General features: G+C 33.1%; 3 protein-coding genes and 1 non-coding gene across 4 annotated transcripts; 2 read left to right on the top strand and 2 right to left on the bottom strand.

Annotated features, from left to right (window-relative positions):
* Window positions 1-23681: 23681 nt before the first annotated feature.
* LOC139850670 (uncharacterized) lies at window positions 23682-27164 on the top strand. The gene is made up of 8 exons (XM_071840228.1): window positions 23682-23942; window positions 24044-24173; window positions 25503-25999; window positions 26087-26167; window positions 26258-26452; window positions 26542-26625; window positions 26710-26781; window positions 26892-27164. Exons 1-8 carry the CDS (start codon window positions 23682-23684, stop codon window positions 27162-27164), a joined length of 1593 nt encoding a protein of 530 aa, XP_071696329.1.
* Window positions 27165-27288: 124 nt separating this feature from the next.
* Window positions 27289-32356, bottom strand: LOC139885886 (uncharacterized). Its single transcript, XM_071869642.1, has 3 exons — window positions 31565-32356; window positions 27937-28182; window positions 27289-27471 (listed from the first exon to the last, which is right to left on the bottom strand). Exons 1-3 carry the CDS (start codon window positions 32282-32284, stop codon window positions 27340-27342), a joined length of 1098 nt encoding a protein of 365 aa, XP_071725743.1. The 5' UTR covers window positions 32285-32356; the 3' UTR covers window positions 27289-27339.
* A 20007-nt stretch (window positions 32357-52363) lies between these two features.
* Window positions 52364-60975, top strand: LOC139885885 (probable protein phosphatase 2C 66). The gene is made up of 5 exons (XM_071869641.1): window positions 52364-52800; window positions 58864-59214; window positions 59293-59410; window positions 59495-59718; window positions 60331-60975. Exons 1-5 carry the CDS (start codon window positions 52522-52524, stop codon window positions 60835-60837), a joined length of 1479 nt encoding a protein of 492 aa, XP_071725742.1. The 5' UTR covers window positions 52364-52521; the 3' UTR covers window positions 60838-60975.
* On the bottom strand, window positions 59961-60062 carry LOC139887492 (U6 spliceosomal RNA). Its single transcript, XR_011773315.1, has one exon. It is a non-coding gene; the product is annotated as a U6 spliceosomal RNA (small nuclear RNA).
* Window positions 60976-72089: the final 11114 nt, after the last annotated feature.

The raw sequence follows: 72089 nt of genomic DNA, 5'->3' as shown, positions 1-72089 counted from the left end.
GTATAGTTCGTTTGTGCTCCTTGTAATGTCTTACTAGCATAATATATAGGTTGAAATCGTTTTTCAATCCTTTGTCCTAAAACGGCTCCCATTGCAAAATCACTTGCATCGCACATTAGTTCAAATGGTAGATTCCAATTTGGTGTTATCATGATCGGTGCATTAGTGAGTTTTTCTTTAAGAATATTAAAAGATTTGATACATTCATCTGAAAAGATGAATGGGGCATCCTTTTCTAGGAGTTTATTCATAGGAGTGGCAATTTTAGAAAAATCTTTTATAAAACGTCGGTAAAAACCGGCATGCCCTAGAAAACTCCTAACTCCTCTAACATTTGTGGGATGTGGAAGTTTAGCAATTACATCTACTTTAGCTCTATCCACTTCAATTCCTTCTTTTGAAATTTTATGTCCAAGAACGATGCCTTCTTTAACCATAAAATGGCATTTCTCCCAATTAAGTACTAGATTTGATTTTTCGCATCTAATTAGCATTCGTTCCAGATTAACTAGACATGATTTAAATGTATCACCGAAGACTGAAAAGTCATCCATGAATACTTCCATGCATTCTTCTATCATGTCATGAAAAATCGCCATCATACACCTTTGAAAGGTTGCAGGGGCGTTACAAAGTCCAAATGGCATGCGTTTGTAAGCAAAAGTACCATAAGGGCACGTGAATGTGGTTTTCTCTTGGTCTTCGGGTGCTATTGGAATTTGAAAATATCCGGAAAATCCATCTAGAAAACAATAGTAACTATTTCCGGCTAATCTTTCCAACATTTGATCTATGAAAGGTAAGGGAAAGTGATCTTTTCTGGTGGCGTCATTTAATTTTCTATAATCAATACACACACGCCATCCTGTTACAGTCCTAGTAGGAATAAGCTCATTTTTCTCATTTGTGATGACAGTCATGCCACCCTTCTTAGGCACGCATTGAACTGGGCTTACCCATGGACTATCAGAAATTGGATAAATTAAACCTGCATCTAGCAGTTTAATAATCTCTTTCTTAACTACATCTTGCATATTAGGATTTAGTCTTCGTTGGCGTTGCACATACGTTTTATGACCTTCTTCCATAAGGATTTTATGTGTGCAATACGAAGGACTTATTCCTTTAATATCATGAATCTTCCATGCAATGGCTGGTTTATGAGCTTTCAACACAGAAATGAGTTGTGATTTCTCATTTTCAGTAAGAGAAGACGATATTATTACAGGTAATTCAGATTCACCATGTAAATAAGCGTATTCCAAATGGTTTGGAAGTGGCTTTAACTCTAATTTCGGAGGTTCTTCTATCGATGATTTATATCGATATCTGTCTTCTTCTTTTAGCATTTGAATTTCTTCTGTTGTTGGTTCATATCCATTAGCTATAAGTGTAGCTAACATTTCAGCTTCATCAATTGGTTCATTTCCTTCTCCTAAAGAACATTCTCCTGTTCCTTGTAATTCTGGAAATTCTTCTAATAATTCTGCATGTGCATCTATAGTTTTAATATAATAACATGTATCATCTGCAGATTGTGGTTGTTGCATGGCTCTATCAACTGAAAAGGTAACACTCTCATCCTCTATACTTAGGGTCAGTTTCTTACCGAACACGTCTATCATTGCTTTAGCCGTGTTTAAGAATGGTCTTCCTAATATGAGAGGAACTTGAGAATCTTCTTCCATGTCTAAAACAACAAAATCTACTGGAAATACTAAAGTACCAACTTTAACTAGCATGTTCTCCATTATCCCTCTAGGATATTTTATTGATCTATCGGCTAGTTGTATGCTTATTCTGGTTGGTTTCAATTCTCCAAGGTCTAGTTTAGCGTATAGTGAATACGGCATTAGATTTATACTAGCACCTAAGTCTGCCAATGCTTCTATTGAACTAAGACTACCCAGAAAACATGGAATTGTGAAACTTCCTGGATCAGATAGTTTTTCTGGTATCTTATTCAACAGCACTGCTGAACAATTAGCATTCATAGTAACAGCCGAGAGTTCTTCCATTTTCTTTCTATTCGTGATTAGATCTTTCAAGAATTTAGCATATCTTGGCATTCCTGAAATCACATCAATGAAAGGAAGATTTACATTTATCTGTTTAAACATATCCAAGAATTTGGATTGCTCGGCTTCAAGTTTCTCTTTCTTCATTTTACTCGGATAAGGAAGAGGTGGTTGGTATGGTTTAACATAAGGTTTATCCTTAACTGTGTTATCTTCATTAACCTTTTCAACTACCGGTTCTTTTTCCTTATCTTGATCAGGTTGTGGTTCTTGTGTAGTAGGAATAGTTTCATCAGAAGTTACAGGTATTTCAGGTGGTTTAAGTGTTGTACCACTTCTTGTGGTAATAGCTTTAGCTGTTTCATTCCGGGGGTTAGCATTCGTATCACTAGGTAAACTTCCCGGTTTTCTTTCACCTATTAACCTTGCTAGGTTACTTACTTCTTGTTCCAGATTTTGAATAGAAGCTTGTTGATTTCTAAATGCTTGAGCATTTTGTTCATTAGTTTGTTTTTGAGATGTGAAAAACTGCGTTTGAGTTTCAACTAGCTTCGTCATCATATCTTCTAAATTCGGCTTTTTATCATCGCTTTGTTGTGGTGGTTTGTTTTGAAAATTCGGTCTTTGCTGATTATAAGTATTATTGGATACTTGTTGATTGCTAGGACCTTGTTGGTTATTGTATGGAATATTTCGGTTATAATTCTGGTTTTGATTGTAAATCGGTCTTGGCGGTTGATAATTATTTTGATAATTATTTCCAGGCCTTTGGTTTATGTATGAAATATTCTCTCTTTGTTCCATTGTTAATTCAATACTGAGACAATCTTTTGTCAAATGTGGTCCTCCACACTGCTCACAACTAATTCGTATTGAGTGAATATCCTTAGTCATCTTTTCCATTCGTCTCTCCACAGCATCTATCTTTGCGGAAATGGAATCTAAGTCATGGCTAGAATCGGCTCTAGCTGCTTTAGATGATCTAATGATATCTTTTTCTTGGTGCCACTCATGTGAGTGGGAAGCAGTATTATCAATAATTTTGTAAGCATCAGTTTCGGTTTTCTTCATAATCGAACCACCAGCTGCTATATCTATGTCTTTTCTTGTAGTGATGTCGCATCCTCGGTAGAATATTTGTACTATTTGACAAGTGTCTAAACCATGTTGCGGACATCCTCTTAACAACTTTCCATATCTTGTCCATGCCTCATATAGAGTTTCATTTGGTTTTTGTGTGAACGTAACAATTTCTGCTTGAAGTCTTACGGCTTTAGATGCAGGAAAGAATTGTTTAAGAAATTTGTCAATTAAAACATCCCATGTATCGATCGCCCCTTCAGGTAACGATTCCAACCAATCTTTGGCTTCTCCCTTTAAAGTCCAGGGAAATAACATGAGATATATTTGTTCATCCTCCACTTCTCGGATTTTAAATAGTGTGCAGATCCTATTAAAGGTACGTAGATGTTCATTTGGATCTTCCTTCGGTGCACCACTAAATTGGCATTGATTAGTCACCATGTGTAGAATTTGTCCTTTGATTTCATAATCTGGCGCATTAATGTCTGGATGAGTAATTGCGTGACCTTGGCCAGTGCGTTTAGCTCTCATTCGGTCTTCCATACTTAAAGGTTCCAGATTCTCCATAATTGAATTTGTTGACTCGGTATCACTAGATGGTTCTGATTTAATAGTTCGTTCCTCAACAATCTCTGTTTGAATGATTGGTGGTTCCGGAGGAAAGTTTAATGGTTCAGGATCTACAAACCGTTCCTGAATATTTTCTGGATTCTCAATTGTTAGGTTTGTTTCAAAAACTGGATTATCGGAAATTTGAACTGAAGTACTTGGTCGACTGGATGACGATTCTAAAGAAAAATCAACGGCGGTTATATTTGTTAAACGATGTCTTGATCGAGTTACAGGTGGTGAACGTACAAAAGGTGATGAACGTCTTGCTCGGTGCATTCACAGAATATCCTATTAGTTTTAAAAAGGAAAGAAAAATTATAATAAGTTATCCAATCAATAGACTTTTCTGATTTTGCCCACGTTTCGAATAGCCAAAAGATGCAGCAGAGGGGCAGGATTCGTTTGGTCTCAATATAATTGAGGACTGTTTGGCTCCAATAACCCGGTCCACGTACAAATCCAACTATTACTACGAACCAGAAAATTTTGATGTCTATTAATTTAACCACTTAAAATAAATTTTCGTAATTTTTAGAAATTTAGATAAGAAGTAGAATAAAATTCTAAGTCCTAAAACTAGAATAGCGAGAAATAAGAGAGAAAAAGATTGCGCGTCGAAAAAAAAGTCGAAAAAGAAAAATAATGGTTGAAAAATAAAAGTTGACGGACAAATAAAAGAAACTTATAAAAACTTAAAAATACTTAACTAATTTAACCTTATTACTACAACTAACTTAAAATTATAATCGCAAATTGAAATTACTAATTGGAATGATAATTGATACATAGTAAAAGGTCTAAAAATATTAAAGCTTACAAGAAAAATTAAATCCCAAATGGAAATAACTTAAAAAGAAACTAAAACTTAAAAAGGCGTCGCAAAATTCTAAAGCACCTAAATCTTAGTCTAAAGAAAAAGCACTTAAGGAATTCTACGGCAAAGCCTAAAAATATAGGAGTAAAAATAATTATAGCAAAAACTAAGTTTAAAATTAAATATGAGCTAAAAATACAAATATTACGCTACAACGATTAAAAAGGTACAAAATATAAAAATATACAAAAAGTTGTAAAAAGTATAATTTTTATAAAAATATTATTTTTATGTTATTTATTTAATAAACTATTAATTTTACAATTTTAATAAAACTAATTTAACTAAAATATATAAATAAAAAGTAAAAAGTAAAATAAAACTAATAATAATAATAATAATAATATTTAGGTTTTAATAATAATAATAATTAAAAATAACCCGTGATTAGGGTTTTTGTCCGTGTGTCAGAAGCCCTCCGCGAGTCGCGGCAAATAAAGAGGAAAACCCCGCGAGTCGCGGGGTTCAGAATTTGAGCTGACAGGTTTCACTTTTACGCGTTTTTCTTTATTTTTTTTTTTTTATTTATGTTTTCTGTTTTTTAATTAAATAAAAGATATTAAAATTAAAACTTATATTTTTATAAACTAAAATAAAAATAAAGAAACTTATAAAACTTAAATATTTAACAAAATCCTAAAAATACTTATATTTTTGTTTTTCTTTTTATATTTTTGAATATTTAAAACGTATTTTTACAAAAGCGAATTTTTAATAAAAGTAACTAAATTTTTTTTTTTTTTTTTATATATTAGCGTTGCGCTTCCGGCTTTTAAGATAGATCCCCGGCAGCGGCGCCAAAAATACTTGATGTGCAGCGGGGTGTATATAAAATAGTTATTATTTTACTAGAAAATACTATTAAATACGATACAATTTTACACAAGATATTTATTTATTTATAGAATGGATATACTTAAACCTTGCTACAACACTTATAGGCAGTGTACCTAATCGTACAGTAGTGTAGTTTTTAGTAAGTCCGGTTCGTTCCACAGGGAAATCTTTAAACAAAGCTCAACGCTATATTAGTTTACTTTTATAAAAATACAAATATATATATATAGGTAATATTATTATTATAAAGGGGGGTTTTTACCGTTTAATGACCGGTTTGTCGATTTTAAGACTTTAGTCGCAGTTAAAACCTAATGTAAAATATAAAATAAATACAAGACTTAAATTAAAGCGTAAAGTAAATAACGATAATGAAATTGCGAATAATAAAAATGCGATAAAATTAAATTGCGATAATTAAAAAGTACGATAAATAAAAGTGCGATTAAATAAAATAACAATAAATAAAAGTGCGATAATTAGAAGTGCAATTAAATATAAAATAAAGGAAATTAAATATGAAATAAAAGAATTATGCTTATTTAAACTTCCGTAATCATGATGTTTGACGTGTTGATTTTAGTTTTATGCCCTTGGGTTAATTGTCCTTTGTCCTGGATTATTCAATATGTCCGTCTGGTTTTTGTCCATAACAGTCCATCAGTCATAAATATAAATTGCAAGTGTCCTTGACAAATTATTATTATACCCGAAGATAAATATTCCAACTAATTGGGGATTCGAATTGTAACAAGGTTTTAATACTTTGTTTAATGAATACACCAGGTTATCGACTGCGTGTAAACCAAGGTTTTACTACTTTGTTAACAATTACACCAATTACCCTTGAATGTAATTTCACCCCTGTTTTGATTATTCTAGTGGCTATTAATCCATTCCCGTGTCCGGTTAAATGAACGATTATTCGTACATATAAATACCCCGCCCATCGTGTCCGATCGAGTGTATATGGTAATTTATAGGGACGCCTAATTGTAAATCTTTATATTAACATTAACAAACTTTCATTTAGTTAAACAAATATAAAGCCCATTAATAGCCCATAGTCTAGTTTCCACAAGTGTCGTTCTTTTGTCCAAACCCCAATTATGGTACAAAGCCCAATTACCCAATTTTAGTAATTAGCCCAACATCATGATTACTTCGTTTTAAATAAGCATAATAATAACTTAGCTACGAGACATTAATATAAAAAGGTTGAACATAACTTACAATGATTAAAAATAGCGTAGCGTTACACGGACAGAATTTCGACTTACACCCTTACAACATTCGCTAACATACCCTTATTATTAGAATTATAATTAAAATTAAAATATAAATTATAAATATAAATATATATTACTTCGTATGAATGAGAAGAAAAAATGATGATAAATTCGATCAGAATTCGGTTGGCTTTATAGCCAGAAGTGAAATTTGGGGCTCCGCGACTCGCGGCAAAAAGCCCTTCAAACTCCGCGAGTCGCGGAGAGGTATTTTCAATTCACACCCTTGGAGTTTCTGGCTGCCGACAGTTTTTAATATATATATATAATATATATATAATTAATATAATTAATTATATATTATATTATATTTATATACATAGTTAACTTGTAATTTTTAGTCCGTTGCGTCGAGCGTTAAGAGTTGACTCTAGTCCCGGTTCCGGATTTTCGAACGTCCTCGCGTACAATTTAATATCTTGTACTTTGCGTTTTGAATCTTGTACTCTTGTGATTTCGAGACGTTTCTTATCAATAATTGGAACCTTTTTGATTGTCTTTTGTTCTTTTGAGCTTTTTGGTCGTTTGCGTCTTCAAATCGTCGAATCTGTCTTTTGTCTTCACCTTTTATTATTTAAACGAATATCACTTGTAAATAGAACAATTGCAACTAAAAGCTTGTCTTTCTTGAGGAATAATGCTATGAAATATATGTTCGTTTTTAGCATTATCATTAGTATAATAAGATGACACTTGATCAACGTGATTATATTACAGTAAGTCATGGCGAGTTTCTAAATGGAATGTGATGATTCACAGATCATAACGTCATCATGTGCCATGTTACACGACTCTTGCATTCTATTTAACCTCTAACAAAATATCAAGAAAATATTTTCTTGATGATTCGGTCTTTTCCGAATATTCTGGTAATTTGACAAATCAAATCGTGCTACTACCTTTCCTTTCTACTTTGCATATTATGATAATTCGAAACTCCATACCTACGAATTCTGGACCCTTACTTGCGAAAAGAAAACAAAAGCATGAAGCTCCGAAATAGAAAGGAGGTATAAATCGCAGCAAACAGAAAAGACCATTAACCGTAGATGTCAATGATTATGGAAAAACACGAGCAGGGACTCCGAAAAATAAGGAAAGATATAAGGCCCGACGACAATACATAAATTACAAACCGTGTATATCAATATGTATTGCAACGAAAAGACACGGGAGAACTAAAAACACTATAAAACCAAGAGTATAGTAGAAGTGAATAGATTCTTCTGGCGGCAGATGAAAAAGAAGAATGACGGATATAAAAGTTAGGAGTATATCAAGGATTAGAACCGGATGGAGCATATTGATGAATGTTTTGGAAGTATGAATTAAGGATGAAAGTATAGAAGATGAGAGATGTGGAAATAAGGAAACGAAGGGGTTGTTAATTTATAGCGATATATCAGACATAGCAATCGAGGCATATTAAAGCACCTAATCGAAGAAAATTCTAATTTCCTTAATTACCGAAGAATCAAATCTTATTAAGATTACAAAGATTTTCTTTAATCCGAAAATCAACCGTGATGACGTCAAAAGTTAAGACGAATCTTTACTTTCCTCATTTCACTATTTTGCGATAGTTTCACTCATACACTTCACATAATCGAATAGTTTTATCCATATTACTCACTGATGATAATACTCTAAATTTCCAACTCGTATTCGTCATGAAAACATACTTATTGTCAGCCATGACGATCTAGATCATATTTCGGGACGAAATTTCTTTAACGGGTAGGTACTGTAACGACCCGTATTTTTCCGACTACTTGATTATACTATTTACATGATTTAATAATTCCGACTTGATAAGCAATGAATTTTAATAAGTCTTGAACCTCCGGAAAGAGTTTTACACAAGCTTTTGGTCACCCTTTTATTCCGACGATTCACGAACGTCATAACTTGATTTAATTGTTTAATTATTGTGTATATATATGGATTTATATATATTTAACTTGAAAATATGATAATTAAATATCTCATTAAGTATATTAACAAAGTATATATATATATATATATATATATATATATATACTACTAATTTAAAGAGTTTTCAAACAATATATATTACTATTTAAACGACGTAATTAACTTATGTTAAAATGTATTTACATATAATGTATTACGAGTGTAAATACATCCTTACAAGTATTGAATACACTTTATAATATACCAATACATATAAAGGATAGCTATACTCATATTTCCGTTCAATTTTCTCAAAGAATTCTACTCGCATTTATACGGTATTTTTACCCGTATTATACACAGCTTCTAGAAGTATTTACTATTGGTATATACCAATAGAAATCTGTAATTATTTGTGTAATATGTCATCCATGAGCTAATCAATTTAATATGTCATGCATGACTTAATACAATTTAACTTATCTTAGATATTTTCACTAAAAGTCAAAATTATAAGCTTATAAATAAGGACCATTTTAACTCATTTTTACTCCACATTTTCTTAAACTAAAAACACACACTTGATGTAATGACCCGGAATTTTCTGACCAAATTATACTTATGAGATTAATATTTACATAAATTAAACCATACCAACATGATAAGCAATCCAAATTGTTGAGACTTGTGTTTTTGAAAAGAGTTTTACACAACGTTTGACCGTCCAATATGACCGATGATATCACGAACTATATAACATACGATAATTATACGTTTGTGTATATATATGTATTTATATATATTTAACATGATTAAAGGATGGTTTAACATCTCATTGTGTACTAATGACAATGACTTATAAGTATATTTTGAAACTACTAACTTAAGTTTTCAAAACGATGACTATATGTAACATTTTTTGATATATATACTTATAATCTATAATGCTTATACATGTATCGTATATATAATGTATTTAATCACTTTTTAAGGACTTAAATACATAAAACAATATAAGTATATTCACAAAAAATAGCTATATTTGAATTCTCGTTCCGTTTCCTCAAGATTTCTATACGTATATCTAGGGTATATGTACCCGTATCATACCCAGCTTCTATACGTATTTACTATTGGTATATACACATCAAATCAACATCCTAATCAACATTATTACTGCCCTAGATATGAGGTAACTAGAATTTGTCAAGTAGTATGAATTATTAGTAAGAAAACAAAATTAGGAATCCTTTTCTTTCTTTAATAACTAAAAACGTTTTTATAAATGAACACCATTTCTTCACTCCATTTTCTCATACCTACACCCTCATTTCTCTCTCAAAATACTCCTAACTTCATACTTGATCATCTCCAAGCATTTTCCCCATCATTTAGCTTCAATTACAAGCCTTAAACACCATAAGAAAACTCTTTCAAGAACATATCAAAATAACCACCCATTTGAAGAAGTTTACTTCCAACCTTTTGATCTAACTCCACCACTCTTTGATTTCAAGATTATTTCTTATCTTTTGCAGTAACTTTGTCCAAGTAACTTGAGGTAGTAACCTTGTTCATAATCTTATTCAATTCATATTCATGTAGCTATCTTATTTTGTGGTATAAAATTTTAACAACAAGAACATAGTTTGAATGATTTCAAACTTGTTCGCAAACTAAATAGATCCTTCTAACTTGACTTTTAAAACACTTCAAGACCTGTAATATATCATAATGATATGCTAACCTAACAAGATATAACTTAGTTTTACAAAGAACATCTTAAAAACTGAATCTACGTCGTCGGAGTGCAACCGGGGGCTGTTTTGGGTTGGATAATTAAAAACCATCTTGAACTTTGAATTGGAAGTTCATGTTCTATAAAAATGATATTTATTATGAATATGTTAACACATAAAAATTTCATGGTTTAACTCAAAGTGTAAGTATTTTTAGAAAAATGATCATTAAATGTTGTTTTTATGATGGAAAATGATCACTTTCATAAGTTTCACCAAAGTTTGACCTATAACCTATGATTTCGAATACAAACTAAGGTATTTTTAGTTCATATTCTTAAAATTTGACTCGATCCAAGGAAGTGGCAAGTTGAACCAACAAAAACAGAATTGTAATGAAGAAACTACGACTAAAACAAGATTGGGTATCCGAAGCAAGTTTAGCTACGAAAATATTTGGAGAAAAAGTAAATTAATCATATCTTTTCTAATTAATATGATATTTTATATATAATTACTTATGATTTGATTTTATATATTTCAGGACCACCCGTAAGCAACACGAGAAGATTAATCATAAGACCTCATGATTGTACGCAACACGTCATTTGACAACACGGTACTTTATGTACACAACACGTCATTTGACAACATGGTACCATGGGTCGAGATTAATTCTGATCAATACGAATACGATGGGGTCTTTATTTATTTTATTTAAGCAACTAATTGTGGACCACTAACATCGGACTGCTAACTACGGACTAAGAAAAATATTAAAAGTATATATATATATATGTAACGATTACTTAAAAAGAAAATATGTTGACATATTATGTATATGGTTAGGTTCGTGATATCTATCGGAGATCAAGTCGAATTAAATACCTTCAAGGCAAAAGTGAGTTTCATTTGCTCCCTTTTTAATTGCTTTTGCAATATATATTTTTGGGCTGAGAATACATGCGCTGCTTTTATAAATGTTTACAAAATAGACACAAGTACTTAAAAATATATTCTACGTTGAGTTGTACCACTGGCATATTTTCCTGTAGCTTGGTAACTACTATTTACATGGGTATTGTAAACGCGGATCCTGTTGATAGATCTATCGGGCCTGACAACCCCAACCGGACTGGACGACCAGTATTCAACGGTTGCACAGTACTTTGTTTTGGTGACTACACTTGGTACGGTGTAGTGAGATTTCATAATAAAGGGAATATGCGACGTTGATTAAATGTTAAGTATGGTTACCAAGTGCTCAACCACTTAGAATGCTTTACATACACTTGCGAGTGTATTATGTTTATGATTATGAAATCTTGTGGTCTATTAACATATTGAAATGATTGTTATGATAAACCTATGAACTCACCAACCTTTTGATTGACACTTTAAAGCATGTTTATTCTCAGGTACGAATTAAGTCTTCCGCTGTGCATTTGCTCAATATAAGGACATTACTTGGAGCCGATCATCGCAATGGGACCAAATGTTGATGACTTTGTCCAGGTGGATTAGGACGGGTCCTTTCAGTTGGTATCAGAGCGGTGGTCGTAGCGAATCAGGTCTTGCATTAGTGTGTCTAACTAGTAGTTGTTAGGATGAATTAATGAGTCTAGACTTCGACCGTGTCTACATGTCAAAAGTTTTGCTTATCATTTCTAGTCGAAAATCATCTGCTTATCATCCTTAGGAAATTTCCTGCTTATCATTCATAAGTCTAGACACGTTTTACTGCATTTACTGCATTGATAGTGTATAGACGAATTCTTATCTTAGCATATCTGTTATTGCGAACTTTGACTGATATCTTTTCAAAGATTCTCCGTAATTTACGGGATTTTGGTATTATATATACATATGTAAATTATGTATTGAAGAGTACCAAATCTAACTCCTATAATCTATTCCATACCAAAAATTCATTTTCCCCATTATACAAGATGGATTCCGCAACTAGTTCGAATTCTTCAGATTCCGACAGTTATGCCGATATGAATTTCCATTCGGGCTCCGAAAGCAGCTTCACCGGAATGGATCAACCAATTTCCCATCATCTATTCTGGATGAATTGGGGATGGGTTCGTAATATACTAAATCACTGGAGACAAGAAGAAGGTGATCCATTCCATCCACCAAATTGCCCTCTTGGCGATGAACCTGAAGCACTTACCGGCGAACCTATTCGAAACACCATTTTCTCTCTCATTTCTAGAGTATCTCGTCACGATTATATACTATCCCATATTACAAATCTTGTTCATTCGCTCGCTCCAACCGCCAATCATCCCGGTGTACTAGCAGAAGTTAACGAACTTCGCGCTCGCGTGACGGCTTTGGAGAACATGGTGCGAAGGTTGCAAACACCGGCAACAGCACCAGCAGCATAATCAGCACCACCATCAATAACATCAACAATACCATCATCACCACTAACAAACAACATCCGTATCACACGTCTCGACATCATAATCTGTCCCACAAACATCAACATCATACGCACCATTGATACTAAGGAGTACCAACAATAATGAACGATGAAGTATTGATCCATAACTTCATTGATATTCTGCGAAGAATATGTGGTTTCAAAAAGTTTTAGAGATTTCTTATTCTAGCTCAAGCCGAAAAGCAAATGAGATTAATATCATATTAACTCATTAAATTCATGATTTCATCTGAAAAAAATATATATGTATATATGTTTTCATAAAGATTGTAATTAAAAGTTCTTTTGTACAAAATATTAATGGTGAAATTTTTTTACGGGTACGTAATACCCGAGGAATAATTAGATTTCATCTTAATAAGTTACATTGTACATTCGTCGAAGCTGATTCAACAGTCATTTACTATCCTACTTACAACCACCGATATACGTATCCGTTCACCGCAGAATAACCATTTTCATTCAATTTCATATTTGGATTTTGACTTCCCAGAATCCAACAAGTGGCATATGAAGAAAACATATGACAAAATAAAATCTGTTAGAAACAAACAAATTAACTATGAAAATTTTTGTTAAGAATCCACGCTAACTGTTCCAGCTAACTGTTCCTAGCTAACTGATTACATTTTATTTACCGCAGTTTATTTATCGCAATTTAATTATCGCACTTTTATTTATCGTCATTTAATTTCTGTAATTATTTTACGCACTTTAAATATCGGGACACGTATACAATGTTTTGACATATCATATCGACGCATCTATATATATTATTTGGAATCACCATAGACACTCTATATGCAGTAATGATCGAGTTCTCTATACAGGGTTGAGGTTGATTCTACAATAATATATATAGTTTGAGTTGTGATCGAGTCTGAGACGTATACGGGTCACGACACGTATTAATTAATTCGTATATTATATATTAAACTATATATAAATTATTGGACTGTTACTATGGACTATCGACTGTGGACTAATGACATTGGACAATTAAAATGAATTAAAATATTGATTATAACATAGGAAACTAAACATTTCTTCAAGATTGCCACTTGATTTCATCTTAAACCTCATTGTATCTCGACGATTACAATCAGCGTTCAAATCTATCATGATTCTTAAAAACACCTCAATTGAGAGGATAAACCAACCGCACTTCATCTACGGAAGAAAAGATTGATGCATATAGTTATGCACCTGAAAAACCCTCGGAAACTGAGTAAACATTTGACACGTATCTGTTCTAGTTCCTTTGACATTGTTATTACCGAATATCGTTTTGCAATCCCTTTCCAAAGTATCGAATTTTGTCACAGCTCCAGCAAGTCAACTCCGACTTTTCATCCGAAACAACTTTATTATAACCGCGATATATATGCGTACTCTTTATTGTTACTGAGGAACCTTTTATATTCCACAATATTACCACCAGCGATTAATCATTCTAAAAACACAATTCTCCTGAAACTACCTCGGTTTGATAACCGATGACCCAGATCAGTTAACTTTGAAAATGCTGACGAAGCAGCATGTTGTAGATGATCTTAATGGCCAAAAGTTTGATGATAAAGAAAGGAGTGTTAGGAACGCTCGATAGAAAATTTAGTACCGAAAAAGGGATTATGCGAAACTATGAAGAAAGCCGTGGACAAATCACAAAGAATAATTTTGCCTTCAAAGAATCCAAATGATTCTGTGCCTGCTGAAATCGTTAGCAAACATCTTATTTCTCATTCTAAACCTTCACAGACAAATCTTCTTCATCATCCATTGATATTAGAAATTCTAAGATATTCTCGTATGTTCTATTATAAATATCCTCCATATTTCTGGCGATATTTTCACAACTATTCTTATCTGAGATCATTTATCTCTCCGTAATATCTGCAACATAAAAGAAACTGTGTTAGTTTCTAAATTCTGAAACCTTCGAGTTTAAAATATGAATGTTTTGAAGTAGTGTTGGGAACTGAAGCATGGATTAGTATAATATAATGACACTTGATCAACGTCATTATATTACAGTAAGTCATGTTGAGTTTCTAATGAAGCATGATGATTCACAGTACCGTCATCATGTGCCATTTACACGACTCTTATATTCTATCTAATCTCTAAACATATCAAGAGAATATTTTTCTGGATGACTCGGTCTTCTCCAGGGTATTCTGGTAATTTAACAAATCAAAATTGTTCTATTACCATTTTCTTCTTAGAGCATTAGCTATGTTCATTCTGAATTTCATATCTACGAATTCCGGACCATTACTCGCTTGACTCGAAGTCGGGAAGAGAAAACGAAAGCATGAAGCTCCGAAAAATAAGGAAGAATATAAACTCCGATAATAACCTCGAAATTACAAACCGTGTATATCGATGCAGATAGCAATATAGAGACACGGGAGAATTAGAAACACTATAAACACAAGAGTATAGTAGAAGTAAATAGATTCTTCTGGTGGTAGATGAAAAAGAAGAATGACAGATATAAAAGTTAGGAGTATATCAAGAATCAGGACTGGATGGAGCATATTGATGAATGCTTTAAAGTAAGAATCAAGGGAGAAAGAATAGAAGGTGTGAGTCGTGGAAAATAAGGAAACGAAGGGGTGAATTTATAGTGAAATATCCGACAGAGCAATCGAAACAGATTATTACATATAATCAAAGAAGATCCTGATTTCCTTAATCACCAAAGAACCAAATCTTATTACGTAAGATTCTCTTTAAATCCTTTAAATCCCGGAAATCAATCATAACTACGTCATCGGTTAAGACGAATATATTTTACTCATCTCACTCTTTTACGATAGTCTCATTTATATTCTTCGCATAATCGAATCGTTTTATCTACATTACTCAATAATGATAAAACTCCATTATCACCTTATATTTGTCATGAAAACCTTCTTATTGTTATCCATAACAACCTCTATCAAATTTCGGGGACGAAATTTCTTTAACGGGTAGGTACTGTAATGACCCAGAATTTTCCGACCAAATTATACTTATGAGATTAATATTTACATAAATTAAACCATACCAACATGATAAGCAATCCAAATTGTTGAGACTTGTGTTTTTGAAAAGAGTTTTACACAACGTTTGACCGTCCAATATGACCGATGATATCACGAACTATATAACATACGATAATTATACGTTTGTGTATATATATGTGATAGTGCTCCAAATGAACATATATTTAGTAGCAATATCCTCCCAATATGTAAATTATTTAGTTGTAATTGTCCTATTTTAAGTTGTAATCGTTTATATTAAATAAGTGCGAAGATAAAAGGCGAAAACGGCGATTTGAAGACGCAAATGACCAAAAAGCTCAAATGTACAAGATACAATCCAAGTGGTTCAATTTATTGATAAGAAACGTCTAAAAATGATAAAAGTATAAGTTACGAAACGCAAAGTACAAGATATTAAATTATACGAAAGGACGTTCGAAAATTCGGAACCGGGACATGAGTCAACTATCAACGCCCGACGCAACGGACCAAAAATTACAAGTCAACTATGCACAAGAATATAATATAATATATAAATAAATATATTAATTATTTATATTTTATATTTATATATTTATTATGTCGACAAGCTAGGAGCCAAAAGTTTGTGAGCTGGATTTTCTAACTCCACGACTCGCGGAGTTTGAAGGCCAAAAACTCCACGACTCGCGGAGCTGTCAGAAATCAGAATGCCTATAAAAGGTCACGAATTCTGCGAGTTTAAAAAACATAATAATAATAATACTCCGTAGTATAATATAATTAAATATATATATATATATATATATATATATATATATATATATATATATATATATATATATATATATATATATATATATATAATATAGATTAGTGTTATATTAGATTAGTTCGGGTTATGTAAAGGTTATTTTACGGGTTTTTGAAGTCAAAATTCTGTCCGTGTAACACTACGCGATAAATACTCAATGTAAGTTATGTTCTCCTTTTTAAATTAATGTCTCGTACTTAAGTTATTATTATGCTTATTTGAGCCAAAGTAATCATGATGTTGGAATAAATATTAAAGACAGGGTAATTGGGCTTTGTACCATAATTGGGGTTTGGACAAAAGAACGACACTTGTGGAAATTAGACTATGGGCTATTAATGGGCTTTATATTTGTTTAACTAAATGATAGTTTGTTAATTTTAATATAAATATTTACAATTGGACGTCCCTATAAATAACCATATACAGTCGATCGGACACGATGGGTGGGATATTTATATGTACGAATAATCGTTCATTTAACCGGACACGGGAATGGATTAATAGTCTATGGAATTATTAAAACAGGGGTGAAATTATGTACAAGGACACTTGGCGTTATTGTTAACAAAGTATTAACCCTTGGATTACACGCAGTCGATATCCTGGTGTAATTATTAAACAAAGTATTAAAACCTTGTTACAGTTTAAGTCCCCAATTAGTTGAAATATTTGACTTCGGGTATAAGGATAATTTGACGAGGACACTCGCACTTTAAATTTATGACCGATGGACTGTTATGGACAAAAACCATACGGACATATTAAATAATCCAGGACAAAGGACAATTAACCCATGGGCATAAAACTAAAATCAACACGTCAAACATCATGATTACGGAAGTTTAAATAAGCATAATATATTTTATTTCATTTTTCCTCGTACTTTTATTTATTGTCATTTTAATTATTGTTATTTATTTTATATTGTTAGTTAAATATCGTCATTTACTTTACGCTTCGCTTAAAATATAAATCGACAAACCTATATTATTATATATAATTATATATATTTTGTACAAATATAGTTGTTTAAAAATATAGTGTGCAATAAGCCCGCTCCCTGTGGAACGAACCGGACTTCCTAAAAACTATACTACTCTACGATTAGGTACACTGCCTATAGTGTTGTAACAAGGTTTAGGTATATCCCATTTGTAAATAAATAATTAAAACTTGTGTAATTTGTATCGCTTTTCCTAGTAAAAATATAAACTATTTCATACCCCCACGCTACGACATCAATATGTATTTATATATATTTAAAATGATTTAAGGATGGTTTAACATCTCATTGTGTACTAATGACAATGACTTATAAGTATATTTTGAAACTACTAACTTAAGTTTTCAAAACGATGACTATACGTAACATTCTTTGATATATATACTTATAATCTATAATGCTTATACATGTATCGTATATATAATGTATTTAATCACTTTTTAAGGACTTAAATACATAAAACAATATAAGTATATTCACAAAATATAGCTATATTTGAATTCTCGTTCCATTTCCTCAAGATTTCTATACGTATATCTAGGGTATATGTACCCGTATCATACCCAGCTTCTATACGTATTTACTATTGGTATATACACATCAAATCAACATCCTAATCAACATTATTACTGCCCTAGATATGAGGTAACTAGAATTTGTCAAGTAGTATGAATTATTAGTAAGAAAACAAAATTAGGAATCCTTTTCTTTCTTTAATAACTAAAAACGTTTTTATAAATGAACACCATTTCTTCACTCCATTTTCTCATACCTACACCCTCATTTCTCTCTCAAAATACTCCTAACTTCATACTTGATCATCTCCAAGCATTTTCCCCATCATTTAGCTTCAATTACAAGCCTTAAACACCATAAGAAGACTCTTTCAAGAACATATCAAAATAACCACCCATTTGAAGAAGTTTACTTCCAACCTTTTGATCTAACTCCACCACTATTTGATTCTAAGATTATTTCTTATCTTTTGCAGTAACTTTGTCCAAGTAACTTGAGGTAGTTACCTTGTTCATAATCTTATTCAATTCATATTCATATAGCTATCTTATTTTGTGGTATAAAATTTTAACAACAAGAACATAGTTTGAATGATTTCAAACTTGTTCGCAAACTAAATAGATCCTTCTAACTTGACTTTTAAAACACTTCAAGACCTGTAATATATCATAATGATATGCTAACCTAACAAGATATAACTTGGTTTTACAAAGAACATCTTAAAAACTGAATCTACGTCGTCGGAGTGCAACCGAGGGCTGTTTTGGGTTGGATAATTAAAAACCATCTTGAACTTTGAATTGGAAGTTCATGTTCTGGAAAAATGATATTTCTTACGAATATGTTAACACATAAAAATTTCATGGTTTAACTCAAAGTGTAAGTATTTTTAGAAAAATGATCATTAAATGTTGTTTTTATGATGGAAAATGATCACTTTCATAAGTTTCACCAAAGTTTGACCTATAACCTATGATTTCGAATACAAACTAAGGTATTTTTAGTTCATATTCTTAAAATTTGACTCGATCCAAGGAAGTGGCAAGTTGAACCAACAAAAATAGAATTGTAATGAAGAAACTACGACTAAAACAAGATTGGGTATCCGAAGCAAGTTTAGCTACGAAAATATTTGGAGAAAAAGTAAATTAATCATATCTTTTCTAATTAATATGATATTTTATATATAATTACTTATGATTTGATTTTATATATTTCAGGACCACCCGTAAGCAACAGGAGAAGATTAATCATAAGACCTCATGATTGTACGCAACACGTCATTTGACAACACGGTACTTTATGTACGCAACACGTCATTTGACAACATGGTATCATGGGTCGAGATTAATTCTGATCAATACGAATACGATAGGGTCTTTATTTATTTTATTTAAGCAACTAATTGTGGACCACTAACATCGGAATGATAACTACGGACTAAGAAAAATATTAAAAGTATATATATATATGTAACGATTACTTAAAAAGAAAATATGTTGATATATTATATATATGGTTAGGTTCGTGATATCTATCGGAGATCAAGTCGAATTAAATACCTTCAAGGCAAAAGTGAGTTTCATTTGCTCCCTTTTTAGTTGCTTTTGCAATATATATTTTTGGGCTGAGAATACATGCGCTGCTTTTATAAATGTTTACAAAATAGACACTAGTACTTAAAAATATATTCTACGTTGAGTTGTACCACTGGCATATTTCCCTGTAGCTTGGTAACTACTATTTACATGGGTATTGTAAACGTGAATCCTGTTGATAGATCTATCGGGCCTGACAACCCCAACCGGACTGGACGACCAGTATTCAACGGTTGCACAGTACTTCGTTTTGGTGACTACACTTGGTACGGTGTAGTGAGATTTCATAATAAAGGGAATATGCGACGTTGATTAAATGTTAAGTATGGTTACCAAGTGCTCAACCACTTAGAATGCTTTACATACACTTGCGAGTGTATTATGTTTATGATTATGAAATCTTGTGGTCTATTAACATATTGAAATGATTGTTATGATAAACCTATGAACTCACCAACCTTTTGGTTGACACTTTAAAGCATGTTTATTCTCAGGTACGAATTAAGTCTTCCGCTGTGCATTTGCTCAATATAAGGACATTACTTGGAGCCGATCATCGCAATGGGACCAAATGTTGATGACTTCGTCCAGGTGGATTAGGACGGGTCCTTTCACTTGAATGCTCTTATATCATACTTTAATCTCAGCAACTTTCCTCTTCATAATCAAGGTAAAATACTTCTCAAAATCCTTGTTCAATTCCTTGTATAGTTGCTATCTTATTATACTTATAAAACTTGTAAAAACTAGAACTTGTTTTGGTGAACACCAAGCTTGTTTGAAAAACTAATCTAATCTTTCTAACTTAACTCTAATAACACTTATTTATATGTATTATGATGTTATATTAAGTTAATATAAGAACTTATAAATTGTACATATGAAGAACACCTTGAAACTTAACATATATCCTTTAATCTCCATTCGGTAAAAAGCGGGCTGTTTTGGGTTGGGAATTAAAAACCTATCTTAGACTTTGAGTTCGAGGCTAAGACTTTGGAAATATGTTAATATATGTAAATAAGACTTCCAGTATTTTTTTCATGATTTTAGACAAAGTGGAAGTATTTTATCAAAAATCATATATTGGGTGGATGCCGGGATTTTTCCAAATCTGTCCACCGACATAAAAAGAGGGTAAAGCTCTAAAAATTACTACTTGGGATGAACTTTTTGAATTGGTTTTGTAAAATTCACTTCTTAATGAATCCATAGCAATTTGATTCACTTTAAACGGAGTTGTAATGAATATTTGGCAAGCAAAACAAAATCTGATAAAATTAACGTTGTATGGACGAAATTTATATTATAAAAACTATATTAACCATATCCTTGTTAACTTTTCTTATATCCTATATATATATATTTGGACATGTTATCAGTAGTATAACAAAATATTATAATCTTGGTTAATTCTGTGAATGTATATATGTATAATAATATTCTTGGTACGTCCTAACACAATAATTATACAATACGTTTTGATAAATTCTAAGACAATACGTACACAATACGTCTTAGTTAATTCTAAGAAAATACGTATACAATACGTCTATGGGTTGATGCAAAGACAATACGTATACAATACGTCGTGGGGTAATTCTAAGATTATATATATATATATATATATATATATATATATATATATATATATATATATATATATATATATATATATATATATATATATATATATATATTGGACTACTAACATAAAATGTTAAAAATTATTATATAAGTATTCTATGAACTTGTTTATTTTATTCATATGTCGCATTATTATCTGAATCATTATTATTGTTATAGGTTCGTGAATCCAAGGACGACGGTCATATTTTAAATAAGTTGAAAACTTATTATTAATATACTTTTACTACTGTGAGTATATAGTCCCATTTTTAAACTCTAAAAATATTTTGGGATGAGAATACATGCATTTTATGTTTTATGCCATGGACACAAGTACTTAAAATATATTCTACGTTGAGTTGTACCACCTTGCATATCTTCCCTAATAGCTTGGTAACTAATATTTACATGTTGTAAGAACATGTAAGCGCGAATCCTATTGATAGATCTATCGGGTTTGACAACCCCAACCGGGCTAGTCGTTCTAGTATCGTAAATGGTTGCATAGTACTTCGTTTTTACTACACTTGGTACAGTGAAGGGAATATGCCACATTAATGGTTAAGTATAGTTACCGAAGCGCTCAACAACTTATAGAATACTTTTATACACTTGCGAGTGTACATATATTTATAACTATGAAATCTTGTGGTCTATATTTATATCGATGATAAACCTATATATCTCACCAACCTTTGTGTTGACTGTTTACGCATGTTTATTCTCAGGTCCTTAAGAAAGTCTTCCGCTGTTGCATTATCTGAGCAAGCTGTGCATGGAGTCTCATACTTTTATTTAAATAAAGTGTTGCATTCAATAAAACCTTTGTCATGTATTATATTCGACTGTTACGTCACGTGTGTAGTATTTGGAAACCGATGTATTTTGGGGATTATTTCTTAAATAATTGCCCACTTGTTTAAAACATGCATTATGTATAATAATGACGTGCTTTTTATGAAACGAATGCAATATTTTCTAAAACGTATCATATAGAGGTCAAATACCTCGCTATGGAACCAATGAGAACGTACTGCGTTTATAGTAATATGGACGGGTCGTTTCAGAGGGATATTGGGCTGAACTGAAACATATCTGGGCCAAACAAGAAAGTCTGGATTTGGGACTTGGTATCTACCGAGTGGGAATAGGATAACAAAGATTAATTGGTGAAAAAGTCAAATTGCATTTAAATTTTAAAAGTTTATTTTTATCTATTAACTTATCTGCTTGTTACGTTATATAGCTTCCGTATGAGAGTTTCTAGGGTAGTTTTTTATTAATTAAATAATACAGAGAGTTTTGGTTGTGGCCTTCGTATCCACTCATTCGTGAGTTTTTGGTTACCGTGAGTTTTCATTCCACTTTGTGTACCATTCTCAATATGTTCAAATTAAGCCATTAGATCCCTCATTACATATCCGTTGGATGAAGCAAGAAAACGGATGTTCGTTGAATGTTAAGTTTTTTCAAAAATATTCCTATTATGAAATGAAATCATCAAAATATTTTTAACAATGATATGTAATATATGCAAGAGATACGAATTTAATGATACTCACATAGCTGTATCTTCACAATTTGTATTTTCGATAACATTTTAGTAGTTTATAGTGTACATATATAAGAATATGTAAATGTAAACACATATATTTAAGTAAATATGTATTTCGGGTGGTAAATGGATATATCCATAGATGAGAAATTATCATCCATGCCCGATCCAATAAATTTCCACATCATCCATATCTATATCCATATCCATTTAGCATACATTTAGATCATCCATATTCATTTATATGGATCGGATCGAATGGATATCCGATGGATCGGACATCCATTGCCATCCCCATGTCACTCCCACACTCACAAACACCATAATTACATTGTGTACTTACTATATTCTTTTTCTTTCAAATCCATACATGTTCTTGAGCATATTCCATTTTGATTTTACTTTATCAAAATCTGACCACTGTAATACTAAATAGTTAAGTTATATCTCTGGAACCAAAAAAAAAAAAAAAAAAAGAACATTAGACCATTATGAACATCATTATCATTCTCATTTTTTATTATTTTATTATTTTTTTTTCTCTCTGTTCAAAGAAAGTGAAAACAGGACTGGTACTATTGTTTGTTGATTCTTTTGGAAAACGTACATGTGAAGCAATTTAATCTTTTTTTTATTATTAACAGTTACTCTTTTACGATGCAACTAAATAAAGCTAGGTTCTTCACATATTTCATTAGTATGTTTTACATGATCCACATTGTTGGATCATAATGGAGGATATACAAAATCTTTTGTGCTACGTCGCTTACGATTTCAGTGTATTAGTTATTCAGCATTGGCCTGATGTTTGTTACAGATTTGAAAGATTGGGTACATTGTTATGTTTGTTGGTTATTCGGTGGAAAGAATGTTTTTTTCGTGGATGTGAATCACTTTTCGATTTGGGCACAGCTGCATTGTTTGTTATCATATGGTCTTTCTTCCTTAGTTTGACATCAATGTCCATATTGTTGTATCTTATAATCTTTACAGTAAGTTATATTATATGAATCTTTGTATATACTTGGGAAAATATGTACTTTTTACTTTGTATTTTATAAATTCTATTGAATTGATTGATGATTTGTTACAGGGAGCTGCTGTGTGTGCTGTCCACTATTTGGGCTATACTCCTGGTCTATTGATAGTAGGGCTTTTTACCATTTTGGTCTTGCGGATATATGCTAATTTCTTTATCGCTGGTCCGCTGTTAATCGTTGGAGGTGAGCTGTTTTTTCTCTGATATTACGGTATACGGGTGTTTTTAAATGTCATTTGGGTTGCTCTTGTTTACTTTGACAACTAATAGCACTAGAAATTACAAAATGAATGACATGTTTAGTAATGGGTCAAAATGGGTAATATACTAAAAGTCGTAATTGGTTTGGGTTGACCCATTTGACTCGTTTCCTTGTAAGCTTTAAAAAATTCATCCACTCCAGAGAGCTAGAAGAATTTTATAGGAGGTCGGATGACATGTTTTATCAGACCACATGATCCTAACATACAATATAAAATTTTAATACGTTGGTGATGTGCCAGACAAGATAGGGCCTGTCCCAGACAGGAGCGTCTGAACTTAAGGTAAAAATTTGTAACCTTTTAAGTAGGGATGGCAAAATGACCCGTACCCGATCGGAAAACCCGAAACCCGTTATAATAGGGCCGGGTCTGACCCCAGTCCGTCGGGTCAAGGGCCGGGTATGGGGATGGTTACAAAAAAATTCCCGGTTCGGGTATGGGTTTGGATACAAACTCGTTTACCCGACCCGCATACCCGTATACCAGGCCTGAGGAATTTTAATAATAATTTTTATGTAAAATTTTAGTATTAGTATTATATTGTTAATGTATGAAAGATTTCTCTTATTTGTTTTCAAAACGAGTATAATTTTATTCAATATAATCATATACAACAAGTTTTCGAGATATGATATTTTATATACTTTGTGTATTTGAGTATTTTAGAAACTTTTCAATCAACTTTTTGTATGTGATATTTTATAACACTTTAAACATGAAGTAGTTAAGTTATTTTTCGATATTTTAATTTGGTAACTTATTGAAAAATACATACATAATGACTAATCGGGTATACCCGTTTACTCGTGGGGAAACCCGAAACCCGATAGTATGTAAGTAAATGGGGACCAGACGGGTTTTGGGCCGGGCTTGGGGCGAGGTTTCTTAATCGGGTTCGGGTCCGGGATTACCTAAACCCGACCTGATGTCATCCCTACTTTTGAGTTACGAACGTTTGAGTTTTTGAATCAGCTAAGAATCCGTACGAAGGAGATATGACTAAAACGGTGACAGCTCACAACATTGGCGAGCCTTCACCATTGTGATCATAACTCCTTCATACGTACTCCGATTTAGTTGTTTCAAAAGCCCAAAGGCCCGTAACTCAAAGTACTACAAGTTTCATTATTATTGTGGGGGCCAAGGCCCTTCCATGCCCCTGAAAATCTCCGTTGAATTGACTTGATAAAGGGTAACATGTTTCTGGAATCAATCCATTCATAAGAGCGTTCTGTTCTTGTGTGTGGCAGGTGTCTTATTTTCATTTAACCATACAAGGTTAGTGGTTTTAGTGGCAACGGTTTACGAGATCTACTATGCAAAACATCAAATTGGTTGGAGTGGAGTTTTAATATCGATTAACCTTGCTTTCCTATCCTGTGATGCGTTAATCTGCATTGACGAATGGGGTGATGATTTTCGTAAAACCGATCAGTTTAAAGAGCCAACAGTTCCACAGTCATTTGTTGAACAAGAGATCCTAGCCGAAAGCAAGTTCTGTGTTCATGCAGATAAATTTGAGCAGGTGGGTGCGTGTAAAGTTTCGACTAAACCAGAAGCTATTACAACGTTCATGAAAAAACAGAAGAAAAGTTCAATAATTTCAATCTCGGTAGTAAAAAGGGGGAGAAACGCAACTAACGAGATGAAAAGAATCGTTGCTTGTGTGGATCACTACGAAACACTGGGTTTTTCACGATACAATAAGATCGATGCTACCTTGTTAAAGAAGGAATATAAGAAGAAGGTAAGACAGTTTTTTAGAGGTGACAATTGTGACCCATTCGATTTAGCTTATGTTTTAAATCAATAATAAGTAATAACTTGTTGTCAGGCCATGCTTGTGCACCCTGATAAAAACATGGGAAGCTCATTAGCAGATGAATCTTTCAAAAAAGTTCAATGCGCGTATGAGGCAAGTATATTTTTCTAATTTACTGCAGGATTTGTTAGATTATGTTTCTAACAGTAGAGATTTTGAACGTTGAATGACACGACCATTCAGGTTCTTTCTAATTATTTGAAAAAGAGGGAATATGACGAGCAGTTGAGAAACGAAGATTCGAAGAGTTTGTCTCACACGTCTGCTAGTACTAATTACTGTTCAGATGATTTGAAACATATACAATGCACAAAATGTGGTAATATACATATATGGATATGTACTAATAGAACGAGGTTGAAGGCGCGATGGTGCCAGGTGCGCGTGATTGTTTCTTTGAAAAAAAAAAAGATTAAAGATTATATTTCCACCATTTTTAGATATATATGTTTATGTATATGTTTCAGGATTGTTGTCAATATCATCAGGCCAGGGATGGGGATGGATGGGTCGAATATAATGGCTCATTCGGCTCCAATCTGTCTCGGAAGGTTTAATATTTTCAACAATTTGGAACTTGCGATATGTAATGATGCATAATGCTGATGTGGAATTTAACGTGTGCTTCAATGCAGATCGAAATTCCACAGGCGTTTGTGTGCGCTCAGAGCAAGATCTTTGACGTGTCAGAATGGGCCATTTGTCAGGTAGCAAAATGGGTTGTCATGTATCTTGGGCAATGGGTCAAAGTGGTGTACTGTAATTCTTTTAGGATTGTGACCTTAAAGTTTTTTTATTTATTTTTTACTGTGGACAGGGGATGGCTTGTAGGCCAAACACGCATAGGCCGAGTTTTCATGTTAGCATGGTTGGGGTGGATACAACTCAGAAATGCGGGTCAAGCAGATGTCCATGGGGCTCCAAAATGACAGATGATGAAGAGGACGAATTTGACCTGTGGCTTCAACAAGCTCTAGCCTCAGGTCTATTTCGTGAAGCTTCAAAGCATCGCAAGAGCTGGACTCGATTTAAGTTCGCCCCGAAAAAGGTAAAGAAACAGTGGGCTCGTATGTCACGCTGGTCACATTAGAAGCCAAAAAGGGAGACGAAATATTAGAAGGCTGCAAAATTTTGTAGTGAACTATTGTTGCCTTTGTAGATGGTAAATCAAATTAAAATAGTAAATGAAGACAAACTAGTTTTGAATTGTGTCCATATCTTTTTAAGTAATAACTGTCGCATGCTTCAACAATAAGTTGAATGATTCATGATCGGATACCAGTTACAAAACGCTGAATGCCAGCAAAATCTGGTATAATCTTCAGATCATGAAAGTTTCCCTTGTGAGTGTCTTCCAGATGCTCCACAAGAAACCTGCATTGATCTTCACCATTCGTCTGCGGCCAAAAAAAACACAATTGAGATTGTGAAAATATGGTATCTAGTAATTAGTGTCACATATAAATACAGCTGTAAAGATTAAATTATTAGTTCAACAAGATTCTAACTTTTATGCTAATTTTTTTTATTTTATGGAGAAAATTACTTTGGTAGGAAATTCTTACACTTCATGCGGGATTTTTACGTTTGCTGTGAAATATTTACGTATTCAGGTCTTCATATTTTTAAACATTATGCCAAATTACATATTTATAAGTTTTTTTCTTTAATAATCTTTTCCTGTATTTAATTTTACTTTTATTATGAAAGATTTTATCGACCGAAAAAACTTTTTCATTTTAACCCATTTCTCATTACCCTTTTGACCTGATAGAGAGAAAACACAACCCTGATCAACCCATTTACAAGTTAATAGATCCAAATTGTCACATCCATTACAATGAGCACAACAATAGCATTACCTCGAATGCGAAAAATCCACCAGGTTTTAGCATCGAAGAAGCACCGTTGCAAAGATGCAGAAGGTCAGACATGCCATCTTCACCACCATCTAATGCCAGTATCGGTTCATGTCTACCAACTTCGAGTTGCAGCCCGCTAATGTTTCTGGTGGGTATGTATGGTGGATTGCTTACAAGGCCTGCAACTCGTCCTTCAAATTCCCTTAATGGCTCAAACCATGACCCTTGCTTTATACAAACTTTATCCTGATATAACATTATCAGTCATTTTTGTTAGTTTGAGACTTTGACGTTAATCAACGGTACAAAAGTACACTCAATTAAAAGCAGCAACTAAATACAGTTAACGATATAATTAAGGTTTAAGAATGTCATGACAATAACAAATAAAGATAGTGCTTTATGTGTGCCTAAACACTCAAAACATGTTAATGGTGGTGACCGATTATCGCCATGTAAGTTTGGATCGTTCCCGAGTAGTCACAGTGTGAGGATTAATGAGTTGGCAAAGGAGGATGTTGGTATTTCTTCAAATGACAGTGGTGATTTAGGTGGTCATAGGGTTAGTAGGGATGTTAAATTGACGAAAAGAAGTGGTAAGGGTAAGGCGGTTATTACTAAGCCGAATAATATTGGTTTGTTTACTCTTCAGGATGAAGATGTAGAGAACGGATCGGGCGAGAATGATGAAGGTTCTTATGATGGTCTTCCAAGACGAGGCTTAATCCCTCCCTCGACGGGTACACTCATTAGCGGCGGTTCATCAAATGTGATTGAAGTGGATGGGAACGTCGGGTTTTTTGAGGGTCTTGAAAAGGAAGGTTTGCTCCCTCCTCCCGTGCCGGGTATTAGGATTGGTAGCTCTTCGTCAAAGGTTTCATCATACGAGATTAAAAATCGGGCGGGCAAGTTATTTAATCGACTAAAGGTTGACGGTGTGGTCATTAAGCCAATCATAAAGACTCGAAAAGGTAAAGGGATTGTCGGGTAGTTTGTGACCGGATTGTTATTTTTGTGTCGTTTGTCGTTTTTTAGTTAGATTTCGAGTATTATTTAGGTTCTTGTTTTAGATTGTGTTTCGGGATCGTTTTAGTGATTCGGTTGCTCAATGCGCGGTTTTAGTTAGCTTTTGCTCTTTGGTTTGTGTTAGGGATCGTTTACTGCTTCCGAACCTTGCAGCATTTCTGTTCCGATTGTATCTTTGTTCGTCTTTTTCATCTATTGATGAAAAAGACTTTGTTCTAATGTTATCGTTATTTTAGCCACACAAAAAAAAAAACTCAAAACATGTGGATAGCCCTTGGTGGTAACATGGTCTCATAAACACAAACTGAAAATAATTGATCACTTTTTAATTACAGAGATGCCTATGGAATGGAGACTCAGTGAGGTCATCCCCATTTACAAGAACAAGGGAGATGCACAAATATGTAGTAATTACAGAGGCATAAAGTTACTTAGTCATACTATGAAGCTTTGGGAGAGAGTGATTGAGACGAGGCTCCGACGCGAGACAAAGGTTTCAGAGAACCAATTCGGTTTCATGCCAGGACGCTTGTCGACTGAGGCGATTCACATCGTTAGAAGCCTTATGGAGAAGTATAGGGAAAAACAAAAGAACCTACACATGGCGTTCTTAGACCTGGAAAAGGCTTATGACTGTGTCCCGCGTGAGCTGATTTGGAAGACTCTTAACGCTAGGGGTGCCCCAAGTAGATATATAAGAACTATTAGAGATATGTACGATGGGGCGAAGACTCGCATACGCACGGCAGTAGGAAACACAGAGTTTTTCCCTGTTGAGGTAGGTTTACATCAGGGATCGGCTCTTAGCCCATATCTTTTCGCTTTGATCCTAGACGAACTAACTAAGAGGATACAAGATAACATCCCATGGTGCCTAATATTCGCCGACGATATTGTTTTAGTTTCGGATTCCCAGGAGGAGCTTAACAGAAGGCTAGAGCAATGGAGGACTGCACTAGAATCAAATGGCCTACGGATTAGCAGACTTAAATCGGAGTACCTTAGATGCGATTTCAAGACGAGCGAAGAAGAACAAGAGGATTTAGTGGATGTCAGAATTGGGGATCAGATTTTACCCCCACAAGAGTCCTTTAGATATTTAGGCTCGATGCTTCACAAATCGGGAATGATAGATGAGGACGTGACGCATCGTATACGAGTAGGATGGTTGAAGTGGAGGGCAGCGAAAGGGGTGTTGTGCGACAAGAAGGTACCCTTTAAATTGAAAGGGAAATTTTTCAAGGTCGCAATCAGACCGGCCATGTTGTACGGCTCAGAGTGTTGGCCAATGACGAAAGCCCAAGAGAGGAGGATGGAGGTGGCAGAAATGAGGATGCTTAGGTGGACGTGTGGCAAGACCATGCTAGATATGATACCAAATGGAGTTTTTAGGGAGAACTTGGAAGTTGGGAACATAACCAACAAGTTGAGGGAAGGACGACCTAGATGGTTCGGGCATGTTATGAGGCGCCCACTTTTAGCCCCGGTTAGGAGAGTCGAGACCCTTGTTGTTGGGGGCGTAAGGAGAAGGGGTAGACCCAAACGTAGGTTGGAGGATAGATTGAAGCTTGACATGAAGGAGCTCTTATTGACCGAGGACATGACTTCTGATAGGAATTTGTGGAGGAGTAGAATTAGAATAGATGAATAGGTTCTACATGGTGTTTATTTATTTTATATATTTATATTATATTTCTTGCCTACTTGCTTGTGTGCACTTCATATATGTCTTTATTATTTTATTATTATTATTATTATTATTTTTAATTTATTTATTTATTTATTTATTTATTTTTTCGTGGGACTTTTCGTATTGACTGGACATGTTTTATGGATATATAATATATCTATACTTATTGTAGCATATTCACATGCTTTATTGCACTATATGGTTACATGTTTGTATTACATTATATAGCAATTAATTTATACGTACTTACATATCACATGTTTTTATGCTAACATAATTTACTTATTTGTCTATGCCTACATAGTATACCATATATTTTATACTACATATTATACCTACATGCTTCTTACCAACATGTTTACGTATACTTATTATACTTACATGACTTGTTATACTTGCATATTTGACACTCACATATTTTCGTATATGTTATATTACATTATATTGTTATATGCTTTATTTACCTATATATATCGTATTGGAGTATACATTATTCATGGTAAAGTTTCTATTTTATCAACTTTACTTGTATATTTTTACTTCACATATCGGATTTCATGGTTCTTTCTGGTCGGAGGTCCCTAGGAAGCAGCCTCTCTGCTCTACAGAATAGGGAGGGACGACTTCCTCTACCTGGGGACCGATAGGTATCCTGGGTAGAAGAATGACTTCCCTTTTACTTTAGGGTAGAGGAAAGGACTGTCTACATCTAACCTCCCTCATACTCCACTTTAGTGGAATTGAGTAATGTTGTTGTTGTTGTTGTTTTTAATTTTAATTTTTTTGCAATCATAAATTTGAGACATCTTTAGTGATATCTAAATCAACTTTCTTCTAGTAATCACACAACTATAACTTAAAATTCACTAATAAATTACCAAACCAAAACTTCAAAAGTACCAACAACATTACCTGCAAATTATACCTGTTGACATTAAATGAAGCAACTTGAACAGCAACATGACTCAAATCAACAGCAACAACTTTCCCAAAATCACCTAAAATCCTTCCAACACCAATAGCAATAGCACCACTACCGGTCCCTAAATCAACCCACAACCCATTTTTCAAATCATCATTATCTTTAATCACATCATTAACTAAATCAACGATTAATTCAGTTTCAGGCCTTGGAATTAAAACCCCTTCTTCAACACTTAACACTAAATCCCTCCAATGTTCACACCCAACAATATACTGAAAAGGCCTTCTTTTTTCAATTCTTTGATTCCATAACAAATAAAGATCACTTAATTCAGTTCTTAATTGCAAAACGGTGTCGTTTTTTTCATATTCAAAATTAGGGTTTTGTAAAGCGTCTTCAATTAGCCAATTGAGTTCTCTGTGTAAAATGTTGGAATCTGGGCCGTTATCTGAATCAACGAATGATGTACCAATTGATGAAGCTAGGGTTTTGGCCCAAGTTTGGAACTTTTTGACGTCTGTTACAGTTGCGGTGAAGATTGGTGGCCGGAGATATAATGGGGTTTTAGGGTTAGGGTTTATGGAAGTGGGTTTATGGGAAATTGAAGAGTAACATGAAATGGGTGGCTGTTTGATGGAACGATTGAGTGCTTTGGATGCGATTGCAGTTGAGAAAAATGAGGTTCGCGAAAGAGTACTTGGATTCATCTGATCTGATCAACTCGCTCGCATCCTCGCAGTAGTATCACATCACATACATATAGTACTGCATTTTTTGGATTTTGCTAAATTTGGTGTGAAAAAGTTAAACTGGGTTTTGTAAACAAAAGAAAGTGTTGGAAGAAATGTGAAAAGGAAAGGAAAATAAATTATTTGAAATGATAAAATGAGTAATTGGGTCTCAATTGCTATAGTTTAGAACAAAAAAATTAAGAAATGTGAAAAGGAAAGGAAAATAAATCATTTGAAATGATAAAACAAGTAATTGCGTCAGTCCGCTACGCTGGGCCCAATTGCTATAGTTCAGGAAAAAAAATGTTCATCCTGGTTTCAAACTTAGGACATGCTGGTCAGCGAACCAAAGATCAAACCAGGGAGGCAGGCTTCCACATTGGAATATCGTTACGTTTCATTTACATTTATTCACTTAAAGAAACTGAAAATCAATTTAAGTGTAACTTTTTAAACTACTCCTCAATTTGGACTTATTACAATTTTAGATAAATTAAACAGTGCCAATTTCGTTTTTTCCAATTGAGTATATTGATAATATCTTTACATGGCACGTACATGACTAAACTTAACGGGATTTTTTAACAATCGTTAATACGAGGGACAAAGCATGTAACTAATGCAAACTGGAGTGAACAACTACGTTAAAACCATCATGCAATATATAACAAACGTTAAATACCAAACGTGTAATTTTACCTATAATAATCGAACAAAGCACACTTTTCAGGTAATAAATTAACCTACAATAAAGATTTACTTACACATAAAAAAAAAAAAAAAAAGGAAGACGAAATTACACGGATAGTATTTGCTAAATATTGCACGGATAGTTCAAACTTTATTTTTTCAACTAGATAGTCAAAAGTTTGTACATTTTGTACGAATAGTCCACTTTTGACACATGATTTAATTCTCTCCATTAAGTCATGGCTTGTGCTTGGCACATGAGGGTAACAATAGTCATTTTTCATTTTCCTCTATTACTCATATATCCATCTTCATCTTCCCAAAAAATTTCAAACTGAATTGTATCATATTCAAACCCCTTGTTCCTTAAACACTATACAATTCAAGATTAAAGTAGAAACACTTAAATTCAAGAATAATAGCCTGTATGTTTCAAATTAATAGTAGCAGAAGCAACAGAGTAGAAATTGAAAAATAACAACAATTAAGTAGAAACAAATGAATAGCAGCAGAAGCAACCGAATACCACCTGCAGTGATTTCAGTCAAGATTAAACTACAAAACCCATAAATCGATAGCTTTATTCCCTATTTATTCTTTCATATTTATTTGTCCCCAAACGATTTCAGTCAAGATTAATGTTGATGCACAACCCAGCCTCGTTCATTCGCTAATTAGGTTTCTGTCATTGATTAAGAGACGTACATGGCTGGAATTTGTTTGTGCTTGTTAGATATGGCCTGATTTTGACGAAGACCCACGGGAAATGGTCCACCAGAAATGGTCGTAGATATGTACCTTTGAATGATATATGATGTTTAGTACTTTACTATTTATAGTTAAAATACTCTCATTAACATTTAAGCAATATCCTCTTTAAATTATCTCAATGACATTTGTGAAATCAATGAAACTAATAAAATAACTCTTTTTTTAATTCATATGAAAAATTAATAAAGTAAATTTACATCATTCACCTTGTTAATTTAAAATGATTATCAAACATTTTATTTTTATTCAGAATCTAGTTCATTCAAACATTTGAATCACTTAGCTTGCATTATAGGGCTGCAAAAAAGCCGAGCCCGAGCTCGTCTCGTTTGAATTTCATAGAGCTCGAGCTCGGCTCGGTTTGAGCCTAATAATTTAAGCTCGAGCTCGTTTGAAATTTTACAAGCTCGAGCTCGACTAGAGTTTGACTCGTTAGTTATATAATCTTTTTTTCCTTTATATTACGTAATATTTTATATTTCAAATTCATTGTTTTTGTAAGTTTTCTCAACATTTATAAGATTTACTACTATTCTTTCAACTATAATTAATATATAATTAATTATTATATAACTATTTATTATTTTATTTAAAATTAATATTTAGTGTATATAAATGAAAAGTTTGTTTAGGCTCGTGAGTTTGTTCGAGCTCGAGATGTGAAACTCGAGCTCGTTTACTAAACGAACTTTAAATTAAGTTCAAGCTCGGGCTCGAGCTCATTTAGGCTCGACTTAGACTGAATTTTTAACGAGTTGAGCTCGAATAGCTCGCGAGTAGCTCAGCTCATAATGATCATTTGCAACCCTACTTGCAAATCATTCAATATTTAATCACTCTATTTTATGAAACGCATCCTTAATCAGTAGAACTATTCAATATTTAAGTATCCTATTTTATTAAAGGTATCCTTAATGAGTAGAACTTTGTAATGGAGATTAATCAACCTACACTTTGGTGCAAAATTTATAAATAATACTCCGTAACTAATAAGATACATATAACGTTATAACTTTACTAATATGAAAAAATACACAATTCTAGTACATGGAAGGTTAGATGATACGGAGTATGATGCATGCGTTTAGACAAACATCCCATACGAAAATAGGAAAATCTAGCTTTAAGTTGACATTTTCAGCTTCCCCTTTTAAACTAGCTAGAGTTCCCATCGATTACCACTTTTGGGTGATGATATCTTGACCAATTTGTGATCATCTTACATAATCATTTTTTAACAATTTATCAACTTATATCAAATAAATGTTGATCTTATAAAACTATGTTTAAATCTTAAAAATTTAGTCAGTTAAAAACGAAATTCGTAATACATAAAATTATCAAGAATATCTTTAGGTTACGTATTCTTGGTGTCGATTTCAAATTGACTTTGCTTTTTGGGCGATGCTTTCATATGATGTTTTCCTAACAAAAGGTTTTCATATTTAATTTGATTTTGTTATAATATATAAATATATATATATATATATATAAATGGATAGTCAATTATTGATACACAAAAGTAATATTATTGTATTACCTAAACTTGTGATATTTTTGCTATAAATAGCCATGAATGCAAGCATTAAACTTGCACCATTTCTCACACTTACAAAGTGTTTCTTTCTTTCTCTCCATTATCATCTTTGTTCTTACACTCCATTATTAGTATTCTTAATCAAGAATCAAATCATTAAAGGTAGTTATAAGCCTACTGAATTATAACATCAAGAATCAAACCACTAAAGGTAGTTATAAGCCTACTGAATTATAACACGTTATCAGCACGATAATCTTAATACTAATTATGGTTGGCTCTGCCACCTAAATGATATATGGTCGGTTATACCACCTGAATAATATATGGTCGACACTGTCGTCTAATTATCATTTATGTTACTAACATTTATATTTCAATTATCTAACATTTATATGGCCGACACTGTCGCCTAATTATCATTTATGTTACTAACATTTATATTTCTATTATCTAACATTTATATGGCCGACACTGTCGCCTAATTATCATTTATGTTTACTAATATTTATATTTATGTTATATAACATTTATTAATGATTGCTTACATATGGTCGACACTGTCACCTACTTATCATTTATGTTATATTAAATTTATGTTTAATGTTTATATATTTATGAATATAAAGTGACTATAATTTATCATGTTGTTTGTTTTAATAGAAAATGTCGAATCTGGAAAAGCTTAAATTTACTCCTTTAGAATCAACTGGAAACAACTACATGCCATGGGTTATAAAAGTAAAAATGCATCTTAAATCAATGGGCATTCTTGAAGCCATAAATGAAAACAACACTTGTTCTGAAAAAGAACAAGCAACGGCATGTTGCTTTATTCATCAACATATTGATGAATGCTTACAAAATAATTATGTGACTGTAGAAGATCCCCATGTTTTATGGGAAGGTCTCAAAAGCAGATTCAATAATCAAAGAGAAATTTTACTTCCAGCTGCTATGGAACAATGGAGAACATTAAGGTTCCAAGACTTTAAGAAAGTAAATGAATATAGCTCAGCTCTGTATAATACATGTTCACAACTTAAATTCTGTGAACATGAAATAAGTGATGCAGACATGATGGAGAAAACTTTCTCTACAATGAATGCTGCAAACATCACAGTGCAAAGAAATTTGAGAATGCTAAAGTTCAAAACATATCCTGAACTTAATTCATATCTCTTAGTTGCAGAGCAAAATGATGAGCTATTAATGAAAAATCAGCAATCCCGTCCTACTGGTACACTTGCAATCCCTGAAGCAAATACTGCAAATAATTATAAACAGGGACAAGGACGCGGGCAAGGTCGGGGTTATAATAACCATCGCCATCATGCCAAAAGCCATAACTATGGTAGAAACCATCCTTATGGTAATGGGAATGGGCGTGGACGTGGCCGTGGTCGTGGCCGTGGTGGTCAAAGAAATAATAATCCACGAAAATATAAATATCAACCACAAAACAAGCCCACTAAACAAGATGTTGAAGAAAATTCTTCTAAAAATTCTCAAGAATCTTGCTACAGATGTGGTAGAATGGGCCACTGGGCTAATACTTGCCGAACATCTAAACATCTTGGTAAGATGTATCAGGATTCGCTGAAAGATAAAGAAAATGAAGTAAACTTTGTGGATAACGTCGATCCAACAGTCACTGAGAAACCATCTGATTTATATGAAGATTTCTTGAATGTTTAAGTTGTGTGTCTTTCGAAAAATAAACGATTTAATATCGCCTGTCTTTGTCATTATGTTTGCTAAATGTTTCAGTACTATCTATTTGCGTGTAAAATATTGTGTAATATTAATGTACTCACTATTTATTTCTTATATATGAAGTTCAATATGAATTTTGCTGGAATACAACATCAATCAAGTGGTGGAGATCTGTGTATAGCAGACAGTGGAACTACACACACTATACTTAAATCCGAGAAATATTTTATTGATCTAAAACCAACGGAAGGAACTATACATACAATATCAGGACCTGCTAACTTGATAAAAGGGATAGGAAAGGCAAATTTCATACTACCAAATGGTACAAAATTTTTAATAAATGATGCCTTATTTTCTCCCAAGTCAAGCAGAAATTTATTGAGTTTCTCCGACATATACCTTAACGGGTATGATTATCTGTCAGTGACAACAGAAAATGAGAAATATTTAAGTATCACTGACAAGAGTCATGTGGTTGAAAAACTGCCAAGACTTAGTTCTGGATTACATTATACACATATAAATGTACCAGAAATACATATGGTAGTTAACGAAAAATATATTGATCCTGGTGTATTCAGTTTATGGCATAACAGATTAGGCCATCCAGGATCAACAATGATGAAAAGGATTATTGAATGTACTCATGGACATCCACTAAAGGATAAAAAAATCCATCATGATACAATGGTTCCATGTACATCTTGCTCTCTTGGAAAATTGATAACTAGACCCTCACCACTTAAGGTTGAGGAAGAATCACCAATGTTTCTTGAAAGAATTCAAGGTGATATATGTGGACTAATTCATCCACCATGTGGACCATTTAGATATTTCATGGTTCTAATAGACGCATCTAGCAGATGGTCTCATGTTTGTCTGTTATCAAGCCGTAATGTGGCATTTGCAAAATTTCTTGCCCAAATTATTAAATTGAGAGCTCATTTTCCTGATTACACCATTAAAAGGGTGAGACTTGATAATGCTGGTGAATTTACATCTCAAGCATTTAATGACTATTGCATGTCTATAGGAATTGTTGTTGAACATTCTGTTGCTCATGTGCATACACAAAATGGTTTAGCCGAGTCATTGATTAAACGTTTACAGTTAATTACTAGACCATTGATAATGAGAACAAAACTCCCTGTATCTATATGGGGTCATGCAATTTTACATGCTGCTGCATTGATTCGCATCAGACCAAGTGCAAGTCATAAATATTCCCCCCTACAACTTGCTTTTGGTCAAGAGCCAAATATTTCCCATCTTAGAACATTTGGTTGTGCAGTGTATGTTCCAATTGCGACACCACAACGTACAAAAATGGGTCCTCAAAGGAGGTTGGGAATATATGTTGGATATGAAACATCTTCAATATTAAGGTATATTGAACCTATGACAGGTGACGTTTTTACAGCACGTTTTGCTGATTGTCATTTTAATGAAACATTGTTCCCTAGATTAGGGGGAGAAATGAAAAATAAAGAAAATGATGTTTCATGGTGTGAACCTCAATTAAAGTATCTTGATCCTCGCACAAAAGAATGCGAGACAGAAGTTCAAAAGATAATGCATATACAAGAACTTGCAAATCAATTGCCTGATGCATTTACAGATACAAAAACGGTGACAAAATCATATATACCAGCAGTAAATACTCCAGCTCGAATTGAAATTCCAAAAGCTGGCAATAACGTCACTCATGAATCTTTGCCACGTCAGAAACGTGGAAGACCAATTGGTTCAAAGGATAAAAATCCTCGAAAAAGAAAATCAGCTGATAATGAAGTAAAAGAAAGTGTTCAAGAAGAACCACAAATCAGTACTCCTACTGCAGAGGAGATTGATGATGTCAATACAGAAATTGCAATCAATTATGCATATTCAAAAATATTATGGAACCGAAATGAAATGAAAAATCTTGATGAGAAATTTTCATTTAATGTTGCTGATGTCGAACGAGGTGTATATAAAATAGTTTATAATTTTAGCAGGAAATACTATTAAATACGATACAATTTTACACAAGATATTTATTTATTTATAGAATGGATATACTTAAACCTTGCTACAACACTTATAGGCAGTGTACCTAATCGTACAGTAGTGTAGTTTTTAGTAAGTCCGGTTCGTTCCACAGGGAAATCTTTAAACAAAGCTCAACGCTATATTAGTTTACTTTTATAAAAATACAAATATATATATATAAGTAATATTATTATTATAAAGGGGGTTTTTACCGTTTAATGACCGGTTTGTCGATTTTAAAACTTTAGTCGCAGTTAAAACCTAATGTAAAATATAAAATACAAGACTTAAATTAAAGCGTAAAGTAAATAACGATAATGAAATTGCGAATAATAAAAGTGCGATAAAATTAAATTGCGATAATTAAAAAGTACGATAAATAAAAGTGCGATAAAATAACAATAAATAAAAGTGCGATAATTAGAAGTGCAATTAAATATAAAATAAAGGAAATTAAATATGAAATAAAAGAATTATGCTTATTTAAACTTCCGTAATCATGATGTTTGACGTGTTGATTTTAGTTTTATGCCCATGGGTTAATTGTCCTTTGTCCTGGATTATTCAATATGTCCGTCTGGTTTTTGTCCATAACAGTCCATCAGTCATAAATATAAATTGCAAGTGTCCTTGTCAAATTATTATTATACCCGAAGATAAATATTCCAACTAATTGGGGATTCGAATTGTAACAAGGTTTTAATACTTTGTTTAATGAATACACCAGGTTATCGACTGCGTGTAAACCAAGGTTTTACTACTTTGTTAACAATTACACCAATTACCCTTGAATGTAATTTCACCCCTGTTTTAATTATTCTAGTGGCTATTAATCCATTCCCGTGTCCGGTTAAATGAACGATTATTCGTACATATAAATACCCCGCCCATCGTGTCCGATCGAGTGTATATGGTAATTTATAGGGACGCCCAATTGTAAATCTTTATATTAACATTAACAAACTTTCATTTAGTTAAACAAATATAAAGCCCATTAATAGCCCATAGCCTAGTTTCCACAAGTGTCGTTCTTTTATCCAAACCCCAATTATGGTACAAAGCCCAATTACCCAATTTTAGTAATTAGCCCAACATCATGATTACTTCGTTTTAAATAAGCATAATAATAACTTAGCTACGAGACATTAATATAAAAAGGTTGAACATAACTTACAATGATTAAAAATAGCGTAGCGTTACACGGACAGAATTTCGACTTACACCCTTACAACATTCGCTAACATACCCTTATTATTAGAATTATAATTAAAATTAAAATATAAATTATAAATATAAATATATATTACTTCGTATGAATGAGAAGGAAAAAAATGATGATGATTTTGATCAGAATTCGGGTTGATTTATAGCCAGACTTGATTTTTGGGGCTCCGCGACTCGCGGCCAAATACCCTTAAAACTCCGCGAGTCGCGGAGAGGTATTTACAGTTTACACCCTTGGAGTTTCCTGCTGCCGACGGTTTTAAATATATATATATAATATATATATAATTAATATAATTAATTATATATTATATTATATTTATATACATAGTTAACTTGTAATTTTTAGTCCGTTGCGTTGAGCGTTAAGAGTTGACTCTGGTCCCGGTTCCGGATTTCCGAACGTCCTCGCGTACAATTTAATATCTTGTACTTTGTGTTTTGAATCTTGTACTCTTGTGATTTTGAGACGTTTCTTATCAATAATTGGAACCTTTTTGATTGTCTTTTGTACTTTTGAGCTTTTTGGTCGTTTGCGTCTTCAATTCGTCGAATCTGTCTTTTGTCTTCACCTTTTATTATTTAAACGAATATCACTTGTAAATAGAACAATTGCAACTAAAAGCTTGTCTTTCTTGAGGAATAATGCTATGAAATATATGTTCGTTTTTAGCATTATCAAATATTCCCACACTTGAGCGTTGCTTGTCCTCAAGCAATATTGTCTTGAAATACTAGAATCACTTCTTTATTCTTCACACTTTGTACATCAGTGATTTCTATACGGCGGTATAAACAATGGTAGTAACGATATGGTTTACAGTCCCACATGACTATAAAAATTTAGATCCATTAAGGAAATTGGATCTTTATGAAAACATTTGATCTTTTGAAAATTAAATCTAGTTTTTACCCTAGATAAGTTTTCCGGAATAACCCTTTACCGGTGTTTGCAAAATATTTTTGTGGGTTTGGTGGGTTTCAGATTTGAAAATTTTAGCTCAAAACTTGCGGTTTTGTGTCACCCACTTGCTAACCTTGTATTTGGAAAGCAACACGTCCAGTTTACTTGTTCCGTATATTACCTTTCGGCAAACTACCGTCCGGTTGTAAAGGAAAGCGTTGAACAAGCAACTGTTTAAGGCAATGTCCCGTGACATGCTTTTGATTATGGTCTATAACGTGTCGGACGCAATTACTATCCTTGGTAGGAGCAATAGTAAAGCTCACCCTTATAATTTGTCGGTCTGGCACAAGGTCCTGTCTTTGACCATGTTATGCAACCACCGTTCTTACGGTTGACACCTGATTTAGTTCAGGTGACCTAATGAATTCCAGGTGAATTCCTAGGATTTTACGTTCAATGGTAATGAACGCATTGAAAATAGGGTTTTCAGAAAACAAATCGGTTTATAATTTTGATCAAAATATTTTCTCGTTCAAGCTCGAGTTTAGATATCATTGAACTCCATGAGTTTGTAATTCTCAATCTTTAAGGTCAATCTCTAGGATTGAGTAATATCAGTCTTAAAAGCTGATTTTTAATCTTTAAGGAGATTATCCTTTCTGGGGATCTGATTCATTAGTCTTATCCAGCTAATTTGCACGGTGCCTCCCCATTGTACGAGATAAATCCTTCTCATGGTTAGGATAAATCTGACCACTTGGCGACCCTGTTTAATGCTGAGGTCCGTGGATTTCCTGCTGATTTTAGTGATGACTTTTCTAGATTTTTCGTCAACCTACAGCTGGTCTGAACGACAACTTCATGACCTAAATCAAGAAGCGCGTGTCTTTTTCGGAAGACTTTACTTCCTTTTAATGATGGAATTGATTCATCGTGTAGATCCATCTTTCTTTCAAATATATTACAGTAAACCGGGTAAAACTGATTAGTATCATCCAAAACAAAAGTACCTGCAATAATCTTGTACAAAGATATGTGATAGATAGTTTTTAATTGAATAACTTGGTACATTCTCCTCACACTTAGTTTCTTTCTTTGCCTTTTTATTCTCCTTTATTCCATTTTAAATGAATTCAAGCATTTTAGGTTGTTTCTCAATTTATGTCCTTTCCGAGGTAACGATAATTTCGGTATTATCACCAAGTTTTCACCGTTCATAAATATGTATAAACATGATTTTGACTTCATTTAATTGAAAAATTTTCAAATTTTCACAAAATTTGGCAAATAAACCAAGTGTAAACCCGAGAGAATTTATAACCCTTCCCCACACTTGAGATCATGCAATGCCCTCATTTGCATGAAATCAGACTATAATTATAAATTCATGAGGGTGATTAGTGTAGAAAAGTGATTAAAAATACCCAGTTTGTAAGCATATTATTTTACATCACATTTGATATTTTGCGCCTTGTCATCAAAATTAGTAGCTTTTTGTTGAACTTAATGACAGTCTTTGAAAGTGCGTTGTTTTACCCTGTTTTGTATATAACATAAAATACAAACATATATATACATATTTTTGAAGTCTGGTATATAACCCCACTTTTCAAAAATTTATAAAGTATAATATTTTTGGCATACTTTAAATCAATAAAATTAAAAATAATGATAACAAAATTTGTCGCCCCGCCCTCGGGTAAAGTAATTTCGGCTCTATGACCTAGTCTTCAACTTACGACGAATTTTATAAATCATTTTTTTTTTTTCAACTTAATGAAATAAAGTAAATTTTGTTTTTAAATATCACACAAAACTTAAAAGCATATTAATTTCATATAAAACCTAAAAAAACAAAAATTCAGAATGGGGGGAGAAAACTAGTTCTTTAGTGTCTGCTAGCGGAAAAGACCAATCGGATTCCATTCTCGGAACTACACGAGAACAGAACAACTAACTCTAGATAACATTTTCTTAGAACATTTGAATCTCCCCACACTTAGGTAGCTGTGGTGTCGAAATTGTGATTAACTTCATCGTCAATTTCTTTTGGTCCATAATCAACTTGCCTATCTGTGACTTTTTCTTTAAGCCATTGGTCGGATTCCTGTGTAATATCCACAATTTCAACTAGTTTCTCCTTTTCTTTAGGTGATAGATTGGATACTAACCGGTTACATAACTTAAAGTTCCCCTTGGTTCTAGCATCGCGAATCCGTTTAATAAGTTTCTTCATTGAACTATTAATAACGGGTTCATTTAATTTCGTATCAACAACGGGGTTCTTTGTTATCATGTCATCATTAGGTGTTACTTCATTTTCCCCACACTTAGGCATTTCATTATTGCTAAGTATTACCGTTGGAGTTGGTAAAACAACATGGTTGTTACCAATCATTTTTGCTGGTTCAACGGTTTTGGTTGGTGGAGATTTAGTCTTTCGAATCATAAAGGTGATCGATTTGTCACCACTTTTAAGTGTCATTCTTCCATTTCCTACATCAAATAACGCCCCGGTGGACGCTAAGAATGGCCGACCTAAAATTAGAGGAATGTTTGGGTCCTCTTCTATGTCAATGACAATAAATTCGACTAGAAAGGTTAAATTGCCTACTTGAACGGGTAGGTTGTCAGCAATTCCAACTGGGTGCTTAATGGTTTGATCAAAGAGTCGAACACTCATATCCGTTGGACTTAACTTACCTACACCTAATCTCTTATATAAGGAAAGAGGCATAACACTTACACTCGCACCTAAATCTGCTAGTGCATCATACATGACACAATCACTAAGTAGACAATGAACAATAAATTCACCCGGATCACCTACCCTAGGTGGAGGTTTTGGTGGAACTGTCTTCACCGGGTTTATATTTACGGCTTTTGTTTCTTGCACTTTCTTATTCTTTTTCTTCTTCTTCTTTCCAGAGGTATCACAATCTTTATTACCTATCACTTGCTCATACTCAACTCCTTTTCTTGGAAACGGGATGGGTGGTTTGTATGGTGCCACCACTGGCTTTACATACTCGGGTGGTGGTGGTGTAACTTCTTCATTGTTACTCTCATCTAAAACCTTCCCATCTTCTGGTGCTGGTTTTTCAGAATTTGTTGAAACCATGTTAACATTCTCATTCCGAGGATTTACTTCAGTATTACTCGGTAGCTTTCCTTGTTCCCTCTCACTCATTAAGCTAGCAAGAGTACCTACGTGTTTTTCTAGATTCAAAATGGAAGCTTGTTGAGTTCTTAATGACTGATCAAATCTCTCGTTCGTTTGGGTTTGAGTTTCAATAAATTGTGTTTGAGATTCAACTAGCTTGAATACCACGTCTTCCATATTTGACTTTTTCTCTTCGGTTTGTTGTTGTGGTTTATATAAGTTAGGTCTTTGTTAATTGAAAGTGTTGTTTTGAGTTGGTTGGTTATTCGGACCTTGTTGGTTGTACGAGTTGTTGTTGGGTCCGTTTGGATTGTAAAGAATGTTTTGATTTCGATTGAAGTTTAACTTTGGCGGTTGATAATTATTTTGATAATTATTTTCCAGCCTTTGGTTCATGTAGACAACATTCTCACGTTGTTCCATCGTTTGTTCAATGTGACAGTCTTTCATTAAGTGTGGTCCACCGCATTGCTCACAACTGATTCGTATTGCGTGAATATCTTTATTCATCTTTTCCATTCGTCTTTCGAAAGCATCTATTTTTGCGGAAACGGAATCAAAGTCATGGCTAGAATCGGCTCTAGCCGCTTTAGATGATCTAACGATATCTTTTTCTTGGTGCCACTCATGCGAGTGGGAGGCTGTGTTATCAATAATTTTGTAAGCTTCAGTTGCGGTTTTCTTCATAATGGATCCACCAGCGGTTATGTCGATGTCTTTTCGTGTGGCGATGTCTACGCCTTTATAGAAGATTTGTACTATTTGAAAAGTATCTAATCCGTGTTGAGGACATCCTCTCAACATCCTTCCGAATCTTGTCCACGCCTCATATAGAGTTTCATTTGGCTTCTGTGTAAACGTAACAATTTCTGCTTGAAGTCTTACGGCTTTAGATGCAGGAAAGAATTGTTTAAGAAATTTGTCAATTAAAACGTCCCATGTATCGATCGCCCCTTCAGGTAACGATTCCAACCAATCTTTGGCTTCTCCCTTTAAAGTCCAGGGAAATAACATGAGATATATTTGTTCATCCTCTACTTCTCGGATTTTAAATAGTGTGCAGATTCTATTAAAGGTACGTAGATGTTCATTTGGATCTTCCTTCGGCGCACCACTAAATTGGCATTGATTAGTTACCATGTGTAGAATTTGTCCTTTGATTTCATAATCTGGCGCATTAATGTCTGGATGAGTAATTGCGTGACCTTGGCCAGTGCGTTTAGCTCTCATTCGGTCTTCCATACTTAAAGGTTCCAGATTCTCCATAGTTGAATTTGTTGACTCGGTATCACTAGATGATTCTGATTTAATAGTTCGTTCCTCAACAATCTCTGTTTGAATGATTGGTGGTTCCGGAGGAAAGTTTAATGGTTCAGGATCTATGAACCGTTCCTGAATATTTTCTGGATTCTCAATTGTGAGGTCGGGTGCAAAAAATGGATTATCGGAAATTTGAACTGAAGTACTTGGTCGACTGGATGACGATTCTAAAGAAAATCAACGGCGGTTATATTTGTTAAACGATGTCTTGATCGAGTTACAGGTGGTGAACGTACAAAAGGTGGTGAACGTCTTGCTCGGTGCATTCACTGAATATCTTATTAGTTTTAAAAAGGAAAGAAAAATTATAATAAGTTATCCAATTAATAGACTTTTCTGATTTTGCCCACGTTTCGAATAGCCAAAAGATGCAGCAGAGGGGCAGGATTCGTTTGGTCTCAATATAATTGAGGACTGTTTGGCTCCAATAACCCGGTCCACGTACAAATCCAACTATTACTACGAACCAGAAAATTTTGATGTCTATCAATTTAACCACTCAAAATAAATTTTCGTAATTTTAAGAAATTTAGATAAGAAGTAGAATAAAATTCTAAGTCCTAAAAACTAGAATGACGAGAAATAAGAAAGACAAAGAGTTCGTCGCAAAAGGTCGAAAAAGAAAAAATGGTTGAAAAATAAAAGGTGACGGAAAAATAAAAGAAACTTATCAAAACTTAAAAATACTTAACTAATTTAACCTTATTACTACAACTAACTTAAAATTATAATCGCAAATTGAAATTACTAATTGAAATGATAATTGATACATAGTAAAAGGTGTCTAAAAATATTAAAGCTTACAAGGAAAAACTAAATCCCAAATGGAAATAAATTAAAAAGAAACTAAAACTTAAAAGGCGTCGCAAAATTCTAAAGCACCTAAATCTTAGTCTAAAGAAAAAGCACTTAAGGAATTCTACGGCAAAGCCTAAAAATCTAGGAGTAAAAATAACTATAGCTAAAACTAAGTTTAAAATTAAATATGAGCTAAAAATACAAAAGTTACGCTACAACGATTAAAAAGGTACAAAATATAAAAATATACAAAAAATTGTAAAAAGTACAATTTTTATAAAAATATTATTTTATATTATTTATTTTACTAAACTATTAATTTTACAATTTAATAAAAACTTAATTAATACTAAATACATAAATATAAAGTAAAAAGTAAAAATAAAACTAAAATTAATAATAATAATAATATTTAGGTTTTAATAATAATAATAATTAAAAATAACCCGTGATTAGGGTTTTTTGTCCGTGTGTCAGAGGCCCTCCGCGAGTCGCGGCAAATAAAGAGGAAAACCCCGCGAGTCGCGGGGTTCAGGAATTCAGTTGACAGGTTTTGTTTTTACGCGTTTTCTTTATTTATTTTTTTTTTTTTTTTTTTATTATTTTCTGTTTTCTGTTTTTAATTTAAATAAACGATTTTAAAATAAAACTTATATTTTTATAAACTAAAATAGAAATAAAGAAACTTATAAAACTTAAATATTTACAAAATCTTAAAAATACTAATATTTTTGTTTTTCTTTTTATATTTTTGAATAATTAAAACGTATTTTTACAAGAGCGAATTTTTAATAAAAGTAACTAAAATTTTTTTTTTTTTTTTTTTTTTATATTAGCGTTGCGCTTCCGGCTTTTAAGATAGTTCCCCGGCAGCGGCGCCAAAAATACTTGATGTCGAACGAGGTGTATATAAAATAGTTTATAATTTTAGCAGGAAATACTATTAAATACGATACAATTTTACACAAGATATTTATTTATTTATAGAATGGATATACTTAAACCTTGCTACAACACTTATAGGCAGTGTACCTAATCGTACAGTAGTGTAGTTTTTAGTAAGTCCGGTTCGTTCCACAGGGAAATCTTTAAACAAAGCTCAACGCTATATTAGTTTACTTTTATAAAAATACAAATATATATATATATAAGTAATATTATTATTATAAAGGGGGTTTTTACCGTTTAATGACCGGTTTATCGATTTTAAAACTTTAGTCGCAGTTAAAACCTAATGTAAAATATAAAATACAAGACTTAAATTAAAGCGTAAAGTAAATAACGATAATGAAATTGCGAATAATAAAAGTGCGATAAAATTAAATTGCGATAATTAAAAAGTACGATAAATAAAAGTGCGATAAAATAACAATAAATAAAAGTGCGATAATTAGAAGTGCAATTAAATATAAAATAAAGGAAATTAAATATGAAATAAAAGAATTATGCTTATTTAAACTTCCGTAATCATGATGTTTGACGTGTTGATTTTAGTTTTATGCCCATGGGTTAATTGTCCTTTGTCCTGGATTATTCAATATGTCCGTCTGGTTTTTGTCCATAACAGTCCATCAGTCATAAATATAAATTGCAAGTGTCCTTGTCAAATTATTATTATACCCGAAGATAAATATTCCAACTAATTGGGGATTCGAATTGTAACAAGGTTTTAATACTTTGTTTAATGAATACACCAGGTTATCGACTGCGTGTAAACCAAGGTTTTACTACTTTGTTAACAATTACACCAATTACCCTTGAATGTAATTTCACCCCTGTTTTAATTATTCTAGTGGCTATTAATCCATTCCCGTGTCCGGTTAAATGAACGATTATTCGTACATATAAATACCCCGCCCATCGTGTCCGATCGAGTGTATATGGTAATTTATAGGGACGCCCAATTGTAAATCTTTATATTAACATTAACAAACTTTCATTTAGTTAAACAAATATAAAGCCCATTAATAGCCCATAGCCTAGTTTCCACAAGTGTCGTTCTTTTATCCAAACCCCAATTATGGTACAAAGCCCAATTACCCAATTTTAGTAATTAGCCCAACATCATGATTACTTCGTTTTAAATAAGCATAATAATAACTTAGCTACGAGACATTAATATAAAAAGGTTGAACATAACTTACAATGATTAAAAATAGCGTAGCGTTACACGGACAGAATTTCGACTTACACCCTTACAACATTCGCTAACATACCCTTATTATTAGAATTATAATTAAAATTAAAATATAAATTATAAATATAAATATATATTACTTCGTATGAATGAGAAGAAAAAAAATGATGATGATTTTGATCAGAATTCGGGTTGATTTATAGCCAGACTTGATTTTTGGGGCTCCGCGACTCGCGGCCAAATACCCTTAAAACTCCGCGAGTCGCGGAGAGGTATTTACAGTTTACACCCTTGGAGTTTCCTGCTGCCGACGGTTTTAAATATATATATATAATATATATATAATTAATATAATTAATTATATATTATATTATATTTATATACATAGTTAACTTGTAATTTTTAGTCCGTTGCGTTGAGCGTTAAGAGTTGACTCTGGTCCCGGTTCCGGATTTCCGAACGTCCTCGCGTACAATTTAATATCTTGTACTTTGTGTTTTGAATCTTGTACTCTTGTGATTTTGAGACGTTTCTTATCAATAATTGGAACCTTTTTGATTGTCTTTTGTACTTTTGAGCTTTTTGGTCGTTTGCGTCTTCAATTCGTCGAATCTGTCTTTTGTCTTCACCTTTTATTATTTAAACGAATATCACTTGTAAATAGAACAATTGCAACTAAAAGCTTGTCTTTCTTGAGGAATAATGCTATGAAATATATGTTCGTTTTTAGCATTATCAGTTGCATATGACATCATGAATAATGATGATGATCCAGAACCAACATCTATGGTTGAATGTCAAAATAGACATGATTGGGCTCAATGGAAAGAAGCAATACGAGCTGAATTAGAATCACTCAATAAAAGAAAAGTTTTCGGATCCATCATTCTCACTCCTAAAGATGTGAAACCTGTAGGATACAGATGGATTTTTGTCCGAAAAAGAAATGAGAAAAATGAAGTTACAAGGTATAAAGCTAGACTTGTAGCTCAAGGTTTTTCTCAAAGACCGGGAATTGATTATGAAGAAACTTATTCCCCTGTTATGGATGCAATTACTTTTAGGTACTTAATCAGCCTGGCAGTTTCTAAAAATTTAGAAATGCATCTCATGGATGTTGTGACTGCTTATCTATATGGATCACTTGATAGTGATATATATATGAAGATACCTGAAGGATTTAAGGTACCAGAAGCATCAAATGCAAAACCCAAAGAAATGTATTCGATTAAATTACAAAGATCTTTATATGGGTTAAAACAATCGGGACGTATGTGGTATAACCGATTAAGTGATTACTTGATAAGCAAAGGGTATACAAATAACCTTACTTGTCCTTGTGTTTTCATTAAGAAAATAACATCCGAATATGTGATCATAGCTGTTTATGTTGATGATCTTAACATCATAGGTACAAATAAAGAGATCTATGAAGCCATTCAACTTCTAAAGAAAGAATTTGAAATGAAAGATCTCGGAAAAACCAAGTATTGCCTTGGTTTACAAATTGAGCATATGCCTAATGGTTTACTTGTACATCAAACAACATATACTGAAAAGATTTTGAAACGTTTCAATATGGACAAGGCAAAACCATTAAGTACTCCTATGGTTGTTAGATCACTCAATGTTGAAACTGATCCATTTCGTCCATGTGAAGATCATGAAGATATTCTTGGACCAGAAGTACCATATCTTAGTGCAATTGGAGCTCTTATGTATCTTACAAATTGTACAAGACCTGACATTTCTTTTGCAGTTAATTTGTTGGCAAGGTTCAGCTCTTCTCCTACCAAAAGACACTGGAATGGGATCAAACACATATTTCGATACCTTCGAGGAACTACTGATTTAGAATTATTTTATTCTAACGAATCAAAACAAGATTTGGTTGGTTATGCTGATGCAGGTTATTTATCTGATCCACATAAAGCTAAATCTCAAACTGGATATGTATTCCTAAATGGAGGTACTGCAATATCATGGCGTTCTCAAAAACAAACACTTGTTGCTACATCATCAAATCATGCCGAAGTGATTGCATTACATGAAGCTACTCGGGAATGTTTTTGGTTGAGATCAATGACACAAATCATTACTGATTCTTGTGGACTAGAACGCGATAAAAGTCCAACAATTATCTATGAAGATAATGCAGCTTGCATAGCACAGATGAAAGAAGGGTATATCAAAAGTGACCGAACCAAACACATACCTCCTAGATTCTTCTCATACACTCAAAATCTCATTAAGGACAACGAGATTGAAATGAGATATGTTCAATCCAGCAAAAACTCTGCTGATCTTTTCACGAAAGCACTTCCAACTGCTATTTTCAGAACACACGTTCATAACATTGACATGAGACATGTTCAAAAGATGTAACAACCGAAGCGATGTCTACTTGAGGGGGAGTCAACTCCATGCTGTACTCTTTTTCCCTTAGCTAAAGTTTTTCCCACTGGGTTTTCTTTAGCAAGGTTTTTAACGAGGCAGTAACTTACAGTTGATCTTCAACAAACAAAATTGCTATCCAAGGGGGAGTGTTATAATATATAAATATATATATATATATATATATAAATGGATAGTCAATTATTGATACACAAAAGTAATATTATTGTATTACCTAAACTTGTGATATTTTTGCTATAAATAGCCATGAATGCAAGCATTAAACTTGCACCATTTCTCACACTTACAAAGTGTTTCTTTCTTTCTCTCCATTATCATCTTTGTTCTTACACTCCATTATTAGTATTCTTAATCAAGAATCAAATCATTAAAGGTAGTTATAAGCCTACTGAATTATAACATCAAGAATCAAACCACTAAAGGTAGTTATAAGCCTACTGAATTATAACAGATTTATGACATTTTGCTACCAATTTCTTTATTAGTCTATTTATTCCAATCGTTCACATCCTGAAATTAAATATAAAAAGATGGTTATGTCCAAAACATGTACGGAGTATTATTTATAGTTGAAATTAAAAAGTGTTGATTTGTACACATCTAAAATTTTTTCATACACAATCAATTATTCATTATATTATTATAATCTACAATACCTTAAAGTATACTCCGTAATTGATTGTGTATGGTTAAGTTTGGTTGTGTACAATTCGATGCTCGTATGGATTCGTCGTATGATTTTTCTCCTAATGTATAATAAAATTGTAATGATTCGTACTAAAGAAATGATTGAGTGGATGGTTATTGAACATTACGCCTGATCTGGTCAGTCAGCGACTTCTAACGCCATTTTTTTAAAAATAGTAGTTATGTCATTGCTTTGAAAACATAAAAGTGATAATGAGAATGCAAAAAATAAATAACAATATATATTGGTTGAAATGAAAGGGAGATGATACTCACACAATAAGAATTGATTCATACACACTAATTTACTATTATACCTTTAATTTACAATTATGAAGGTTCAAGTCTTTAAATAAACTTAGGGTTATAACTGTTAATTTTGTGTTAAAAAGTATGAATGGATCAATTTTGAATGTGTGAGTATCAACTCCCGAAATGTAATTAAATCTTTGACATAAAGTCATAGGGCGGACCGTTTGGATTCTATCCACCTACTAAATAAATAAACAAACTTTTTTTATCTATTTATTTATATTTTATCAAAGGAAAAAATCATAATCATAATCATATACAGTAATCTGCACACACACGAACACCCTTTTTGCTTTCTGGTTGTTCATCTACATTGAGGCTGTAAAAAAGTTGTCTTTTTTTGTAATCTTGCTGTAGATCCATCTTTGTTTTCTTCCTGTTCACGTACTAACATAAACCCCTTTTGATTTTCAACCTAAAGATTGCATACCCAACAAAGAAAATCAAAAAATAATAATCAAAAAATAAAAAATAAAAACTAATCTTTATAACATTTTACGAGATGGGTTCATGTTGTTCCACCACCGGCGGCGGCCGGAGAGATAGAAAAGACGGTGGTGACGGAGATGATGAAAATGATAAAAATTGGTGGAAATCCAAAAGTGTTAGACATAACTCTGATTCAAAATTCAAATTTGGTGGCGGTGGCGCTACGGCGGTGGAACGGTTGCTCCGCCATGTTCCCGGTAGACTTTTTGGTAATGGGTCAACAAGTATTGCAAGTTTGTATACACAACAAGGGAAAAAAGGAACAAATCAAGATGCTATGATTGTTTGGGAGGTTTGTTATTATTCTTCTTCATCATTATCACACACATATACTTGATATTTATAATGAACCTGATGTTAATGAAAATTTTCAATATAAGTTCGGTTGGCATTTTAGGTTATAAATGACTCAAATTATTAAAAATTACTGCTAATTTTAGCTTAATGACATGGTGTTGGCATAGTAGACAATAGAGGACTTTACACTTTGAGGTAAAAAATGATTCTTTTGAAATGATTTTGTATGACTTAATAAAGGACTTTGTTATTTTTGGTAGTTTATGTTAAAATACAATGCAAATTTAGAATAATATGGAATTAGTAAATGTATATGGGTAAAATATCTAGATATTAATATGTATAAGAAAATATCTAGATATTAGAATATGAGAGAAAAATCTAGAAATTGAAATGTAAAAGAAAAATCTAGATATTTGTAGGTTGTAGAAATATCTAGATATTTATATATCCATGGAAATATCTAGGTTCTAGAATGTTCCATGGAGTAGTATAAATATGAGAGGAGATTTCATTTGTGTTGTGTGAAGTTGTGAGAGTGAAATAAGAAGTGAGTTGTGAAGAAGAGAAGAAGAGTGTGAGTTAGCGAAAGTAGAGAAGATAAAGCTTGTAAGTAATATTGTAATTGTAATTTAATATAAGTGTTTTTGTTAAGTTTCCCGATCAAGCCTTAGTTTGTGTTTAAGTTCTTAGTGCACTTTTGTTGTTCTTATTATATGGTCGGCTCTGCCGCCTAAGTAATACATGGTCGGTTATACCGCCTAAAGATATATGGTCGACACTGTCGCCTAAGTACATTGTGCACTAAGGATTTATAAAATTAAAGGCTAACCAACGTCAAAGTGTTGGTGTAGTGAGTCTAGTATAGTCTAGATCCTCTATAGTGGGTGTGTTGGGCTCGTCGAAGCTTCCAACAATTGGTATCAGAGCGGGTCGTTCGGGACCATTTCTAGTGGAGGAAATCGGTAAACGTTGGACGTTTACATCGGCTTGTTTTCACCAAGGCTCTAAGGAAGATTCTGTCGGAGCACAGTTAGGAACTGTGAAAGCTCATCGGTCAGGGACCAAGCTTATTGGACGTTGGACGTCATGATGGCAGATCTTGCAAGTACGAGCAGTGGAATCAAGAGTCTCAATAACCACAACTATGGTTATTGGCGGACTTGCATAGAATCCTACCTACAAGGACAGGATTTATGGGAAATAGTTGTTGGCAGTGACACAACGCCTCCATCGAAAGGAAATGCTGAAGCCTTGAGAAAATGGAACATCAAGGCCGGGAAGGCTTTATTTATATTGAAGACTACAATCGAGGAGGATCTATTGGAGCACATCCGTGACGAGAAAACACCAAAGGCAGCTTGGGAAACTTTTGAAAAATTATTTTCAAAGAAGAATGAAGCACGCCTCCAGCTCTTGGAAAATGAGCTCGCAGGTATCTCACAAGGAAGTCTATCTATTTCTCAGTATTTCACCAAGGTGAAATCTATTTGTCGTGAGATATCTCAACTTGCTCCTGAAGAGAAAGTGAGTGATGCAAGGATGAAGAGAATTATCATCCATGGCTTAAGATCCGAGTATAATGGATTTATAGCCGCTGTGAGAGGATGGCCTACTCAACCATCATTAATAGAGCTGGAGAATTTATTGGCTAATCAAGAGGCATTAGCCAAGCAGATGAATGAAGTAACCATAAAAGACGGAGAAGATGCACTCTTCACCAATAAGAAGAAAGCAACATCTCGAAGACAAGAGACGATGAAAGAAAGTAAGACATATGGGTGGAAGGGTCACCCAAAATCAAAAGGCAACGCTTCAGGGGGAGCTCAACAAGGAAGAAGAGATCATCGCCAACAATACGGGGAAAATGATAAGAGAAAGAATGGTGAATGCTTCAATTGTGGCAAGAAGGGTCATTTTGCTCGAGAATGTAGATTCCCCAGAAGGCGAACTTTCGAAGGAAATGTGGCCGCCGCAAGAGATGAGAAGAAAGAGGTCACATTTGAAGCATCCATTAATGAGAAAACATGGGATGCAGAAGCTGGACTCTCTGTTGAAGCTGACATAGATGATCAAGCTCTTACAACAACTTTAAAGTCAAAAATAAACTACAAAGATGATTGGATCATTGATTCTGGGTGCTCAAATCATATGACCAATGATGAGACGAAGCTGCAAGAAATGGAGGATTACAAAGGAAAGAGAGTCGTGTTGACAGCCGACAATTCAAGGTTGTCTATTTCTCACATTGGAAAGACAATAATTCCAAATGAAGGCGACTCTCATAAGCTCCAACTCGAGAAGGTGTATCTTGTCCCTGGCCTAAAGAAGAATTTACTGTCAGTACCACAATTGACAGCAGAAGGGAATTATGTGCTCTTTGGACCAGAAGATGTGTCCGTATTCAAGAGAGTGAAGGTGGTTGGCAATCCAATTATGCAAGGAAGAAGAATAGAGTCGGTTTATGTATTATCTGCTGAAACAGCTTATGTGGATAAGACTCGAAAAAATGAGACGGCTGATCTTTGGCATGAACGTCTTGGGCATGTGGGCTACAACAAGTTAAAGGAGATGATGGTAAAACGCATAGTAAATGGGCTTCCTCAAATTGATATCCGAACAGATACAATATGTGCTGGATGTCAATTTGGAAAAGCTCACCAATTGCCATTCAAGGAGTCAGCGCATCAGTCCAAGACACCACTAGAGCTCATACACTCAGATGTTTTCGGCCCAGTGAAACAAACATCACTTGGAGGTATGAAATATATGGTGACATTCATTGATGACTTCTCAAGATATGTGTGGGTTTACTTCATGAAGGAGAAGTCGGAGACTTTTCTGAAGTTTAAAGAGTTCAAGAACAAGGTAGAAAGTGAGCTCAATACTAAGATTCGATGCTTACGCACAGATAATGGAGGTGAATATTTATCAACCGAGTTCAATATCTATCTTAAGAAGCACAAGATCAGAAGGCAATTAACTTGCCCTAATACTCCACAACAGAATGGAGTGGCAGAACGTAAGAATCGTCATCTTGCTGAAACTTGTCGAAGTATGCTTCATGGTAAGAATGTACCAGGAAGATTTTGGGCCGAATGTATGAGGACGGCTTCATACGTGATTAACAGACTCCCGCAAACAAAGTTGGGATATATTTCACCATATGAAAGATTATGGAAGATCAAGCCAACCGTCAATCATTTCAAGGTTTTTGGATGTGTATGCTACGTCTTCGTGCCAGATCATCTCCGAAGCAAATTTGATAAGAAGGCAATTCGGTGCATTTTTGTCGGTTATGATGAATCAAGAAAAGGATGGAGATGTTGTGATCCAAATACTGGAAAGTGCCATACTTCAAGAAATGTGGTATTTGATGAAGCTTCTTCATGGTGGTCACCTCAAAAGATAGAGCTTCCAGAATCTCATGGATTAGAAGAAGTTCCAGAAGAAAAAGAAGAACCTAAAGAGCAGATATTGGATCCAATAAAAGAAGGAGAAGGGTCGTACTCTAAGAAAAAGAGTCCATGGAAAACTGGTGTACATCAATCTATATCCGAGGAGGTTCGTCCAAGCCAAAAGAAAGTCGAGGAGCATGCACAAGAATTAAGGAGGTCAACAAGGCCGAGACAACCTAATCCAAGGTATGCCAATGCTGCTCATGTGGATGAATCAATACCTATTGAGCCTTCTACTTATGAAGAAGCAGCGCAAAATCGAGAATGGCAGAAAGCGATGGAAGAAGAAATTAATGCACTAAAAGAAAATCAGACATGGAGTTTAGTTCCAAAGCCAAAAGATGTAAAACCAATATCTTGTAAATGGGTTTACAAGGTGAAGACTCGATCAGATGGCTCCATTGAAAGGTATAAAGCTCGACTTGTTGCTAGAGGTTTTTCTCAACAATATGGGCTGGATTATGAAGAAACGTTTAGTCCAGTGGCGAAGATCACAACAATTCGAGCTCTACTAGCTTTAGCCGCTAGCAAATCTTGGAAGATGTGGCAGATGGATGTCAAGAACGCTTTCTTACATGGAGAACTTGACAAAGAAATTTATATGGAGCAACCAAGAGGCTTTGAGAACAAGTCCCATCCTGACCATGTCTGCAAATTAAAGAAAGCACTATACGGCTTGAAGCAGGCTCCAAGAGCTTGGTACGGGAAGATCGGCGAGTTCTTAGTACAAAGTGGTTTCACAGTTGCTCCTTCAGATTCTAGTTTATTTGTGAAACAAGATCAAGGAAAACTAGCCAAAGTGCTAGTATATGTGGATGACTTAATCATCACAGGAGATCACTATGAGGAGATCCAAAGAACAAGAGAGAATCTGTCTATCAGATTTCATATGAAGGAGCTTGGAGAACTCAAACATTTTCTTGGACTCGAAATAGAGCAGAAAAGAGAAGGATTATTTCTGGGACAACAGAAATATGCGCGAGATCTTTTACAAAAGTACGGAATGCTTAATTGCAAACCTATCTCAACTCCGATGGATCCGAATACAAAACTACGAGCAGATGAAGGAAAAAGTCTTCAAGATGTTACCATGTATCGAAAGATGGTCGGAAGTCTTATTTATCTCACACTAAGCCGGCCAGACATATCTTATGCAGTTGGAGTGGTTAGTCGATACATGAGCAATCCGAAGAAGCCTCATCTTGATGTTGTACGACGCATCTTAAGGTATGTTAAAGGCACTATTAACTTTGGCATTTTGTACAAGAAAACAAAAGAATGTCACGTGACTGGATATTGTGACGCCGATTACGCTGGAGACTATGATACACGACGGTCAACAACTGGATACATGTTTAGTCTTGGATCAGGAGTAATATCATGGTGCAGCAAGAGACAACCAACAGTATCCTTGTCAAGCACTGAAGCAGAATATCGATCGGCATCGTCAGCAACACAAGAAATTACATGGTTGAAACAACTAATGGAAGATCTTCATCAATCAACAGACTATCAAGTAGAGCTTTTCTGCGATAACCTATCAGCTATACGTCTAGCAGAGAATCCAGTCTTTCACGCAAGAACAAAACATATAGAAGTACACTATCACTATGTTCGCGAGAAGGTCCTTGAAGGGGAGATCAAGATGGTGCCAACAAAGACAGATGAACAGGTAGCAGATATATTCACCAAGAGCCTAAGTAAACCGAAGTTTACAAAATTCAGAGAAGCACTTGGAATGGTCTGCAAGACATCGTTGGAAGAAAATTTGCATTGAGGGGGAGTGTTAAAATAAATGCAAATTTAGAATAATATGGAATTAGTAAATGTATATGGGTAAAATATCTAGATATTAATATGTATATGAAAATATCTAGATATTAGAATATGAGAGAAAAATCTAGAAATTGAAATGTAAAAGAAAAATCTAGATATTTGTAGGTTGTAGAAATATCTAGATATTTATATATCCATGGAAATATCTAGGTTCTAGAATGTTCCATGGAGTAGTATAAATATGAGAGGAGATTTCATTTGTGTTGTGTGAAGTTGTGAGAGTGAAATAAGAAGTGAGTTGTGAAGAAGAGAAGAAGAGTGTGAGTTAGCGAAAGTAGAGAAGATAAAGCTTGTAAGTAATATTGTAATTGTAATTTAATATAAGTGTTTTTGTTAAGTTTCCCGATCAAGCCTTAGTTTGTGTTTAAGTTCTTAGTGCACTTTTGTTGTTCTTATTATATGGTCGGCTCTGCCACCTAAGTAATACATGGTCGGTTATACCGCCTAAAGATATATGGTCGACACTGTCGCCTAAGTACATTGTGCACTAAGGATTTATAAAATTAAAGGCTAACCAACGTCAAAGTGTTGGTGTAGTGAGTCTAGTATAGTCTAGATCCTCTATAGTGGGTGTGTTGGGCTCGTCGAAGCTTCCAACAGTTTACTACTTACACATGGAAACTGAAATTTATGCCTGTTATAGTAAATTGGTTAGATAGCATATGTTTGACAGAGGTCCCAGATTTAATATGATAAACGTCAATGGGTTGTTTGGAGTTTTCTTTTGAATAGTATTTTGAGCTTGTGAATATTTTTTAAAACAGAAATTTGATTCAACCAATGAGGCGATATTTTGTGGCGTATTTGACGGGCATGGTCCTTACGGGCACATGGTTGCTAGGAAAGTAAGGGACTCTCTTCCTATTCTATTGTCTACTCAATGGAAAACAAGTTCAGATAGTGAAAATGGCAATGCTAATGGAAGCACACATGAGGACGAGGAAGACGATAATTGGTGTGAAGAAGTCGATGAGAAAAAACACATTCCAGAAAAGTATATACCGCTTAAAAAGTCGTTACTAAAAGCTTTTAGGTTAATGGACATGGAATTAAAGACAAATCCATCCATTGACTGTTTCTGCAGTGGGTCAACCGCAGTTACTTTGGTCAAGCAGGTACACGATAACTTTGTAATTTTTGTTTTACTTTATTTAATGTGTATTAAGTATTGTTAAGCCATTTAATTGTTTCAGGCTCAAGATCTTATAATCGGAAATGTTGGAGACTCGAGAGCAGTGCTAGCAACAAGAGACGATAACAACGGTTTAGCCGCTGTTCAATTAACCGTTGATTTAAAACCCAATCTCCCAAGTAACTATCTTTCTATCCGAATAAGTTAGCTCTCTAATTTCTTGGATGATGATGCTAAAGCGTATGCATTTTAATCGTTTATAGGAGAAGCAGCTAGGATTCAGCAGTTTAAAGGACGGGTATTTGCATTGCAAGATGAACCAGAGGTTGCACGTGTGTGGTTACCAAACAGCGATTCACCTGGTTTGGCTATGGCTAGAGCTTTTGGTGACTTTTGTTTAAAGGACTTTGGATTAATTTCTGTCCCGGATGTTTATTATCACCGTATTACCGATAGAGACAAGTTTGTTGTCCTTGCAACTGACGGGGTACCGTTTTCTACCACCACTTTTTCTAGAGATGACAAAATGGGTCGTTTTGGTAACTGGTCAAAGTAGGTTTGAGTCAAATGGGCAGTATTTAATGAAGGTCAAAACAAGTAGCGCTTACGCTTAAAACAGTTGTATTTAGCAGTTAGTTATTAACTTTATGATGGTGACGGTTACCTAATTTATGTGTTTTATGTGTGTTAACAACAGTCCAGTCCTTAGCTGTCGTTATCAAAATTCATATTTTTTTTTACTATTTCTCAATTTGTGCATGTCATCTTTGCGCAGGGCCATGCTAAACTTCTTCGTATCGTTCCAATTTTATCGGATGTTCTCGAAGCGACTAGCAAAATTCATATTATTAACGTAATAATCAAATATTTTTTTTTTAATAAATCCGATTACGAAGTATTATGCCTACAAATAAACTAAATGACCCGTTTGATTTTTTTTCTTAACCAAATTTTTAAACTTTTTCTGTTTGATCCATTAGAAGTAGATTATGGCATGAATCAACCACATAAATGGGTTGAAATTGCCACCTCTAACTTTGTTTCTTTCAAGATCCAATACAAACAAAGTTCTGAACATGTTTGCTATTTTGCAATATAGGTATGGGATGTACTTTCAAATAAAGAAGCCGTAGACATCGTGGCTGCAGCTCCAAGTCGATCAACTTCAGCTCGAGCGCTAATCGACTGTGCTACACGGGCTTGGCGGCTTAAATACCCCACATCCAAAAACGACGATTGTGCCGCTGTATGCCTATTTCTTGACCCAAAACCCGTACCCACGTCACCCCAAAAGGAAACAAACGAAACCGATACTACTGTCGCTCCAGCAGTTGATACAGTATCAGAACCTGTTCTTGAGCATTCGGGTACGGTCAGAGACGTATGTGAGATCGTACCATGTGTTGAACCGGAAGTTGATAATAAGTTGGTTGAAAAGAGTGGTGTTGGGGCGTCTAAAAGGAGTCTAGCCGAGTTCATAATGAGTGGTGAAGACGAAGAATGGTCAGCACTTGAAGGTGTTGTTCGGGTCAATAGTTTGCTAAGCATTCCCAGGTTTCTGTCCGGTGACAAAAAGTCAACTGGTTCGAGAAAATTTGTTAAATAACTTTGATTTTGTATTGAATTTTAGACCTTTTTATGTGATGTGTATCATATTTCAGGTAGTAATTTTCTTGTTTACAGTAGTATCATGCAATGCAACACTTTTTCTTTAGGCTTTGTTTGCGTTTGCTGATTGTGTATAGGGCCAAAAAATTAATCAAAATTGTTATTTTGATAAAGGTTTCTGTATATGTTGATTGACCCGTTAAATGAGTAAACGTCATCAGTGCCTATAAATGTACAAACCCCAGTAAGTCAGTAAGACCATGAATAACCCCGCTTGTGACTTCACAGGCAGATTAGTAAGACCATGAATAACCCTGTATGTGACGTCACAGGCAGATTGTTCACTTTTTGGCCAAAAAGTGCAATCTGCCTGTGACGTGGCAGTGTCAGCATTTGACACTCAAATAACCTTGACGACCCTCCAATTTTATTTTTTCTTTTTCTTTTTTTATTTTATTATGAATACAAATTATATTACATATAATTAAAAACATATAAAAATTAACCATTGCATAAAATTTAACCATTACATAAAATTTAACCATTACATAAAATTTAACCATTCATGATGCGGAATGCGGATGGGAGGTTTCAAATATGCTCAACTAGATCAACGGTTAGTTGGTCATGCACCGTCCTATCTCTTATCTCTCGGATGATAATGTCTTGATCCCGTCCTCTATTCGGTATCCGTTTTGGACGATTCTCCATATCTTCGGTAATGAACTCTTCCTCCCAATCACTTAACGCAAATCCTTGATCTTCTAAAATCATATTATGTAATATGATACAACAGTCCATAACTCTTCGCATCTTGTTTACCGACATAGTGCGTGCTGCTAATCTTAAAATATGAAATCGACCTTGAAGAACCCCAAATGCCCTCTCTACATCCTTTCGAGCACTAGCTTGAAACATAGTAAACTTAAGACAAAATTACTCAGGTCGTCCTTGAACTTGTACCAAAATCACTAGGGTCGTCCTTAAACTTTTTTTTTTCACTAAGGTCGTCACTATACTTTCAAAAAGTAACTCGCGTCATCCTTCCTTCTAGTTGCCGTCTTTTTTTCTGTTACCCTGAAACATGTGCCAAACATGTGAGGGCAGTTTAGTCTTTTTATAACTTTTTAATTAAATAATTAAATTTATCTTTTTTTTTCCTTTCCTTTTTTTTTCTCCTCTTTCCTTTTTTCTTTTCTTGTCTATTCTTTTCTCTTTTATCTTTTAAAACTCATTTCACCTACAGACACCTTCTATGTTCATCCCTAATTAGTTTACACACCATGAAGCCAAAACAACTTCAAGTCGCACAACTTCAAGCATCTACATGAAAGCAAACTTGTAGATTCGTACCCGATAAAAGGCGACAACTTTATCTTTGAAGATGACGATGATGATGGTTGTGACGATCGCTCCAAATCCATATGGACGAACATGTCATTCATCGATTTCATTGCGAGGTATTTGACCTCTATATGATACGTTTTGTAAACATTGCATTCTTTTGAAAAGGCACACCATAAATGAATATTTAAATCAAGGGTTTTCGACATCTGATGATTTCTACATATAGACAATCACCGTAAATAATAGTTTATAATAGTACTTCCGTTGACAATGCAGTCAAAATAAGATACACGGTGATGATTTGGTGAATGCAACGTTTCCTTAAAAAATATGCCATGTAAGACTCCATGCACATAGCTTGTCTAACATATAAGCAAACAGTGGAAGACTTCTAGGGAACCTGAGAATAAACATGCTAACAAGTGTCAACACAAAGGTTGGTGAGTTCATAGTTTTAATATTTTGCATAATCTGTACATAAAGGTGGATCACAAGATTTCAGTTGTTTCATCTAGAAACGTTTATCAAAATATTCTACAAGATTGAGCACCCTGGTAACTAAACTTTAACGTTATAATAAGTACTCCTGTTTTAACATACATGCAACCAACATGTACAATACACGCAAACCAACGTGTACTAAACTCAAATAGCATACGTCTGTTTTATAGTTCAGGCTAGGGTTTCTATACCTGGAACAGACGGGGATGTCAAGCCCTATGGATCCATATACAACTATTCATGCCCACTAGTTCTTATAACCGGCAGCTACTAGTTACCAAAGCTAAGGGATTTTCGATTCAAACTCGGTGTAGAATTTAGTATGTACTTGTATCCATTGCGTTTAAAATAAAGTGCATGTATTCTCAGCCCAAAAATGTAAATTGCAAAGTAATTAAAAAGGGGGCAAATGAAACTCACCTTAGCAGCACATAAAGTCGTTCACCGAAATGTGACCGAAACTCAGAATACCAAATAACCGTAGATTTCAACCTAGAGAACATATGTTGGTCAATAAATGTCTATCAAGCTAGGTCTGATCATAGTGTATCACAATCCTAATGCTCGAGATCGACATACAAAAGTTATCAAAAGTCATTTCAAAAAGTCAATCTGACTCAATACTATAGTTGAATGATCAGGGCAATCGAAACATTTTAACATTTCACATAGTTTTCCAATTCTTGTAAAATTAAACTATAGTTTTTATAAGGCTTTAAAATATGATAAAACAATCAATTTTGACTATTGTTCAACAAAACGAGACGTGCCTTATATAGAAATTCATTTACTCGATTAGTAATATCTAAAATTCCAATTTATCAATCTCATAGACAAGTTGTTTAAATATTAATTTCAGATTCAAAAGCAATTCCAATTAACGTTGATCATAATTCAGTTGCCCATATCTTTTAATTCATTCATCGAAATTTCGCGATTTCTAAATGAAAAGTTATTGATTTTTCGCCAGCTTTCCAAAAACATGCATATCATATACCTTTTATCAGTAATATATGTATTTAATTCGTGATTCATCATAAACTGTTTAACGACTAAATTTAGCATACTAGCATGCATAAACATATATACTCGAGCACTAGACATGTATACACTATTAATATATAAAAGATAAGATATGAATGCTTACGTATCAATATTGTGATTCAATATTGCAGGAAAGTACGTAGACGCAACAGAGATGATAAACACTAGTTTGACTTACGAGCAATACCCCCGAATAATACCCATCACCTCCTTAGCTATAACTCATAATTTCCTTAGCTCTATCCCGCTCGAAAAGCTTGTTTTGAAAATAACTTGCTCATGACCTCGTCGTAGTATTTTATGTATAATAATACTAATAATAATACTCCTAATTATAAGATTAATAATAATAATAATAATAATAATAATAATAATAATAATAATAATAATAATAATAATAATAATTATTATAATTATAATAATAATTATAATAATAATAATAATATAAATATATATAAAGTGAGCAGAGAGATGTGAGGATATGTGGGTGTGTATTCGAGCAAAAACGAATTCAATTTATAGATCAGTCCTGAAATCTGACCCCATGCGATCGCATGGGTTTTATGCCTATTTCTCATGCGATCGCATGGCCTCAAAATCCAGCTCACAATTTTTTTATTTTCTTGTTTGTCGACATATTATTATATATATATAATATATATATAATTTATATTAATTATATATATATATATATTATATTATATTCATGTACATAGTTGACTTGTAATTTTAGGTCCGTTGACTCGCACGTTGATACACGGTTTATGTCTCGATTTTGGATTTTCGAACGTCCTTTCGTACATTTAGAAAACTTGTACTTTACGTTTCGTGATTCGTACCTTTGTCAAAATATAATCTTAAATTATCAATAAACTATATTACTCAAAGTATAACTTATACATTTGAGTAATTTGGTCATTTGCTTCTATAAATCAACTCCTCGTTGTTTATTAAAATATATTTAATAATATCGAAACGTTTTATATCTAATTCAATTCTATGCATTATCACATTGTAAAATATATATTTTCGTTTAGAAAAATATAAATTTGTATATAATATTTATTTATCAAACAGAACAATAAATGGGTGTTACTATTGTTTACAAAAATAATTTTGAACCTTAATATATATATATACAATATATATAAATACTTTTTCTATACACGTTGCAAGTTATTTATATATCATATACAGTTAAAAAGGAAAGATTTCTTAAATCAAGGTGAATCTCTCAACAAAGATTTATCACAATACTTACGGGGTTTATAATTGTTGAAATATTTACTAATCCAATCGTTGGTATTATCTTCTAATTCCGTAGATGAATATATTAAGCATATGTTGAGACAAATACGTTTAATGTAAAATATTATACATTTAATACTTTGTTAACGTTTTCAAGTTATAATATATATATATACATGTATATATTCATATCCATTTATATATTCGTTCGTGAATCGTCGAGCATAGTCAAAAGGGTAATTGAATGTATGAACATAGTTCCAAAATTTTCGAGACTCAACATTACAAACTTTGCTTATCGTGTCGGAATCATATAAAGATTAAGTTTAAATTTGGTCGAAAATTTCCGGGTTGTCACAGTACCTACCCGTTAATCAAATTTCGTCCCGAAATTTGATTGGGATGGTCATGGCTGACAATAAGTATGTTTTCATGACGCATACGAGCTGAAAATTAGATTTTTATCATCATCGAGTAATATTGACAAACAATTTGATTTTGTGAAGAGTACGAGTGAAGCTATCACAAAAGAGTGAAATGAATAAATGTAGATTCGTCATATCTTTTGACGTAGATAGGATTGATTTCCGGATTTCAAGGGATTTAGAGAAAATTTCCGTAATAAGATTTGATTCTTCGATAATTAAGGAAATTAGGATCTTCTTTGATTAAATGCGATAACCTGTTTTGATTGCTCTGTCGGATATGTCACTATAAATTCATTCTCTTCATTTTTTTATTTCCACAACTCACACCCTATATTCTTTCTCCTTTAATTCATACTTTGAATCATTCGTCAATATGCTACATCCAGTTCTGATCCTTGATATACTCCTAACTTTTATATCTGTCATTCTTCTCTTTCATCTACCATCGGAGGATTTTATTTATTTTTATTATTACCTTGGGGTTATAGTAATTTTAATTCTCCCGTGCCTTTACGTGGCAATACTTATTGATATGCACGGTTTATAATTTATGTGTTGTTGTCGAGCTTTATACTTTCTTTTATATCCAAGAGTTCCATACTTTTGTCTCCTCTTCCCGACTTCAAGTCAAACGAATAATGGTCCAGAATTCGTAGGTATGGATTTTGAAATGAACATAGTTAATGTTCTAAGAAGGAAATTGTAATGACACGATTTTGATTTGTCAAATTACCAGAATATTCGGAAAAAACCGAATCATCAAGAAAATATTTTCTTGATATTCTTAGAGGTTAAATAGAATACCAGAGTCGTGTAACATGGCACATGATGACGGTATGGTATGTGAATCGTCATGTTCCATTTAGAAACTCAGCATGACTTATTATAATATAATCACGTTGATCAAGTGTCATTATATTATACTAACTCATGCTTCAATTCCCAACACTACTTCAAAAACATTCATATTTTAAACTTGAAGGTTTCAGAATTTAGAAACTAAAATAGTTTCTTTTATGATATAATACAGATGGTGCAAAGATATAAATTATTTTAGATAAGAATAATTATGGAAATATCTTCAGAAATATGGAGAATATTTATAATGAAATATACGATGATATCTTAAAATTTCTAATATCAGAGGATGATGAAGAATATTGTCCGCAAGGGTTTAGAGTCAGGAGCAAGGTATTCGTTAATGACTTTAGCAGATACTGAATCATTTGGATTCTTTGAAGGCAGGTTTAGTCTTTGTGATTTGTCCACAGCCTCCTTCATACTTTGCTCAATTCGTTTTCCAGTTCCAAACCTTCTCTTTCTCTGAGCTTTGCCAACACACTATTCTTTATCATCAAACTTTTTACTGTTAAGGTCGTTTATAGTTTTTGCTGCTTCATCAGTATCTTTCGAAATTTCAAGAACTAGTTCGCAGTTTAGGGTGTTTTTCAGAAACTTCACATTCAAAGTACGTAAGTATAGGAGATAGATGTTATATGTACACATATAACTGTTGGAGTAGACATGCTGCGAGATTTCAAAATACTGATTGCTGATTCCCAGTAATTGGCAAGACAATTCTTGTTATAAGATGCAGATGAGTAAATGATGGGGTTTCGATAAATATAATGATTTTTCAGAAGGTCGGGGATTAATGAAGTTGTTGGTAAATTTACTGCTAATGTGGTGGAACATGAAAGGTTCCCCAGTAACAAGAACGTATATGTCAAGGTTATAATAAGGCTAATCTGAAAAGTCGAAGTTGACTGGTTGGAAGTGTGGTAAAACTGGATACTTTGAACAGGGATTGCAAGAATATTTTCAGTAATAACAATGCTAAAGGATCTTTCACAGTTTTGAAGTCAAAGTATAGCTTTGAAAAATGTAGAGATCTAAGAATGATGTCACTTGTTAAATCTTGACTTGGATTCTGTTCTGTAATTGAATTTGAATAAGAATGGTTGTTCAGATTTCTATGAACTAATGTATATCGCTGTGAAAGTAGTGAGTATAGTTAATGATTTGTTGAATCAGAATTGAAGAATGTAACATATTAATTGTGAATTTATATATATCTTTCGGGTATTACCTACCCGTTAAAATATTCTCCCATTAACAGTTTGTACAAAAGAATTTTTAATTACAATCTTTATAAAAATATACCTACATATATATTTTCTTTAGATGTAATCATGGATTTAATAATATTAATCTCATCTGGTTTTCGATTAGGACTAGAATATATAATCTCTAAAACTTTAGATATTACATAATCACCATAGAATATTTCTTCAATGAAGTTATGAATCGATACTTCATCGTTTGTTGTTGGTATTCCTAGGTATCTATGGTGCGTATGACATTGATGCTCGAGGTACATATTGTGATGTTGAGGTGTGGGATGCGAATGTTGTTGTTGGTCGTGGTGATGGTACTGTTGGTGTTGCTGATGGTGGTACTGTTGCTGTCGGTGATGCTGCTGGTGCTTGTAACCTTTGCACCATATTCTCCAAAGCCACTACCCGAGCGCGAAGCTCGTTGACTTCTTCTATTACACCGGGATGATTGTCGGTTCGGACGAGTGGGTGAATGAGATCTAGAATTTGAGAAAGTATATAATCATGACGAGATACTCTGGAAATGAGAGATAAAATGGTATTACGAACAGGTTCGCCGGTAAGTGCTTCAGGTTCCTCGCTAAGAGGGGAATGTGGTGGATGGAAGGGATCGCCTTCTTCTTGTGATGACCCGGGAATTTTTGACCAAATTTAAACTTAATTCGTATTTTATTTCGACACGATAAGCAAAGTCTGTAATGTTGAGTCTCAATAATGTTCGAACTGTTTTCATGAATTCATTTAACCTTCGACCTATTCCGATGATTCATGAACCTGTAATTGTAAATAGATTTGCAAATATAGATAATTACATATGTAAATAATTATATTGAATATATCAATGAACCACTATGTAATTTAGTTACTATGAAAGATAACTTTAAATAACTAAAACTTATTACTTTAAATATATAGAGCACTTTGGATATAAACGGTTTCAAATGTAATTTGTCAATTGTATCAAAGTATAAAAGGTGAAATATTATACTTTGAATATAATTGTTTAAAATATAACTAATTAATACATAAAACATAAATTGTATATATAGTAGTATATATAAATCTATATATGAATTCTATTAATAATTATTATTAAACTGTAATATATTAAGTATTCAATAAATGATATCAAATAATACATGATATGATAATATTACATAATTAATTAAATGTAATATGTTAAATGTGTTTATAAGTTAAACATATGATTGTTATACTAATATTATTATTACTTCCATTATTATTATTACTATTAATTAATAAAATCAATATGAATGTTAAAAATCAGTATTAGTCATATTATTATAGATAATATAAGAAAGTGATACATATAATTCATTATGATATTATTGTTATCATTAATAATATCATTATTATTATTATTATTATTATTATTATTATTATTATTATTATTATTATTATTATTATTATTATTATTATTATTATTATTATTATTATTATTATTATTATTACTATTATTATTGATGTTATTATTGGTTTATGAACACTTATTATTAATACAATCATTATTATTAAGATTCTCAATTACTATCAAGTATTATGATTTTAGTTACAATTAGGAATAATATTATTATTATTATTATGACTACTAATTTATCACTGTAGCAATAGTATTATCATTGTTATTAGTATTATGATTAGGATAATTATTATTATTGTTATTATAAAAATAATACAAGTTATTATTATTTTCAATAATATTAGTATTAATATCATTGTTGTAATTACTAGTATTATTATTAACATAAGTAACATTTTTTTAACAAAATCATTATTTTTATTAGTATTATCATTATCAAGGAAGTTAATATTATTAGTAAATCATTAATATCATAATTATCATAAACAGTAAAATTAATATTTTTACAAGTACTATTATTAATATTATTGTTATTATCACTAATAGGGTTATTATTAATGAAATGTCCCGTTCTTATTGATTAAAAACGTTCCATATTAATTGATTTCGTTGCGAGGTTTTGACCTCTATATGAGACGTTTTTCAAAGACTGCATTCATTTTTAAAACAAACCATAACCTTTATTTCATAAATAAAGGTTTAAAAAGCTTTACGTAGATTAAATGATAATCTAAAATATCCTGTTTACACACGACCATTACATAATGGTTTACAATACAAATATGTTACATCGAAATTAGTTTCTTGAATGAAGTTTTTACACAATATCATACAAACATGGACTCCAAATCTTGTCCTTATTTTAGTATGCAACAGCGGAAGCTCTTAGTATTCACCTGAGAATAAACATGCTTTAAACGTCAATAAAAATGTTGGTGAGTTATAGGTTTAACCTATATATATCAAATCGTAACAATAGACCACAAGATTTCATATTTCAATACACATCCCATACATAGAGATAAAAATCATTCATATGGATTGAACACCTGGTAACCGACATTCACAATATATATATAAGAATATCCCCATCATTCCGGGATCCTCCTTCGGACATGATATAAATTTCGAAGTACTAAAGCATCCGGTACTTTGGATGGGGCTTGTTGGGCCCGATAGATCTATCTTTAGGATTCGCGTCAATTAGGGTGTCTGTTCCCTAATTCTTAGATTACCAGACTTAATAAAAAGGGGCATATTCGATTTCGATAATTCAACCATAGAATGTAGTTTCAGGTACTTGTGTCTATTTTGTAAATCATTTATAAAACCTGCATGTATTCTCATCCCAAAAATATTAGATTTTAAAAGTGGGACTATAACTCACTTTCACAGATTTTTACTTCGTCGGGAAGTAAGACTTGGCCACTGGTTGATTCACGAACCTATAACAATATATACATATATATCAAAGTATGTTCAAAATATATTTACAACACTTTTAATATATTTTGATGTTTTAAGTTTATTAAGTCAGATGTCCTCGTTAGTAACCTACACCTAGTTGTCCACAGTTAGATGTACAGAAATAAATCGATAAATATTATCTTGAATCAATCCACGACCCAGTGTATACGTATCTCAGTATTGATCACAACTCAAACTATATATATTTTGGAATCAACCTCAACCCTGTATAGCTAACTCCAACATTCACATATAGAGTGTCTATGGTTGTTCCGAAATATATATAGATGTGTCGACATGATAGGTCGAAACATTGTATATGTGTCTATGGTATCTCAAGATTACATAATATACAATACAAGTTGATTAAGTTATGGTTGGAATAGATTTGTTACCAATTTTCACGTAGCTAAAATGAGGAAAATTATCCAATCTTGTTTTACCCATAACTTCTTCATTTTAAATCCGTTTTGAGTGAATCAAATTGCTATGGTTTCATATTGAACTCTATTTTATGAATATAAACAGAAAAAGTATAGGTTTATAGTCGGAAAAATAAGTTACAAGTCATTTTTGTAAAGGTAGTCATTTCAGTCGAAAGAACGACGTCTAGATGACCATTTTAGAAAACATACTTCCACTTTGAGTTTAACCATAATTTTTGGATATAGTTTCATGTTCATAATAAAAATCATTTTCTCAGAATAACAACTTTAAATCAAAGTTTATTATAGTTTTTAATTAACTAACCCAAAACAGCCCGCGGTGTTACTACGACGGCGTAAATCCGGTTTTACGGTGTTTTTCGTGTTTCCGGGTTTTAAATCATTAAGTTAGCATATCATATAGATATAGAACATGTGTTTAGTTGATTTTAAAAGTCAAGTTAGAAGGATTAACTTTTATTTGCGAACAAGTTTAGAATTAACTAAACTATGTTCTAGTGATTACAAGTTTAAACCTTCGAATAAGATAGCTTTATATGTATGAATCGAATGATGTTATGAACATCATTACTACCTCAAGTTCCTTGGATAAACCTACTGGAAATGAGAAAAATAGATCTAGCTTCAAAGGATCCTTGGATGGCTTGAAAGTTCTTGAAGCAGAATCATGACACGAAAACAATTTCAAGTAAGATTTCCACTCGAAATAAGATTGTTATAGTTATAGAAATTGAATTAAAGTTTGAATATGATTATTACCTTGTATTAGAAAGATAACCTACTGTAAGTAACAAAGGTTTCTTGATCTTGGATGATTACTTGGAATGAATTTAGAAAACTTGGAAGTAAACTTGCAATCTTGAAAGTATTCTTGATTTTATGAAACTAGAACTTTTGGAATTTATGAAGAACACTTAGAACTTGAAGATAGAACTTGAGAGAGATCAATTAGATGAAGAAAATTGAAGAATGAAAGTGTTTGTAGGTGTTTTTGGTCGTTGGTGTATGGATTAGATATAAAGGATATGTAATTTTGTTTTCATGTAAATAAGTCATGAATGATTACTCATATTTTTGTAATTTTATGAGATATTTCATGCTAGTTGCCAAATGATGGTTCCCACATGTGTTAGGTGACTCACATTGGCTGCTAAGAGCTGATCATTGGAGTGTATATACCAATAGTACGTACATCTAAAAGCTGTGTATTGTACGAGTACGAATACGGGTGCATACGAGTAGAATTGTTGATGAAACTGAACGAGGATGTA

Source organism: Rutidosis leptorrhynchoides, chromosome 1, assembly GCF_046630445.1.
Source record: "Rutidosis leptorrhynchoides isolate AG116_Rl617_1_P2 chromosome 1, CSIRO_AGI_Rlap_v1, whole genome shotgun sequence".
Lineage (NCBI taxonomy): Eukaryota > Viridiplantae > Streptophyta > Magnoliopsida > Asterales > Asteraceae > Rutidosis > Rutidosis leptorrhynchoides.
This window is presented reverse-complemented; position numbering and strand designations above follow the sequence as displayed.

Coding starts and splice junctions, on each gene's coding strand:
- LOC139850670 (XM_071840228.1), top strand. CDS start 23,682: ATGGAGGATATACAAAATCTTTTGTGCTACGTCGCTTACGATTTCAGT. Junction 26,168..26,257: donor AAGTTCAATGCGCGTATGAG/GCAAGTATATTT, acceptor ACGACCATTCAG/GTTCTTTCTAATTATTTGAA. Junction 26,626..26,709: donor GCTCCAATCTGTCTCGGAAG/GTTTAATATTTT, acceptor GCTTCAATGCAG/ATCGAAATTCCACAGGCGTT.
- LOC139885886 (XM_071869642.1), bottom strand. CDS start 32,284: ATGAATCCAAGTACTCTTTCGCGAACCTCATTTTTCTCAACTGCAATC. Junction 28,183..31,564: donor TCAACAGGTATAATTTGCAG/GTAATGTTGTTG, acceptor ATGTTATATCAG/GATAAAGTTTGTATAAAGCA. Junction 27,472..27,936: donor GTGGATTTTTCGCATTCGAG/GTAATGCTATTG, acceptor TTTTGGCCGCAG/ACGAATGGTGAAGATCAATG.
- LOC139885885 (XM_071869641.1), top strand. CDS start 52,522: ATGGGTTCATGTTGTTCCACCACCGGCGGCGGCCGGAGAGATAGAAAA. Junction 59,215..59,292: donor CAGTTACTTTGGTCAAGCAG/GTACACGATAAC, acceptor TAATTGTTTCAG/GCTCAAGATCTTATAATCGG. Junction 59,719..60,330: donor TTGTCCTTGCAACTGACGGG/GTACCGTTTTCT, acceptor TTTGCAATATAG/GTATGGGATGTACTTTCAAA.